The sequence below is a fragment of the Miscanthus floridulus genome, chromosome 18 (assembly GCF_019320115.1).
Source record: "Miscanthus floridulus cultivar M001 chromosome 18, ASM1932011v1, whole genome shotgun sequence".
Classification (NCBI taxonomy): domain Eukaryota; kingdom Viridiplantae; phylum Streptophyta; class Magnoliopsida; order Poales; family Poaceae; genus Miscanthus; species Miscanthus floridulus.
Window position 1 is genome coordinate 75,322,815 of NC_089597.1, and position 72,089 is coordinate 75,394,903.

The 72,089-nt window shown below is 46.5% G+C and overlaps 1 protein-coding gene and 1 pseudogene across 5 annotated transcripts; both read left to right on the forward strand.

Moving 5' to 3' along the window:
• Positions 1-8,924: 8,924 nt before the first annotated feature.
• On the forward strand, positions 8,925-51,928 carry LOC136523089 (protein SWEETIE-like). 5 transcript variants are annotated; one of them, XM_066516865.1, is made up of 31 exons: positions 8,925-9,226; positions 9,875-10,082; positions 11,862-11,968; positions 12,749-12,985; positions 13,082-13,171; positions 13,239-13,326; positions 14,911-14,975; positions 15,287-15,391; positions 15,842-15,931; positions 16,010-16,090; positions 20,576-20,644; positions 24,755-24,880; positions 26,568-26,671; positions 26,973-27,105; positions 27,201-27,307; positions 27,690-27,806; positions 27,886-28,053; positions 29,816-29,902; positions 30,035-30,128; positions 30,662-30,730; positions 30,831-30,953; positions 31,039-31,110; positions 31,193-31,297; positions 32,221-32,309; positions 46,399-46,555; positions 47,828-47,977; positions 49,612-49,661; positions 49,788-49,887; positions 50,027-50,083; positions 50,754-50,821; positions 51,427-51,928. In XM_066516865.1, the coding sequence occupies exons 1-31, from the start codon at positions 9,059-9,061 to the stop codon at positions 51,596-51,598; spliced, it is 3,456 nt and encodes a 1,151-aa protein (XP_066372962.1). In that variant the 5' UTR covers positions 8,925-9,058; the 3' UTR covers positions 51,599-51,928. The 5 variants fall into 5 exon arrangements, 4 of the variants coding, with proteins under 4 accessions (XP_066372962.1, XP_066372963.1, XP_066372966.1 ...); XM_066516866.1 differs by having other exon boundaries at positions 46,399-46,438; XM_066516867.1 differs by lacking the exon at positions 8,925-9,226 and adding an exon at positions 11,285-11,381 and having other exon boundaries at positions 9,943-10,082.
• Positions 51,929-63,819: 11,891 nt separating this feature from the next.
• On the forward strand, positions 63,820-69,179 carry LOC136523090 (protein SWEETIE-like; annotated as a pseudogene).
• Positions 69,180-72,089: the final 2,910 nt, after the last annotated feature.

Genomic DNA, 72,089 nt, shown 5'->3' on the forward strand with positions numbered 1-72,089 from the left:
CACAGATTTTGCTTCTGTTTGGTGGATCGAATATGGCAAGAAAAATCCTAATAACATACCTAAAACTTGGGATGCGCTGAAACGAGCCATGAGAGCTAGATTTGTTCCATCTTACTATGCCCGTGATATGATTAATAAGTTGCAGCAATTGAGACAAGGTTCTAAAAGTGTAGAAGAATACTATCAGGAATTACAAACCGGTATGTTGCGTTGTAAATTAGAGGAGGATGAGGAACCTGCTATGGCTAGATTTTTAGGTGGGTTAAATCGGGAAATTCAGGATATCCTCGCTTACAAAGAATACAATAACGTAACCAAACTGTTTCATCTTGCTTGTAAAGCTGAACGGGAAGTGCAGGGACGACGTGCTAGCGCAAGGACTAATGTTTCTGCAGGGAAAGCTAGTTCATGGCAGCCGCGCACGTCTACAACTCCATCTACACGTACTCCTATGCCATCATCTAGTGACAAGACTCGAGCTGCCCCCACCAATTCAGTAGCGAAGACAGCGCCAAAGCCGGCTGCGAGTACTTCATCCGTGGCATCGACAGGTAGAACAAGCAACATACAATGTCATCGGTGCAAGGGATATGGCCATATGATGCGTGACTGCCCAAACAAGCGTGTTATGATTGTCAAAGATGATGGTGAGTGTTCATCTGCTAGTGATTTTGATGAAGATACACTTGCATTGCTTGCGGCTGACTATGCAGGTAGTGAGGAACACATAGAAGAACACATTAATGCAGGTGACGCGGAGCACTATGAGAGCTTGATTGTACAGCGAGTGCTTAGTGCACAAATGGAGAAGGCGGAGCAAAATCAGCGACACACTTTATTCCAAACAAAGTGTGTCATCAAGGAGCGTTCGTGCCGCATGATCATTGATGGAGGTAGCTGCAACAACTTGGCAAGTAGCAACATGGTACAGAAGCTCGCCCTCACCACCAAACCACACCCCCATCCCTACTACATCCAATGGCTGAACAACAGTGGTAAGGCAAAGGTAACGAGACTTGTGCGAATCGATTTTGCCATCGGATCATACAAAGATATTGTTGAATGTGATGTTGTGCCTATGCAAGCTTGCAATATTCTGCTAGGTAGACCATGGCAATTTGATAGGGATTCGATGCATCATGGTAGATCAAATCAATATTCGTTTCTATACCATGATCGAAAAATTGTGTTGCATCCTATGTCTCCTGAAGCTATTATGCAATCTGATGTTACTAAGGCTGCAAAAGCAAAGAGCGAGAGTGACAAATCTGTTGTTGATGACAAAGATGAGATAAAATTGAAAGGACGTTGTATGCTTGCTACAAAATCTGATATTAATGAGTTCAATGCATCCACCTCTGTTGCTTATGCTTTGGTATGCAAGGATGCTTTGATTTCATTTGAGGATATGCAACGTTCTTTGCCCCCTGCTGTTGCTAACATTTTGCAGGAGTATTCTGATGTGTTCCCCATTGAGATACCAGCGGGGCTGCCACCAATACGAGGGATTGAGCACCAAATTGATCTTATCCCTGGAGCATCTTTGCCAAACCGTGCGCCATACAGGACCAATCCGGAGGAAACGAAGGAAATTCAGCGACAAGTGCAAGAACTACTAGACAAAGGTTATGTGCGTGAGTCTCTTAGTCCTTGTGCTGTTCCAGTGATTTTAGTGCCTAAGAAAGATGGAACATGGCGCATGTGTGTTGATTGTAGGGCTATTAATAATATCACCATTCGATATCGACACCCTATTCCACGATTAGATGATATGCTTGATGAATTGAGTGGTGCTGTTGTGTTTTCAAAGGTTGATTTGCGTAGTGGGTACCACCAGATTCGTATGAAATTGGGAGATGAATGGAAAACTGCTTTCAAAACCAAGTTCGGTCTATATGAGTGGTTAGTCATGCCTTTTGGGTTAACTAATGCACCTAGTACTTTCATGAGATTAATGAACGAGGTTTTGCGTGCTTTCATTGGGAAATTTGTTGTCGTCTACTTTGATGATATACTGATTTATAGCAAATCCATAGATGAACACCTTGATCACTTACGTGCTGTTTTTAATGCTCTACGTGATGCACGTTTGTTTGGTAACCTTGAGAAGTGCACTTTCTGCACCGATCGAGTATCGTTTCTTGGCTATGTTGTCACTCCACAGGGAATTGAGGTTGATAAAGCCAAGGTGGAAGCTATACAAGGATGGCCTGTACCCACGACGGTCACACAAGTGCGGAGTTTCCTAGGACTTGCTGGTTTCTATCGCCGTTTTGTGAAGGACTTCAGCACCATTGCTGCACCATTGAATGAGCTTACAAAGAAGGGAGTGCCCTTTTCTTGGGGCAAAGCACAAGAGCACGCCTTCCATGTGCTGAAAGATAAGTTAACACATGCACCTCTACTCCAACTCCCTGATTTTAATAAGACTTTTGAGCTTGAATGTGATGCGAGTGGAATTGGATTGGGTGGTGTTTTGTTACAAGAAGGCAAACCTGTTGCATACTTTAGTGAGAAATTGAGCGGGCCTATTCTTAATTATTCTACATATGATAAGGAATTATATGCTCTAGTGCGGACATTAGAAACATGGCAGCATTATTTGTGGCCCAAAGAATTTGTTATACATTCTGATCATGAATCTTTGAAGCATATTCGTAGTCAAGGAAAACTGAATCGTAGACATGCAAAATGGGTTGAATTTATTGAATCTTTTCCTTATGTTATCAAACACAAGAAAGGGAAGGATAATATCATTGCAGATGCATTGTCTAGGAGATATACTTTGCTGAATCAACTTGATTACAAGATCTTTGGATTAGAAACAATTAAAGACCGATATGCTCATGATGCTGATTTTAAAGAAGTGCTGCTGCATTGTAAAGATGGGAAAACGTGGAACAAATTCATCGTCAATGATGGGTTTGTGTTTAGAGCTAACAAGCTATGCATTCCATCTAGCTCCGTTCGCTTGTTGTTGCTGCAGGAAGCGCATGGAGGTGGCTTGATGGGGCATTTTGGAGCGAAGAAGACGGAGGACATTCTTGCTGGTCATTTCTTTTGGCCAAAGATGCGACGAGACGTGGAGAGATTTGTTGCTCGCTGCACAACATGTCAAAAGGCTAAGTCCCGGTTGAATCCACACGGTTTGTATATGCCTCTTCCTGTTCCTAGTGCTCCTTGGGAGGATATTTCTATGGATTTTGTGTTGGGATTGCCACGGACTAGGAAAGGGCGAGATAGTGTTTTTGTGGTTGTGGATCGATTCTCTAAAATGGCACATTTCATACCATGTCATAAAACTGATGATGCTACAAATATTGCTGATTTGTTCTTTCGAGAAGTTGTTCGCTTGCATGGTGTGCCAAATACAATTGTTTCTGATCATGATGCTAAATTTCTTAGCCATTTTTGGAGAACTTTATGGGCCAAATTGGGGACTAAGCTTTTATTTTCCACCACTTGTCACCCCCAAACTGATGGTCAAACTGAAGTTGTGAATAGAACTTTGTCTACTATGTTAAGGACTGTTTTAAAGAAGAATATTAAGATGTGGGAAGATTGTTTGCCTCATATTGAGTTTGCTTATAATCGTTCGCTGCATTCTACTACGAAGATGTGTCCCTTTGAGATTGTTTATGGCTTGTTACCACGTGCTCCTATTGATTTAATGCCATTGCCAAGTTCTGAAAAGTTGAATTTTGATGCTAAGCAACGTGCTGAATTGATGCTAAAACTACATGAAACCACTAAAGAAAACATAGAGCGCATGAATGCTAAGTACAAATTTGCTGGAGATAAAGGTAGAAGGGAATTGATTCTTGAACCTGGAGATTTGGTTTGGTTGCATTTGCGAAAGGATAGGTTTCCTGAATTAAGAAAATCTAAATTGATGCCTAGAGCGGATGGTCCTTTTAAAGTGATGCAACGAATAAATGAGAATGCATATAAGCTTGATCTTCCTGCAGATTTTGGGGTTAGTCCCACATTTAACATTGCAGATTTGAAGCCTTATTTGGGTGAGGAAGATGAGCTTGAGTCGAGGACGACTCAAATTCAAGAAAGGGAGGATGATGAGGACATCAACACCGATCATACATCCACGCCGTCCACGCCGACACCTGCTGGTCCTATTACCCGTGCTCGTGCTCGAACACTTAATCATCAAGTGAGTTCCTTCTTGAGCTCTTGTCCATCCTGTTTAGATCTTGGAGACACGTGCACTCTTGTTTTGATTAGGAATCAAGGAGAAGACCGAAAGGGAAAAGGACTCGCGTAGGCTGGATTCGGACTACAGCACACCTCCAACTTGCGACGGTCGCCACGGTTACATACGGAGTCGGATTGGGGTGATTCTGGACTTGTTGGAAAGCTAATAAAGTCTACTTTCATACGGATCTGACCTCATACTCATACCTGCTCAGAAACGGCGTCAACAGTCCTAAAATCACCGAGAGGTCTATTCTGTCCAGGGTGCTGCGCCACCTTAAGTTAGCCCAATGGGCTTGTATCGTTTAGAGTCCAGTAGGGACGCGTCCTAGGGTTGGAGCACGACCCAAACTCTCTTGTGGTCGTCCTCCACACGTTATATACCCCTTAGCCGCCACCAGGAACACTTGGGTTTTGTTTAGATCAAGTTTAGCCTTTGCTACTTGCTTGTAGGCGCGCGTGCTGATCCAGCCGCCCGTCTCCTTGTCTTCGGAACCCCACTCATAATAAGATTCAGTTTGAGGCTTTCAATTTCATCTTGCAAATTCAGTGCTTGTTTCCTTGTTCTTGCTAGTTCTTCGATTGCTTGCAGGACGGGAGCCCTAGTGGCTGGTTGTCGCGCTCCACAAGATCGTGACGGCCTTTGGAGGTGGTGTATCGGTTGCTAAGGCGCGGTCTTGGAAGGCTGTAGTCGGGCCGTGAACGTCATCTCCATCCACCAAATCGAGTGATCTCACGCCTCTCATCGAAAGATCGTCCATAAACCCTAGCGGGTTCATATCAGATAGGGAGGTACTATATGATGAAGTGGTCATCATCCACTCCACCGGCTCGGTAGGCGAGCCAAAAGTCTTCAAGCCATATACCAGGGTTCATCTCCCTGGTATACTTGGCGATATTGGTAGGCGGTCGGAAGCGCTGTGAGAACGGTGCTCTCTAGATGTGTCGGCCAAAGGCCCATGGTACCGGGCCATCTAGGCTGGGACTATGGTTGTTTGGACAGCGACCATGCCCTGGTGCGTTTCTCCACTCCCCGTGATTATCTAGCCAGGGTCTGTGTCGCCTGCCCTCACTGCCGCTCAATGGACGTCATCATCATGCCGGGCCCAACGCCGGTTGCTGATGATGCTGTGAGCGTCTTGGTTCGGCTCGAGCCGATCGTGCATAGGGGGCCGATGTGGAGCGGGTGCCAGGTCAGACCGTGTGCATGGCTATGGCCTCCTACGCTGCGCTTGGTGGCCATAGCAGTGAGTGGATGAAGCGATTTGTCTGGTGCGTCCCTACTCCCCTAGTGGGGAGAGAGGCCACGAGTCGGTGCCATGATGTGCAGCTCTCCGCCTGTTGAACAGCGGCGGTTTCCACCAGTGCTTGGAGGTTTCGGTGGATCGCCTGTTCCTGGGTGTCGTTCGCTCGAGAAGGCCGCACAGAAGCATTACCGTGACGACGATGTTTTGGCTAGCCTGAGCGAACTATGGGGGATCGTTTCCCCCATCCATGACGTTGCGCTAGACCTGGTGGGTGCGACCCCGGGCGCCATTCACCGGGTTACACGCACAGGGCGCAACGTGGTGCGCCGAGCGCGCCGGCGTAGGTTGTGGCTAGTTCTACCACCGTTGTCGTAGCTCCTCGACGTGCTTTTGTGCGAGCATGAGGGCCCCCGCATGAGGGTCTGGAGGGTGTGAGTCTGCAATGACTCCGCTACCACCAACGGTTGTCCTAGAGCATCCGCCATAGCACACTTCTAGGACAGACGGTGGCTAGGTGCCACGTCACCGATGCCGGTGCCATCACTCTCAACCTTATCATCTACGAGTTCGTAGAAACTGGTGGGAGCATAGCTCACCATCCTCACAAATTCGAATATGAGAGGAGGCGACGTCAGCATTTTTTAGAGCCCTCGGGCGTACGCATCCATGGGGGACATGAGGCCATAGGGGAACCGGTCGTATGGTGATCGCGGTGCGGACAACACGATCCCTCCGGATAATCGGTGAAAGATAGTAAATAGCGAGTAAATAACAGTATATACATTACTCAAAGCGGGGTTTTGAGCAGAGTGTTTGCTCGGAATGAAGCGTAGGCGCCTTATCGTTGAAGTCATTGGGTGTTCTAGAGCTGACGAAGGGTGCCCCTCCGACGGGCGCTGGGATGGGTGCCTTCTCGTAGAGGTGTAGTACGCTAAGTCGGTCGGCGATAAAGTCCAGGCTTCCAAAGAGGAAGGCTAGGATGGCTCAAAGACGGGTGGAACCCACGTCCCAACAGGTGGGAGTGTGGAAAATCCAGTGAGCCAAAGCAAGTCATATTGCTTGAGCCCGCCATGGCGAAGGTGGCAGAAAAGTGGACCATTCGATGACCAAAAGTGTGAACTTACAGCGTCTTCCCCACGGATGGCGCCAACTGTTGGTGCAGAAAGTGACCAACACGTAAATATTTATAGTTTTGCCGTACGTTGTGATCGGATATGGCATAGCACTCAATGACACAGGGTTTATACTGGTTTAGGCAACGTGCCCTACGTCTAGTTTGAGTCGGTCGGTGACTTTATTCCTGAGCCTAGGTGCTCGAAGTTTGCTGTGGGGTGACAAACGGAAGAGGGAAAGATAGGGGTACAAGAGGTCTGGTTGGACTCTGGTCTGAAGGGGCGAGAGTGATGGGAGCTCAGCTATGTGCTAAGTGTTCGAGCATTTGTTGTTGGTTGGGATCCTTGGTTGATCGGATCGTGTGTGTTGTTTGAGTTATTGTGGACTGATTCTCTCTCTTTGGGAGAGAGCGCATCCCCTTTTATAGATGAAGGGGATGACCTTACAAGTGAGAGCGAGAGAGTGTACGTATGCTAAGTCTTGTTGCCTACGCCGTCGGGTACAAGATGATTATAGGTGCCCATAACACTATTAATATGGGAGGTTGCGTCGTCTTCTTCTGATATGACAGACGTCGGTGCCTACCATACTGTTGATGCCCAGAGGTACGCAAGGGGTTTTACCGTGCTCGTCTGGTATGGGAGTTACAAGTGTCCACAATACTGTAGGGCAAATGTCGGCGTCCACAACACTGCTTGGGTTCTGACATGCCTGGAAGGTTGCAGGACACTCTTTCTGACATGTCCTGTCGGTACTGTCCTATAGGTGTACACGGTACAGTCCTTGGTATTGCGGTTGACTTGAGTGCCCTGCCTTACTTGCTTCATTTGTTTCCTGGTCCTCACCAAGCGGGCGTTCCCGGTCGGTTGGTCCTAGTTGGCTCCGACTGCGCCAGTCGAAGAAGAGCTGTAAGCAGGGGTTCAGTGCGTCCCCAGTCGGAGACGAGGGTCAGAGTTGGAATTGGTGTTTGGCCAGGCCTTCCGGTCGGAGAGGCCGTCCGGAGGCGGACCAGAGTCAAAAGCGAGCACTGTTCCTCCTTAGTGAGGCCTTCCGGTCGGAGAGGCGGGCCAGAGTTGGAAGCGGGCACCGTTTCTCCTCGGCCAGGTCTTCCGGTCGGAGATTGGATCGCCCCCTGGCCTGTCATTTAGGTATTTGGGCCGACCTAGGAGTTGCGCGTCATTCGCAACGTTGTTCGCTGGGCCGAGCCTTTGTTGGAAAGCCGGTCCATGAGGGACCCCAGGTTTATGAACCTAACAAGTTACAAATTTAAAGAGTGGAAATGTGGTTTATAAAAATATTCAAGTTAATGGAAGTGTGTTTGTTGCATTTAGGTTATATGTTTAGTTTATCTTGTGTGAATTTTTCTGTACTTGGAAATCGTCCGTTTGGATCCTCGAATTGAATTCATTCTAATAATTACAAATTATGCATAGATTAATTAAGCTAATATAGTTATATATGGAATATATTTGTATATTTATTGTTAGGCATACAAGAGACATATTTATATATTGCATTTCTATTAAAAGAAAGTGAGTTAAAGGGTGTGCTATAAGTTAGAGAATAGAATTATAGTATAGTGATATATAGAATCAATTTCTATCTCCCACCTTATGAATTTGAGATAGGCTTATTTGTGAGCTTGAGAATGTTGTGGAATGTCAAATTCTAAGTCAAATAGTCTAATCCATTATGTAGATTTCAATTCCTCTAAAATAAAGGGATCCAAACGGTCGTTAATGTTTCTTCGGAGGTTTCCAATTAAAGGGAAAGTTTTTATTGTGTTCTTTATTTCAAAAAAGAAAAGAAAAGAATCGTTTCCCTTTAGTTCTCCAATTCTCAATTCTGGTCCGCTCTCTGCTTTCCCAGGGGCCCAGTTGTCAAGCCAGCGGCAGCCCAGCCCCCTTTCCCTTGAGTCCCTGCCGAGTCGGGCCTAGCTGTTGGCGTCCTCTTCACTTCCTTTCCCAACTCGTAGGCACGACAAGACAGGGGAAGGGGAGGAGAGCCGATCTCGATCCCGCGCCGTCTTTGATCGGAGCCTCGTGCGTACAGTACTATGGAACTAGGGATCGTGTCAGCGCTGCCTCCAAATTCCATCCAGGCCATGTTTAGATTGTAACTTTTTCCAACCCAACGAATAGTACCACTTTCGTCTTATTTGGCAAATATTGTCCAATTGTGGACTAACTAGGCTCAAAAGATTCATCTCGTGATTTTCAACTAAACTGTGTAATTAGTTATTTTTTTTACCTACATTTAATACTCCATGCAAGCGGCTAAAAATTGATGTGATGGAGAGAGAGTGAAAAAACTTGGAATTTGGATGGTATCTAAACAAGGCCCCACTACCAGAGAGCTCTACAGTGCGTACGGTGAAGCCAGAGTCCAGCGTAACCTGCTCTACTACACCGCAAGTCCCAGATCTCGGTTGAACAAGACGACACACCTGAGCACCCGTGACGCGTTCCCGCTCCCACCCCTGCCCTCCCATGGCGAAGGGCGTCGGCGGCGGGGAGCCCATACCTCTGTCGCGGTTCGGCGCGCTGGTGGCCCAGCTGGAGTCCGTGGTGGCATCGGCCCGGCAGAAGACCCCCGACGCGCTGCTCTGCTTCGACCTCCTCTCCGAGCTCTCCTCCGCCATCGACGAGGCCCCCAAGGTCCGCCCCACTGCCTCCTGACATCATTCCCTGGAGCGCAGATCTCTCCCGTTAGGGCAATGCGCGCGCCTGCACCGCTGCACGTCTGCTGTTGTCGCTATCCCTGTCCCTGTGCGGGTTCCCTCCCCATGGTTATAGCTAGTTGCAAGTGGGCTTGCTCTGCCGTGATCTCATCGAAATGGCAGCTCCATGTTTTGTGCTATCTAGTCTAACAACTTGTTCTCTTCGGGTGTGTGTTTGCTCTCTTCGGGTGTGTGTTTGGTTTGTGGAATCATCCCATGCTTCATGAGATGGTGCATCACGAGTTCATTCCATGAATTTTGGTGGAATCAACCCATTCCTCATGCATATACTAATTATTATTGGCTTGTGATTGGCTTGTGAGGTGAGGAATGAGGCAGTGATGGATCAACCCATTCATTTCACAAACCAAACAAAAAAAAGTGAAGAGTGAGAAAAAGATGGACCACCTCATTCCTCTAACCAAACACACCCTTCATGTGGTTGCATTTAGCTGTAGTTGAAGGGGGACAACAGAGGAAAAAGACATGCTAAATGATCTGGGCCCATGCACCCATCTGAGTTATTATTGGATGACAGACTGAGTAATAATGATGTTGAGTTGTGTGTTTTCATGGTGCTATGCAGGATACCATACAACTTTGGCAAAGGAAATGTGAGGATGCTCTCCAATCCTTGCTCGTCCTTGGGGCTCGGCGCCCAGTTCGGCGCTTGGCGTCATCAGCGATGGGCCGGATTATTGAGAAAGGCGATGTGATATCTGTATACTCAAGGGCAAGTAACTTGCAGGGGTGCTTGGTTGATGTGAAAAGGGCGGAGGCCATTGCATGTGCAGGTTAGGAATTGAAATTTATCTTTCTAGATTTCTTGTTTGAATCGTACCATCTGTTTAGAATTCATCTATTCAGCATTATATTAACGACAAAATGAAATTGTATTGGATCAATCAACTGATCTTCCAAAATGTGCATTAACAATGCACTCCTACAATGTATCAGGTTGTGGTTGGTCAGTCATGGACAACCCAGGCTTAATCCATTGCGGAAGTAAATATGTACTTCCCAACATATTTGCTTGTACAGCTAATGAGTCCACAGCTTCCAGAATGCCTCGAAGCTGTGAGCACTTCAGCTCAACTTGCTTATTGAATGAGCAGAGAAGTAAATATGTTGGGAAGTACAAGGGAAAAATTGATTGGTATTGTTGCTTTTGAAAGTAACTCTTTCTCTTGCTAAACATGATTAGCACAGTAGGGACCAAGTAGCACAGCTGGGTGGTATTCTGGTAGTAGGACTACTGCTAAAGTTTGAGAAAGATTATGTATCATGTATGAAAACAAAGAATGAAGGAAAGAACTGAGCTTGTTACAAAAAAAAAAAAACTTGCTTTACTCATCAGACATAAGTTTTGTGTGTGCCTTTAGATGATGCAAATATTTTCACTTTATTTTCAGGAGTAGGCTATCCTTAATAGGCTCACAGTTTCAAACTTTAGTTCTAAATACACAAATTGTTGGAAACAAAATCACTTTGATTCTCAATTTCAATAACACAAGTAGCTAGTAACACAAGTTTGTACTACACTAATCTTATAGCTTCACTCAAAAAGGTTACAACTTACTTTGGTCTTCACAACCAAGCACTCACTTGATCTTCACAATCAAGAACTTACTAACTTGACAAGCTAAGTTGCTTACTACTATCACATCTAAGCTTCACAATAGCTTGATCTTCACAACCAAGGCCTACTACTAACTTGACCACACACTACATTTCTATCTAGCTCACATAGCTTCAACTTCTGTTACACAACCTTAAGGGTGCTGCCACTTTTATAGTCCTGTAGTCGGTTTGCTACAGTGACCGACGTGCTACAATGACTCAACTAACAACTAGTTAGTACTACAAACTTCAAAGCTACTGTCTTCATGTAGCTCTCTTATCCAGGGGCCATCTAGGCCTATACAAGCATGTTTAACACTAATATGCCCATATGACAAGATTAATCCTAACACAAATATGCATGAATTTGTTGTAGCCTTTGGCCCTTCATTGTACGGGCCTTATTGAGAACCTTCAACAATGGAGATCAGTGCATGTCCTGAGCTGTCCTTGTGGAAATAACTTCGGACTTAGTAAGTTCATAACTCTTTTTTGAATTAGGCATTGACAAACTCAGAGGCAGAGGTCACATTTGGTTCCTCTCAACTCGCTATTGTCAGAGTGAAAGATTAGGAAATGATAAAATGGGTCAGAGATGTGAAGACAGAAAGTGTGTTCAATTGATTGCTTTTAGCTGCCAAGGCTTAAGGTTATTCAGTATGGAATTGGTTTTTGACTGGTACATGAGAGTCCTTCCCTTTGTCTCGTGTTAAGGTTTTGGCAAGCCCTGGACTGAACCAAGTCTGGGGTATAAGCTTTTTATAGTTACCATTTACAATCCCTAGCCAAGTATAGCAAACCAATTTTGCTAACATGTAAAAGCTCCTCAAAAGATGTTCATGAAAATTGCAATAAACGTAATCTTATGTGCAGCATCAGAGTGATTAGCTTAGTTGTTTTTATAATTTCTTCTTTTTCTAATAATTTAACAGCACTTGATAATTTCCAAACAGGTGCGGCACAATGTCTGGGGGAAATTTACCGTTTATTTGGACGCAAGATTACTGCAGGGCTGATTGAGACATCAAGCATTGTAGCTAAACTCATGAAGTATCATGAGGTTGTATGCTTTCCCTGTGATTCTGTTAGTGTTCTTTATATACTCATTCTTGTGTCTTCTTTAGTAAATCTAACTATTCACAATTCTTTGTATGTATTTTTTTTTCAAAAATTATTTTGGAATACTTCATTTTGGTTTAGATATATGGAAAATCTTTATTTGAGTATCAAGAAACGATGATGACTATAAGCCGGGAAATTGCTGCAATAGTGTACCTTTCGATTTCTTGTTAGATGCTTTTTTTTCCTAATCTCTAAGAATCTCTGATGCTCTTGAACTATTGCTTGTTGACATCTGCCTTCTCCATTTTGGTGTTTCGTGGGTCCAATTCATTTTCTATCAATAAGGGTATGTTTGGTTGCATGCATTAGCCTATATCCCGACGTGTGCAGTGCAATTTACCCGTGTTTGGTTCAATGCAGTGGCTTTTATGCAGGCTTGCACATTGCTCAAAGCAGGTCCAGTGCAACATTAGCTAGTACGGAAGATTTGGTCGTATCAGGCAATGCAGAATTGGACATGCTGATGGACCACACAAAAATGAAATCTTCTCACTTCCCCACATCTACCAGAACATGAGATATCTACTAGAACATGGAGATGACTACATAGTCTACATGCAACACAATATGAGCTACTAAACACAACCTTACCAAGTGCAGCTTACCTGTGCAGTATAACAAAAAACCAAGACATTGTATACATTTATGCTGGCTTGAGTTGTGCTGTATATCACACCCTAAAAGGAATTCTGACAGTGTTCTCAAACAAATTTGTCAGGACTTTGTGAGACAAGATTCTCTTCTCTTGCTTGAGAATGCATTGGAAGGCTCTGGTGGTGGTGGTGCTGCTGCAGCTTATCAGGAGGCTTTCCGTATCATCATGCGAGGAGGTGTAAGTGATAAATCATTCATTGTCAGAGTAGCGGCAGCACGGTGCTTGAAGGCATTTGCTAATATTGGTGGGCCTGCGTTGGGGATGGCTGAATTCAATTCTTCCATGTCTTATTGTGTGAAGGTATTGTTTATTTACCTTCTTTCTCATGTTTAATGTGGCTTAGCTAGCTGAAAAGCATATGCTGAATCTGTTCCTTTTATTGATGTTTTATCACAGGGTTTGGAAGATAGTGTGTCTTCAGTTAGAGATTCATTTGCCGAAGCACTTGGTGCCATACTTGCTCTTTCAGTGAACCCAGATGCCCAGGTATATAATTCTCACATTTTTCTTAACCATTTTCCTTTTACGATTTAGATACCAGCTTATTTGATAGGTGAAGAAAGGCGGGAAAAAACGAACTGCTTCTGCAAAGAAAATTGAAGATGGTGTACAGAAGCATTTGATTGTGCCATTTGTCAAAGGTGAAACAAAATTCTGTCCTCCTTGTGTATAGTTCAATACATCTAATTACATGAATGGCTGCTCCTGTAACTCAACTCAAATGCTGCAATTTTCTATAGTTTAACCTTTATTCAGAAAGGAAACTAATGTCAGAGTATTTTGGAAGAGAGATAGGGAGATGTCTGAAGTTATATGTTTACTGATCTTTTGAGTATGTCTGAAATCAGATATTAACTTGATGTCTATCATCAAATGTCATATAGCTCTAAAAATGGGTATTGATCCTTTCGTTTGCTGTTTACCATATTCCAATCTTGTTATGAATGTTAGTATGAACCGCATTAGGTGCATACATTATTTGCTTTATAATAAATATAATTTGGGATAGAAGGGCGGGCCTGGTGCAAGCGGTAGAGTCTTACCGCCTGTGACCGGAAGGTCCCGGGTTCGAGTCGCGGTCTCCTCGCATTGCACAGGTGAGGGTAAGGCTTGCCACTAACACCCTTCCCCAAACCAGCAGGAGCTCTCTGCACTGGGTACGCCCTTTTTTAAATATAATTTGGGGTAATGCTTTTAGCTGGCTATCCAGAGTTCCAGACTGTTATTGTCAATGTAGTTCCATGAAAAAGGTAGGTTTACATATGGATATGGATTACCGATGAATGAAAATTTTGAATTAATTTCATGTGTTATTGGGAAACTGAGAAATGATGAATCTCTTGCTTTTAATTTGTTCTTTTCAACTTTTCCATTATATGCACCTTCCTATCTGCACTTTCCTTGCTGCTTCTAGTCAAAATAGCAACCAAACCATTTGTGCTACTAGCTCTTGTCCTCTAAAATCCCTTGTATTTGAGTACAATTTTTGAATGCTTGAATGCACTATATTACCGGGCGGAGGGAGTAAATTTAAATCCAACAAATAATATTTTAAGCATTATAGGTTTTGGCACATGATCTTGTGACCTCCTTGATGGGAACCTTCCCTGTCCTTTGGCTAATTCTGGTTGGACTGATTTCAGAATTTTGGAACTGCCTTTTATTGGACAAAAAGGTTGGCAATTTGTTGTATAATAAGATTTTTTTTCTTATGCCACCAGTTAGTTATTTGGTTTCTTATTTGTTTGTTAGTTAATAGGTTATTATTTAGATTGATTGTACCTGTGTTTCTTAGGAGTGTTCCTCTATATAAGATTGACTAATGTAATCACCATTCTCAAGCAAGACTAAACCAGAGGGAGAGACATGCTCCCGATTTTTTTTCCTAAAGAAGAGTAGCTTGGATTTGAACACCGCCAGTTACAGGGGTTTCATTGATCCCTGGAGTTCATTACTCTACTGTTGCGCCACAAGAAGCTTTGGTTCTCAAGAAAGAAAGTAGAAGGTTAACATCAGCCTTAGAGAAGATTGGAACCTGGGCCTTGTTTTCTCTTACTTCTATGTGTTCTCTAATGTTTAGAGTCTATGTGTTATGTTACCCCTTGAATGATGTTACAAACTTCTGTGTAGGGACTGTTCCTTCATTGCTCAAGTTAGCTTCGATGTCTATGAAATATCCGTTCTTATATGCATTGAACCGATTGTTTCTTGATTTCAAATTGCAGGAAATGGAGCTAATGCAAAGAAACTCCGGATTGGTTTAGCTTTATCATGGGTGTTCTTTCTGCATGTAAGTTTTATTAAGAAATTGTTTCAAATTTTTTTTTATTAAGAAATAGAGGAGCTAATATTGGAAGTATGAAAGAGAATAAGAGCAAAAGTCTGAAAAAACAAATTAATTAGTAACATGGGACATGTTAAGGGCACAAAGTGAGCTATTTGATGGTATAAATGCAAGCCAAGTGCTGGTTTTGTTCATTGCATAATAAACTCTTTTATGTTTCGAACTTTTGATATTTGTCTAGATTAGTTAGTTTGGCTTGCTTTTATGATGTATTCACATTTCATTTTGCTCCTTTATTTAGAATGGTTTTGTCACAGATGATTCATATGAAGTATGGCACCCCAGATAGCGAACTTCAAAACTATGCCATACAAGCAATGGAAATTCTCCAAGGGAATGATTCCCCTGATCCACATGCACTGGTATCCTCTTTTGTTGCTCTAAGATTTCTTAATCCATGTACTGTTATCCTATTATTGGTTTGAAACTTTGAATGAATTATGCACAAAGTCACCTGAGCAACAACATTTTTCATCAGTAGAAGAGTATGGTGGAAATAACACTGTAACGCCTCTGGCACTAGTATTGGATAGGCAAATTTAGTTTATTGAGGAGAAAATATATCAGAACGAGGAAGGAAATTTTATGGCATGACAATTCCATAAGGTTAAGAATCGTGCTATGCGTTCAAAGGGTTTTTATGACTCGTGTATGACTGCTCTGAACCCAACAATCACAGGTCTCATTAGCACCTCATGTTGCCCAAGGCAAAAGACAGATGTTTATTCGTACATGGGGTTGGACACAGTGGTCGTATGTCTTATTATTTTCTAGAATTTAAGGTTTCTGATTGCTCATTATGCAAATACTAGGCATGTGTTCTGTATGTTCTTCGAGTTGGTGTCGCGGATCAGATGACTGAGCCGACGCAACGTGAATTTTTGGTATTTCTGGGAAGAAAGGTATGGCAGATTCCTTTTAGTCATATACTGTTAAGAAATGTTTGAGGTTACTACTTTACATATGCAGTTCTGGTACAGCTGGAGTCTTCGAACTACACAGCTCCGATGAGAGTGGCAACACTACGCATTTTGTCTTACCTGTTGAGAAGCGTGGGTGAGGTATTTGCAGTTAAAGAACTCTAGTACTCTGTTTGGTGTTTTCACTGTTTATTGCAACCTCCATTAGAAAGAACCTGTCCAATTACTGTGTGTAAGGAGCACAATGGGTAACAATGTGACATGGGCAGCTGAAGTCGAGGACCTTGATTGGTGGGTCCCAACATTGTATGCACACAGTGGGTTTTGGGAGGGAGGGAGGATCGGATATAATTCTTACTTACCTCCAAATACACTGTACACTTCTTTAAGTAATAATTACTTGAGTAATCCAAACCAAATCTTAGATCTATATATGATCCATTTTGGGGCCTCATTGGAAATATATTGAAGAAGTAGGAATAGGATAACTGGATGAGAAGTTGCCAATTTGTCATGCATAGTGCATGCTCACAGGAACTGAAAAGTGCGGGGTGGGGGTGGGTTGGAATTTGGATCAATGGGTGTACTATAAGAATTTTGAATGAAATTTTCATGATTGAAGAGAGCAGAGCAGGAGAGAGAAAAAGTAAAGTTGCTTTGGAGTTAACAAAAGAACTTCAATACGTGCTTGAGCTCATATTTAGAATCTGATTGGCACCATAGGAAAATTTTTATATGATTCACTCTGTGTTCCAGAACCCCCTTTATTTCTAACTTATGTTTTTATTCACTTTAACCCTTATGAATGAACTTAGAAACAAATGAAATATTAATTGGCTTATGTCTAAGATGGGGGTGGCGTTGCTATGGGTGTGCACCAGGACCTATATAAGCCTGCTCGCATGAGTATTATTGTAGAATACTGAGTGCATTTCCAGTTAAATAAATTTGAGCAAGTCTATGTTTTATGTGCTAGAGGAAGCTCAAATGTAAGAGGAAATATCTGATATTATTCATTCTAGAGTCTTCGCATATACATATACCTGTGTACAGTAGCCACCTGGGCCATGGGCCTTTTTTTTTAAAAGGAGTTTCCTCTGCTTTTAAGTAAGCAATAAGATTCGGTACACAAAGCTGGGATTACCAGCGTCAACACAGAGAACAAAAGCACGGGACAGCCTAGCCTATTACAGTCTTATATTTCCTAAATGTCTGAGTAGGAGCCATCAGCTGGCCAGTCAACACTAAGCCACTTCCAGACCATCTCCATGATTCCTTCCATCCTTGATCCTTTGGCTTGAGCAGTACCACCCATTTTGCAAGGATAAAGCATTGTATATCACTTCAGAGTGGTTACTTATCAAGTGTTTATCAATCGCCATTTTATTGCGGTTCCTCAAAATTGCCGTTTGAAGAGGTTTTTGTCTTCCAGCCAACTTCCTATGAAGTTTGATCTGGAAGCGGGAAGAGAGTCAAAACCAAATGCATCCCTAATGCAGCACCATGCAAATTTAGCTATGTGGCATCTAAAGAAGATGTGATCGATGTTCTCTAATTCTCCGCATAACACTTCTCGCTGCCCTTCCAGTCTCTCCTCTTTAGGACTGTAGCCGTCTGCAGTTTATTATTAAAGAGTTGCTAGAGGAACACTCTGATCTTCATTGGCACGTTGCACTTCCAAATATTTAGGGTAGTTCTAGAGCACACCCCGCCATCAGTTAAAACATGTATAGTGATTTGGTAGAGAAGGCTTTGGACTTGTCCAGACCCCATTCCACCTCATCCTTTGCATTCGGGTGTCAGTGAATTCTTTGTAATCGATTCATCAACTCCTGCCACTGGGGAAGGTTATGTTGAGACAAATATCTATGCAGGCCAATCTCCCATCCGTGTTCATAGTTGCATTCAGCCACCGTAGCAAAAGGGTCCTCACAGATATTATAGAGATCAGGATATTTCTGCTTAGGAGGGATATTATCTAGCCACACATCCTGCGAAAAGAAGGTTTTCTTGCCACTCTTCATCCTGAAGATGGCTTCCCATTTGAAGAGATGCTTGACTTTATGAAGATCTTGCCAAAACTGGGAGGAACCTAGCTGTCTTGACTTGAAAAAGTTACCATCATGCATGTATTTAGCTTCCAGGATTCTATACCACATTTCCTTGCATGATTTTCCAAATCCATTTAACTAGAGTCATTCATGAGCTTAGTGTTAATAATCCCCAGACCCCCTTGGTGGGTCTAGTGACCATTTCCACTTGGCCATAAGGTACTTAAAGTTATTTTCGGTTCCGAAAAGAAATTGGATCTAATGGTGCCCATCTTCTGGTGAGCCCCTCCAGCAAGCTGATAAAAGCCCAGAGTGTATATCGGTACGATACTGAGGCATGTGTTGGTTAAAATGAGCTTGCCACCCAACGTTAGGAGCTTACCCTTCCATGGGTCAAGTCTCTTCATCATTTTATCAAAAATACCGGTGAAAGCAGCAATGCTCAAATGATGGTCAGTGATAGGGATTCCAAGGTATTTCATTGGGAGATTGCCTAGAAGACAGTTCAGCATGTTTGCAATTCTCTTTATCCTCCTGTGTATATAAAAAAACATAGACTTTGCTCTTGTGGAAGTTTATTTTGAGACCAGGCTCCACTCAAAACCAATGTTTTTAAATCGGCTTATCGTCCCTAATCGTTATGGTACCGATAAGGACGATCAGGACGATTAATCGACGATAATGACGATTAATCGACCTCTTATCGGTCTAATCGTCCATATAATCGTCCAGCATGTAGCAGGACTATATATCATATATGTATGGTATATATACCATATACTATATACTTATATAGTAGACATCAAGCATCAAGACTATATCTTCGTGCTCCCTTGGACCTGCAGCAGTGGGGAAGAGAATTGGCGACCCTGCAGCAGGAGGGAGGAGGAAGCAGCACGCAGCAGGGAAGATGCACGGACGGGCAGCTTGGATTGGAACCTGAAGGGAGGAGGGAGTGAGGATGGAGAGGAAGAGATGCAGCCCAGCAGCGGACGGCTGGAGAGTGGGAGTGAGGACTGAGGAGGTGAGAAAAAGAGTGGGGGAGAGGTATAAAAGAGAAACCCTAATGGGCCTAGCCCAAACAAATATAGCCCAGTAAGCTGAACTGCTGAAGCAGCCCATCTGCGTGCTGATCGGTTAAGACACCGATAAGGACGATTTATCGACGATTAATCGGACGATAAGGTTTCTGATCGCTCTGATCGAATCGGAGGGCCTAATCGAGTGCTAGGTACCGATAAGGACGATTAATCGCGATAAGGCCTGGAAGAATGCCTACTATGCGTCCATGATGTACAGCTTTCTCCAACATCACACTGAGGGCATCAGCATCTAAGTTGAAAAGCAGAGGGGAGAGAGGTGGAATGCGTCCATGAGGTTCAGCATGTCTTTGGCCTTTGAAGATTTTGAAAAAAGGGCTTCTGCTACCATTTAACATTGATGCAGACTTTACCCCCCATAACAGTGTCCATTATGATGTTTATCCAAGTTTCAGGGAAACCTTTACCCCTCATGACCTCTTCTAGGAAGTCCATCTTACCTTGTCGTATGCTTTCTCTAATCAATCTTCAGGATCACACCTTGTTTCCTGTTTGATTTTAGTTCGTGAATGACCTCATGTAACACTACCACTCCTTCAAGGATGTTTATGCCTTTAATGAACCCGGTTTGGTGTTGTCCAATCACCCCCCTAGCACACTTAGATAACCTATTAGTCAGAACTTTGGTAAAGATCTTGAAATGCACATTCAACAAACAGATGGGCGATACTGCTTAATAAAATTGGCCTCCTTGACCTTAGGGACCAAAGTAATTACTCGATAGTTTGAACGGTGATGTCTAGAGAGCCTCCATGAAAATCCCTGAACATATTCATCAAATCCTCTTTAACAAGCTCGCTGAAATGTTGGAAGAAAGATACGCCAAACTCATTTGGTCCTGGGGCTGTGTCCCTCTTCATATCCATGACCGCCTCTTTCACCTCTTCATAATTGAAAGGTTCTGTCAGAAAGTTTTTCTCTAGTAGGGAAAGGTAGGAGTGGTCTCGTCAAAAGGTTGGCGCCAAGTGTAGGTTGAAGTGTTTATTAGGGCCAAAAATATCTTTATAGAAGGAAACCACATGGTCCACTATCTCCTGCTGGTCCCTTATCAACCCTTGTTCATTGGCATAAAGATGGAAGAATTTTGAGTTAGAATCTCCTTTGATGATCCAGTTCTTTCCAACCCTTTGTTGCCAATAGATCTCTTCCATTTGATAGACTGTCTCTAGCCCAGTTTCCTATTCCTGTCTTCGTTACCACTCAAGGCCTGAAACCTCCTTGGTTTCAGCAAGTTGTTAAAATTATCAAACTGCTCGAGTAGGATATGTTTTCTCTTTTTCTGTTCTCCCCTGGGCCCTGGGCCATATGGGCCATTGTGGACTAGAAGTCTAGAACTATGTACAAGTATATATACTATATGGAATATGTATATGTATTACTAAACTTGACATTATGTTCACTCTGGAAATGTTCAAATTCTTTCTGGTCAACATTATTACTAATGCTATAAATACATGGTATGTACTATCCTGCAGGTTCCAGCTGAATTCAAGGATGTACTTGATAACACAGTTGTTGCAGCATTATCTCATTCTTCTGCTCATGTATGTTGTGCACACAATTTCTGTTATAGCACATGCTGTTGAATCATTATACTTGTTCAGCAAATACATGCTATATCAGTTTAAATAAGCATCATAGGTATATACTATTGAATTGTGCCTTTTCTACTTGCAGGGGGTAGGTTAAATTAACCATTTACTCCCTTATTTTTTGTTTGATTTGATTTTTTTGACAACATGTTTGATTTGATTGAATAAGTGACACTTGTACACATACCTAGGCAATTAATTTTTTTAACATTATGATTAAATTGCTCCCTTTTGTACAGCACATAAAACACATTCTATAATAGGCAGTGCATCATGAGAAGTTCAATTTCCTGGCTGAGAACATGCCACCACAGTACTAGGAAGTGGTCATGTAATAATATTGGCGATCTAGTTGTTTGAGTGAGGTGGGGGTATTGGTGTGTGTTTTGTAATGGCTTCTCTACTTTTTTCTTCTTAATTTAAGGATATGCAGCTCTCCGGCATGTTCAAGAAAAAAACATGCCACTGCCAATACTAGGAAGTCAATTTTCCAATGATGTTGGTTGGTGAGGTGTGTTGGCAAAGACACAGGGTATTTGGGAATTGTCTGTATTACTTAGCCACCATAACCATGGCTGTTTTTTTTTAAGTTAAAGCTTCATTGCATCATAAACATGTTACAGATATGGGGATCTTGTTACCCCAATCATTGTTTTCTAGCACATGCTTGATATTACAAGTTGGATGATGAGCAAGTGCCTGGCAAGAAAAAAGACATGAATTTGGGAGGCTTGCTCGTCTTGCCTTTTTAGCAAGGCTATCAACTATCTTATTTGTCTTTCTATTGATCTTGATTACTGTGTAGTTTCTTGCTTGTTCATATAGAGAACCAGAGGTCTGCTTTTACAGCTAGAAAGTAAAACAAACTTGCAACAACTAAGTAGAGATAAGATGCTAAAGTAAAGATAATATGCCATGACATGGGCGCTAACTACTACTACTTATCCTAAACATGGAGCCCCAAAATATCAAATCTTTCAATTCTCCCCCTAAGCCTTGTGTGGTGCCTTTGGAGTGATTTGAACCATCCCAATTCTGGCGCGAAGCTCCTGGAACTTGACCCGTCCAAGTGACTTGGTTAGGAAGTCCGCAAGTTGATCCTGGGTGTTGATGTAGTTGGCCCTGGCACTCCCTTCATCCAAGCAGCCCCTGATGAAATGGTACTTGACCCTAATGTGCTTGCTGCGCTCATGGAAGACGGGGCAGACTTGCTGTCCACTCTGAGCTTGACTGCCTCGGCGTCTTTGCCAAGTAGATCACCCAGCAGCCGAGCCAGCCAGAGCGTTTGAGTGGCGGTGGAGGTGGCGGCGATGTACTCTGCTTCACAGTTGGACATTGCCACCACCTGCCGCTGGACCGATTGCCAGCTGATCAAGCATTTGCCAAGGAAGAACACAGAGCCGCTTGTGCTCTTGCTCGTGTTGATGTCGCCATCGTGGTCGTTGTCGCTGTAGCCGACGAAATGCGCCGCTCCGGGACACCTTGGGTAGTGCAAACCGTAGTCGAGCGTACCCGCGATGTAGCATAGGTTCCTTTTGATGGCCTGCTGATGCTCCACTGTCGGCCGCTGCATGAACCGGCTGACGTAGCCGACGGCGAACGCCAAGTCTGGTTGGGTGTGGACGAGATAGCGCAGGCTGCCGACACTTTGGATCTCTACGGTGGAGGCGTCTCCAAACTTGACAGCCGCGCACGCCGCAGTCTAGGTCGGAGAAGATCTCCCGCCGCCTTGTCATGTGGTGTGTAGCGCCACTGTCGAGGTTGGTACCAATTGTTGGCAAAGACACAAGTATTTGGCAATTTTCTTTATTACTTAGCCACCATAACCATGGCTGCTTCTTGGTTCATATATAGAACCAGAGGTCTGCTTTTACAGCTAGGAAGTAAAACAAACTTGCAACAACTAAAGTAGAGATAAGATGCTAAAGTAAAGATAAGATGCCATGACATAGGCACTAACTACTACTCCAAGATTCTTGGAATGACTTATAATTTGGGATGGAGGGAGTACTACTTATCCTAAACATGGAGCTCCAAAATATCAAGAACACTAGGCTTAATCTTTCAAGGTGCTGGGTTGGGCTAGGCCTGCAGGGGCAAATATGGAAATGTGTATTGAAAACTGTGCTTTGAAAAGTATTTGCAAACAGCATTTTGGTGAAGCTTGTGAAATGTACAAAAATGGAGGGAGTAATTTCATAGGCAATATGAAAAACTTGATTAATTGCCATACTGTAATCTACATTCAATACATTTTATTCTTTGAATGGCGATGAAATACTTAATACTCCCTTCAGCCACAAGTGTCGTGTACTTGTGTTGAAGATGCATGGGCTAAAAAATATTACGCTGATGACCTATTTCTATTATAATATATTTGTACCTGATAAAAATATAATATAATTTAAGTGTCTTAGACAAATCTGGGCATGCCATTTTCTATTGGCCATCTAACTACCCATAAAGAAGTTACTGGTCAAATTAAGATATATGTCTCCATGTACTAGGAGGGCACCTGTTTCAACTGGTGGGAGCAATAAATTGCCGATGATGACAAGCTTATACAAATAAACCCTTGCATTTGGTATTCTGATTGCATTACATAGTGTACAACTGTACAATCCTGTTCCCTGTAGAGAAAACCCATAGTTTAGCACCCACTAGATCACAGTTTATATGTCTTAAAGCTCGTTTCATGATACCTTTTGTTTCCCAGTTCCTACATAGAAACACTTGCTGTGCACCTGATCTTAGTGGGTGCTGAGGCAAACTGAATGCTTGATATGGCTGGATTGGCGAGTAGCAATAGATGGGAATGGCAATGATAAACTGAACTTGTCCTCCCTCTGGAGGCTCTGAGTTTCTTTGGTTTATTGTTGTTTAATGTCAATTGTTCTGTCTTATACATATAGAGCTGACCCTAACAAGTAACAAACTTGCTAACAAAATGCTAACCAAATCAATCCAAAACAAAATCTTGAAACAAACTCTGAACAAACTCTCCTAGCTACTAGTGGAGGCTCGATCCTTCTTGCGCTGGTACTTCTTCCCCGAGAAGGCGTCCACAACATACTACTTCGCCTTTCATTATTTCCTGTATCGTTTGTTTGGCGAGTAGCAATAGATAGGAATGGCAACGATAAACTGAACTTGTCCTTCCTCTGGAGGCTCTGAGTTTCTTTGGTTTATCCTTATTTATTTAATCTCAATTGTTCTGTCTGTCTTATACATATAGAGCTGACCCTGTTGGTCCCTTGACTCCCTGCACAGGTGAGCAATCAGCTCACCCAGCTCACTCACACACACTACGGCTAGAGGTAGAAGAAAGGGCTTGAGCACAGCACACACAGCCGAGCAGCAGCTTTGCAGCTCTGAAACTGGCTTCAGCTGAACTGAATTTTGCATTGCACTAGGGTGTAGTATATATACAACTACATGTACCTCTATCAGGTACAATAAGGTATGGTGAGGACACCAACTACCTACTCTAAGGTACAAGACTTAGCTCAGCCATACTCTACACTACATGGCTGATGCAAACCACTACAACTAAGGCCTATTGCCTTACTGCTACAGCAGCAGCAGCGAGTGGACAGCCAGGGCTGACCAGCTCCATCTAATCTGCAGCAAAGAGAGATTTGGGGAGCAATTATGTCTTACAGACCCTAACAAGTAACAAACTTGCTAACAAAATGCTAACCAAATCAATCCAAAACAAAATCTTGAAACAAACTATGAACAAACTCTCCTAGCCACTAGTGGACGCCCGATCCTTCTTGCGCTGGTACTTCTTCCCCGAGAAGGCGTCCACAACATGCTACTTCGCCTTTCATTATTATCTGTAGCGTTTGTTTCATGCTAATGACTTGACAGTTGGATGCATTGGTAATCATTTTATTGCAGCCTGATGTTGATGTCCCTAGGCTGCTCACATCATGCATTTCATTTCTTGAAATGGAAACATGAAACTTGCTCCATGTCACATTCTATGTTTAATTATGTTATCATTTTGTTGTATGAAGCTGGTGAATGACCCTGATATCTACTTTTGACCATGTATAGGTCCGTGTGGAGGCAGCTTTAACATTGCGTGCTTTAGCAGAGGTTGACCCTACTTGTGTAGGTGGTTTAGTTTCATATGGTCTTACAACATTGCAAGCTCTTAGAGAGACTGTATCATTTGATAAGGTATATTACTTCCTATCAGTGACATGACTATCCCTATCATGGCTAATGTCTACTTTGGTAAATCTTTTCTGTGTTGAAGCTTGTATTGGGGATATATCGAGGTGCAACATGATTGGATATATTTTGCAGAATTTATTAAGTTACTCATGGATCTTAAAATGGCCGAAGTTAATCACTGCTAGTCAGTGGCTGAGCTTGGCTAGAATTACAGAGGGGATCAAACTAAATTAAACATTCTTTGTTTACATATTTTTTGTCAAGTAGTTTTATTTGCTTTCTTAAGAAATTGGGAGGGTACATAGCTCCTTTTGGCCTAACTTATGCTTCGCCTCTGATGCTAGAACAACCTTTTGCAGTTGAAGCTAGAAGAGTTAAAATTCTTAGTAACTGCATCTCTTATGGTGCTTTACAATCATGTGTGTTGTCTCCAGAATAGGAAAATCAGTGCACGATATGTACTGTCCATACAGAAGTACCACCCAAGCTGTGTACAGTAGTGGTGGTGGGTGTATGTAATTACCATTGTATTTTTATTTTTCTTCCTAATGTAATGATGTGCAGGTCTTCTGCATATTCAAGGAAAAAAACTGTGTGCAGTACATGCAGAAATGATAGACAGGATCTTGTACTGTGAAAAAATTGGAATTTGGCTCTCATGGCAAGTGGGTTTCGCCCGAATGCCATCAAAGTTGTGGGCTTTGCTCCAATGCCCTTATGAAAGGAGTCCCTCTAAAATGCCATAATCGAGATTCCAGCACTGAAGGGCGGGCCTAGTGCAAGCGGTAGAGTCTTACCGCCTGTGACCGGAAGGTCCCGGGTTCGAGTCGCGGTCTCCTCGCATTGCACAGGCGAGGGTAAGGCTTGCCACTGACACCCTTCCCCAGACCCCGTACAGAGCGGGAGCTCTCTGCACTGGGTACGCCGAGATTCCAGCACTCCTTTATTTTTTTCATCCAAATAACAGGACCTGGAATGATGTTTTTGCCCCTGTGATATTTTACATTCACCTCATCTCTCATCTGTTCATGCCGTTTGTGTGGTTCGTGCCCGTTCCGTCCGTGTATGGGGCTCTCGACGACCTGATGCCGGTGCCACTGCTCCAATCATCGACGGCCCAAACCCGCTCTGGACACCCGGACCAAGTTCCGTCTGCCCCAAGGCCCTAACCGGCCCCAAGTTCCATACCGAACGAGACGAATGACACGGACATGTGAGAGACGGGGATGAAGGTAAAATCACAAGGGCAAAAATGACATTCTACTTTATTTGGATGAAAATAATTAATTAAGATTAAGAGTGCTGAAATATCAAAATGGCATTTCAGAGACTCATTTCATAAGGGTATTTGGGCGAAGCCTACAACTTTGATGGCATTCGGGCAAAGCCTACCTGCCATGAGGGCAAACTTCCAATTTTCTCCTTGGACTGTTGTCTTGCTCTCAGGTTACTCTGTTGGAGGTCATTGCAAAAGTTCATTAGCCTAGTTCTGTACTTACAATTCCTATGTGGATGAACTGGCACTAGCTGTGTAGCATGTTGTTCAGTGCTTAATTGGTGGCATTGTCAATGGCTTTAGGTTAATCTTTCATATCAATTGTTTGCCCTCTTCTTGCTGTATTTACTATAACATTTTTCATACAGTTTGCTTTAACCTTTACTTGCTTGACAAATTTGGTTGTAATAACAGGGCAAAAGTTTGAACCTTGAGCTCGACTCACTACATGGACAGGCCACTGTGTTAGCTGCTCTTGTTGCAATATCGCCAAAGTTGCTTCTTGGTTATCCTGCGAGGTTCACCTCACTATACTTCAACATGCTTTCCTTGTTGTTTATCCCTATTAATAAATTTTAAACATTTCCATCCCATAAACTTGAAACATTTGCATTCCAGACATGGCTACAATCTAATCTGACATCTTGGATACTTCCAGAGTTTGCGAAATTCTAAGAAAAATTATTAAAATGATGCTGGCAGCCTAGCAGAACCAGTCAAAGATAGAATTTGCACATACTCGAAAATATATGTCTGGCCAAATATTATATCCCAGAATCATGTACTCCTGGCTCATTTTGCATGTTGAATATTATGCAGGCTGCCCAATTCTGTACTTGAATTATCCAAAAAAATGCTGAATTGTTTCAGTCGAAATCCAGTGGCTGCTATTGCAGAGCGTGAAGCCGGTTGGTTGCTATTAGCTTCTCTTCTAGCATCCATGCCAAAAGAGGTATTAGGGATACTTTGTAATTTGTAAAATAGGTATAGATATTTGATAGCGATGGGAGTGATGGGTCTTTCTATTATACATGACCATGTATGCAGGAGCTGGAAGACCAGGTGTTTGATGTTCTTTTGCTATGGGCTGGTCTTTTTACTGGAAATCCTGAATCTTACCTTCGTCATATACAGGATTGGGCATCAGAATTGCGGTGAGTTTTATTGAGTGCATGCGGACTGCACGAGCACCATTGTATGTTTTTGCTCTACTAATTCATAGGGTATTAGCCCTCATTTTTTTTCTTGAGAAATACCATTTTTTATCTTCTTGGATGCCCATACTAATGATCTAGTTCCTTGATGCTACTTTGTTTTACCCCTATAGTACATAATCAGCTTAAACATTAGGCAGTTGCACAAGGCAAATAGAATGATCACACAAGACAAAATTGCATTGGACAGCATCATATATGGCTCATTCCAACAATTTTACTTTTCGTCCAATTGATGGTATTCACTAATGTTTAGTGTGTGTGTATATATATATATATATATATATATATATATATATATATATATATATATATGCTGCAGGGTTCTGTCAGTTGCAATTGAGGCGCTTACTGCCTTCATAAGAAGTTTTGTTTATCCAGTTATCACAACTGCTGATGGTGGAATCTTGCTTAATCCTGTACTGGCCTACCTCGCCGGGTGCGTAAACATTTACTGATGCATTTCTATTCTGATGTGTATCATTTATGGTGCTTAATTCTGAAACTATATCGTTCAGAGCTCTATCCCTCATATCTTCGTTGAGATCTAAACAAGTGCCCAATGTAAGGTCTGCGCTGGACCTACTCACAACTAGAACATTGATGGCATATCGGTCCCTTTCGAATCCAGTGGTATATAAAACCGAGCACCAGCAGATGCTTCAGCTATGCTCAAGTCCATTCAGGTTTGTGCACCTCTTTGATTGCACTGCTATTGTCTTTAGACTTGACACAATATTATGCTTTGACTTGTTGAAATTATTAAATATATTGAATACTACACCTTTTTACTGTCAATAAATTTCGAAACCCTCTTGTGATTACTTTGAAAAACAATTCTATAGTCTAGGCCACTGAACTTATTTTTGTGCAATCCAGATGCCTAGTCTTGTTACTTTTGAGTCTGCCTACTACTCAGAAACTGTAGTTAGGTCCATTGATGACATGATTACAAATTTGTGAAATCTGGACTTTTAGTTAAAACTTGACATCATTAAGAATGATTGCCAATATTATATGAGGAAACTCTTGCTGAAATAGCAAGATCCTAGTTTTCTTCCTGAAGGAAGCATGAAATTTTGAAATTTCATTCAACCACTGGCATTGGTACACACAAGAAAGTGCACTTGCAACTAAAAAAGAACCACCAAAGGGCGACCAAACTCCTGCCTGTGTGACATGCTATCTACTTACTCGAGGATGTGGTAAACTTCTAGTGGTGCTAGCAGGCTATGCATAAATCACTCATGTGTTGCTGTTGTAACTTCCATTGATGATTTTGATGAACAAGACATAATATTTGAGACTTGCTTGCCCTCTAAAATGCCAAGATGATTGAATGTTAAAACCTATTTGAAAATGTTTTAGAATGCATCACACAGTTTTAGAACACACTGCACATGATCACTAGCATGGTTCATCCAGACATTCAAGGGTGATGCTGTGGCCAACGAGAGTAAAAGGGCCACAAAGCTGCTTTCGCAAACTCGCAATCCCCATCCCTGTTGCTGCTGAAGGCCAGGCCTTTGCTGAAGCACGGGGTTTTGCCGGCATATCTGCTGGACCACTACATGATGTGTTGACCTGCACTGGGCAATGCTGGAAGGAAGCCAGGTGGCACTGGGAGGGAAGTAAGGAGGTGCGGGATGCGGAACTGCAGGAGAATGGGTGGGATTTTCGAAAAAGTAGTGGTGACGTATCACTCAATTTGTTGAACTGCAAGCATCGGTGGTGGAGCTGACTTGTCATTCTGTGTGGCTCTAGGAAGCTCCAGGCTTTAGGCTTACCATTTACTCGAATGCCTTGGGCCAGGTGGGCTGATGGCAAGGCTCATAATTCAAGGAGGCTCACCTTGGCACTACAGCCAGCATGCAGTCATGCACAGCAGCAGCCAATTATGTGTCTGATATCCCTTGTACAGATGCAGCTGCAGCAGTATGGATTTCCCTCTATGGCGTCGCTCTGGCGTCTGTCACATAGGTTGGGCATCTAGGTTGTGCCCAGGTGCTGCATCTCACATTACTGCCTTAACAACTGTTAGCAGTAGCTCACTTGTATTCCAGCGCAATGTACAAGAAGTGTCAATATATGCAAAGAAACCCTGTACAGTGGATAAATTACTACCCAGTACACATATATCTAATGACAAGCATGATTACTATCATATTTGATGGAATTGCATGTAAGTTGTATCTATTCACAAACTTAATATGCATGTAAAATTGTGATTAGTTGTATTGCACTTGCACGCTTACTAATTGCATCTTTGTGTTTGAATTACCAATCTGCATGATTGCTTCTTTTGATAGATTTTTTTCATGAGTGCAACTTTTTCATGAGTTTAATCTTTAGAAATTTCCAGCTACTATAACTTCCTCATCCCACTCTGGAATGTTGTATTATCTGCCTTTTCTTCTGTGTACTTAAAATGATGGTCGATGTAATTAGTGATCCTTCTGGATGGGAAGAAAGCTCATGCTTGAAGTTTTTGTTGGATAAGAGAGATGCTTCGCTGGGTCCATGGATACCTGGAAGGTATTTGTCAAATATGATTTATTTTGTTTTTCTCTAACTGGCAGGAGAGCTGCCTGTCATTAGATTAGAAGGAAAACAATACAAAAATTCTCTGGACTTCTTTTGTATTTTTTGATGGAGTTTTGGCTACAGGGATTCATTTGAGGATGAATTACGTGCTTTTGATGGTGGTGCTGACGGGTTTCTACCGTGTGTGTGGGATGATGAAATCAGCAACTTCCCTCAGGTAGCTGTCTTCTTATATTTAGCCTGAGAAGCAGTACCCTCACCCCTGGCCAATTCTGAACTAGCGTGAACGGGTTCTAGAACAAGCTATTTAGCCTTAGTGACTAAGACTGTTGTTGTGCATGTTAGGTTTTTTCCTCATAAGTTTTCCCTTCTCTAAATTGCACTTCAAACCCCCTTCAGAATCACGAAATGGGAGTACAGTGCCATTCTGAAAAAGAACAGTATTATTTTCTTAACTGCATTTTTCTTGCAAGAGCATAGTAAGCCAAAATTGACTTGCTAATACTGCAAAGAAGTATGGTGGTTAGAAAACAACATCCTCTCTTAGGATGACAAGCGAGCCCTAGGAATATTTTTCATTTTCATAGATATTGTATTATTCCAACTTGCACAATCTTTGTGTTGTTAATTGGAATTTTGATTAACTGTTAGTGCCATTTAGTATAGTTAAACTATCGTTATGCTTCCATGTGACTTTTGCTAGTCAGGTGCAGATTCTGAATAATATATGGTTCTTTTTCTTATATGAAGCCAGAGTCAATTCGCAAAATGCTTGTCAACCAGATGCTTCTCTGTTATGGTTCCATATTTGCATGTCAGGTGCAATCTTAACTTCTGGGATCCACTCATGTTTTTATTAGAAGATTATCCCTCTGCTGGATAGTTTTCTACAATTATATTTTAACAAATCCATTAACAGGAAAACACTGTCAAGATAAGCCTCTTGAACAATCTTGACCAGTGCCTGAAGTCTGGGAAGAAGTACCTGTGGTTTAAGTTTCTCGTTACAAATGCATGTGTTGCTCTATTGTCAGGGTTAAAGGTATTTATCACATTTTTATGTATTCTGACCTCTAACAATATCATCTATTCCCTTAGTTACTAATATTGTACATGCTATGTTCCAGGAATTCCTCACTTTACGTGGTGCTAAATCATTGCCAATTGATATATTAAGTATGATCCAGTCCATATTCAAGGTAATGCGATACACAATATTTGACAGCTTATAATTTCGATTCCTACCACCCATCTTCAAATTTAACATGGTTGTTGCTTTAGGCCATTTTAGTAGAGCCTGAAATTTCTACAGCACAGCGGCGAGCAGCATGCGAGGGTCTCGGTTTATTAGCACGAGTTGGGAATGATATCTTTACAGCAAGGATGGTTTGCTCCTTTATTTTGTTTTCATATTTTTTGAGATTATTTTCAGTGTTAACATTTAATTCCCTTACATATCCATCTCTCTGGTACGATACACAACATTGATCTTTTACTTTTGAATTTTGTTGTCAAGATTGAAGATTCCATAAAAAAAACCATGTTCTGTTTGCCTGTTTTCTAGTTTGATTGCTGATTACTACTATCTCAATTCTCAACAAGTGATTTTGTCAAGTACTTTTCATCCATAGTGTTTGAGTTCATGTTTTGAGTGCTGTTTCGATGTCTAATTTATATATTTTGTTGACAGTGCATGTAATGAATTCATTTTCTTTTCTCGACTTGACCCCCCCCCCCTCGCACCCCCCACCCCACCAACACACACACCAAATGTTCAAATCCTGGCATCTATCCCTGATACCGGCTTTACATGAAACTGGGCAGTTCAGTCTGGTCGAAATGGTTCAAATGTAGGGGTGGTCCACACAGAAACCAGACTCTAAGTGCTGGCTGTGTGTTTTCTGTTTCCTGATTAAACCTCCGCTTTTCTCTGCTTCTTAAAACTATGGCCTATAACATGCAGTAAACTAAAGGAAGTTTAAAATTTACATTGTTATGCGCAATTTTATACCAGTGCATGTTCTGTAGAGTGAAAAATTCTCAAAACTATAATTCTGTTTTCTAGCATGTTCTATAGAGTAGAAATTCTCGAGATTGTAATCTAGTTTTCTAGCACTAAATTCTTTCTTGTCTCAATTTATTAATTTGAGCAAACCTTGTATGTTTTTGCTTGTGTAATTTACACGCTTTATATGTCAATACAATTATTCCTCATACTTTATCTGGATCAGATTTTACATTTGTTTTCTCCCCTGATAGAGTTCCCAGTTTCTTCTTGCTAGTGATGGAAGTAATTTTTCGTTTGCTAGGCTCACTCTCTTCTTGGAGAGCTGGTAACAGCAACAGATCTGGGCTATACAGCTTCGGTTGCATTTTCACTGGGTTGCATCCATCGAAGGTAAGTTTCGTATCTAAAGATATTTCTTTGTATTAATTCTGAATCTCAAAATACCAGTTAATAATCTCCATCGGGTTGGGTGTATTCGTGCCCATTTGTTTCAGTTTTATAATTCATTGTTGACTTTGAGAATTGTGTCCTACTGTTCATATAGGAGGAATAGATGATTGTATTCCTGGGCCTCGTGAGCAAATTATATACGAGTACATTGCTTGGGGGGCAAGAAGCCTTCCTTCGAGATAAGACAAGGCGGGAGGGAATACATGATCTCTGGAGGTATCCCAATATACTCTACCTGCCCCCCCAACCCAAACCCGCGCGCGCGTGCGGCAGTCACAACTGGAGGTGCATACTGTGAGACTGGAGAAGAGGCGAGGCCGAGTAGCCGTGGTCGACGTAGCCAATGTCAAGGTTGTCACACATGAAGCATGTTAGTCGCTGAATTCTTACTCTTGGTAGTAGCAGAATTCTTACTCTCATCGAGAGAGGATGACACTAGGAGTTGGGGTAATTTTCTGGTTTATTTCTCACACAAATGCAATGCCAACCTGAGGGGTTGGGGACACATATTTATAGTGCCAACCTGAGGGGTTGGGGACACATATTTATAGGCTGCTAGCCAGCCAAGCATATGCCAAGATGCTAGTCCTAGATGCTAAGATGCTGTCCTAGATGCTAGTCCTAGATGCTAAGATGTTGTCCTAGATACTGTCCTAGATGCTAGTCCTAGATGCTAAGATGCTGTCCTAGCCAGTCAAGGATGCTGTCCTTGCTGCAGTCCCACAAAGACCAGCCAACACAGAGACTTATCCATCATTTTTCCCCTAAGTCTTATGCGTCGTCTTGTGGGAAAGTTGAACCATCCCGGTCCTGGAGCAGAGCTCAAGGAACTTGATCCTCCCAAGAGGCTTGGTAAGCAGGTCCGTAAGCTGGTCCTTGGTGTTGATGTAGCTCGCCTTGATGCTCCCTTCCTCCAAACAGCCTCGGATGAAGTGGTACCTCACCCGGATGTGCTTACTCTGTTCATGGAAAACGGGGTTCTTTGCTAGGGCCAGAGCGGACTTGCCATCCATCCTGAGCTCCACCGCTTTAGTGTCTCTGCCGAGGAGATCACCAAGCAGTCGAGCGAGCCAGAGCGCCTGAGTCGAAGCGGTGGAGGCCGCTATGTACTCGGCCTCGCAGCTAGACAGGGCCACCACCTGCTGCCAGCTAACGAGGCACTTGCCGAGGAGGAAGAAGAGGATCCCGCTCGTGCTCTTGCTAGTGTCGATGTCGCCGGCGTGGTCGCTGTCGCTGTACCCGACGAAGTGTGCCGCCCCAGGGTCTCCTCCATGGTCTCGAGTCCCCGCAACGTAGTGGATGATCCTCTTCACAGCCTGCTGGTGCTCCGTCGTCGGTCGCTGCATGAACCGACTAACGTAGCCGACGGAGAATGTCAAGTCTGGCCGTGTGTGGGCGAGGTAGCGAAGGCTCCCCATAAGACGCCGGTACTGCGTAGCGTCCACCTCCTCCGTCGTGCTGTCACGGCTCAGCTTCAGCCTCCTCCATCAGAGTGAGAGCTGAGTTGTTGTCGGTGAGCCCAGCTAGCTCAACGACGCGCTTGGCGTATGCGGTCTGTCGAAGCGTGATCCCGGAGTCATCCTGGTGCACCTCGATTCCCAGGTAGAAGGAGAGAGGCCCCAGGTTACTCATCTGGAAAGTGGCCTTCATCTCTTCCTTGAATGCCGCCACCTCCGCATCCTTGGTGCCGATGATCACCAAGTCGTCGACGTCGACACCCACCAGCACATCATTTCCTCCACTGCTCCGTCGGTAGATGGCCGCCTCGTGTGGGCTTTGCTCGAAGCCCACCCCCTTTAGCATGGAATCCAACTTGGCATTCCATGCCCTCGGTGCCTGCCGCAAGCCATAGAGGGCCTTGCGCAGGCGGAGCACCTTGCCCTCCTTGCCGGGGATCACAAATCCCGGCGACTGGTGCACGTAGACCTCCTCCTTCAAGTCGCCGTTAAGGAACGCCGACTTGACGTCCATGTGATGAACACGCCAGCCCTCCTGGGCAGCTAGCGCTCGTGCCACTGCCACGCCTCGTCACCCCGACGAGCAGCGAGACAGAGGGGTTGTGCCACCTGCACGTTAAGGACATAGACTCGATTTGCGCTTCTGGATACCTTGGCAAGAAGGCGGCGACGGCGATCCCAAATCCTCATGACTCCATCCTCAACCACCACGCGCGAACCGTTCTCATCCAGCTGTCCCAAGCTGATGATGGAGTTCCTCAACGCGGGGATGTAGTAGACTCCGGTGAGCAGCCTGTGCTCACCAGACACGGCGGTGAAGATGACGGAGCCGACGCCCTTGATCTCCACGCCGGAGGCATCCCCAAACTTGACGGAGCCTCGGACGCTAGAGTCAAGCTCGGTGAAGAACTCCCGTCGACCGGTCATGTGATGGGTGGCGCCGGTGTCGAGGCACCACCCGTCAGTCTTGTCGTTGCCGGAGCTGTCGCCGAGGAGGGCGTGTGCTTTTGGCTCGTCGAGGTGGAGGAGAGCCGCTGCGGCCGGTGCCGCTGGAGGTAGCTCGATGCTGGCATGTGCCATGAACAGAGCCGGCTCCTCCTCTGCCTCGACGAGCAAACGGCGGGGGGTCGAGGGGGGGGACGCCCCCTCGCGGGTTTCAGGGCAGCGCCCTGAAACCTCTCGGCATTTCATCAATCGCATCAATGAAATCGCTATGAAATCGCTATGAAAAAGTAACAACAGAACAAGACTAAACTAGTACTCACCTGCAGGGATCCGGGGCAGAGGGCCGACCTGGCGCCGGTCCGGGGCAGATGGCGGGGCGACGCAGAGGGCGGCGCGACCCTAGCGGAGATGCGGAGCCGGTCCGGGGCAGAGGGCGGCGCCGGTCCGGGGCAGAGGGCCGGTCCGGGGCAGAGGGCGGCGCCGGTCCAGGGCAGAGGCCGGCGGGCGGGCGGCTCCTCGGGCGGACCTGGAGGCGGGCGGGGCGGCTCCTCGGGCGCAGCGGGGCGGCTCCTCGGGCGCGGCGGACCAGGTAGGGTCGGCGCGGCGGACCAGGCAGGGCCGGCGCGGCGGACCAGGCGGGGCCGGCGCTGGGCGAGGCCGGCGCTGCGCAACCCTGGCGGAGATGCGGGGCTCGGCGCTGGGCGGCGGTGGTCTGATGGAGTGGTCGAGTGGAGGGGAGGTGAAGGGATAAGGTTTGGGGTTCTCAACCCGAGCGGAGCGGCTCCGTCCGCCAGATTTCGACGGAGCAATCGAACCCACATATTGGAGGAATATTCTCCTGGGGTCGAACCCAACCCATCCCAAACCTCCATCCAAACAACCAGAAAATGGGTCGAACCCATTCGGGTTGGCTCCAGCACTCCAACCAAACAGACGGTAAGATGCTGTCCTCTAGTCTAAGATGCTGTCCTAAAAACAGAAAAACAGCCACAAGGACCATGTGAGCAACAACAGCCCCACAAAGACCAGCCACACATGACTTATCCATCATTCTCCCCCTAAGTCTTGTGCGTCGTCTTGTGGGAGAGTTGAACCATCCCGGTCCTGGAGCAGAGCTCAAGGAACTTGATCCTCCCAAGGGGCTTAGTGAGCAGGTCCGCAAGCTGGTCCTTGGTGTTGATGTAGTTCGCCTTGATGCTCCCTTCCTCCAAACAGCCTCGGATGAAGTGGTACCTCACCCGGATGTGCTTGCTGCGTTCGTGGAACACGGGGTTCTTTGCCAGGGCCAGAGCGGACTTGCTGTCCACCCTGAGCTCCACCGCTCTAGTGTCTCTGCCGAGGAGATCACCAAGCAGTCGAGCGAGCCAGAGCGCCTGAGTCGAAGCGGTGGAGGCCGCTATGTACTCGGCCTCGCAGCTGGACAGGGCCACCACCTGCTGCTTGACCGACTGCCAGCTAACGAGGCACTTGCCGAGGAAGAAGAGGATCCCGCTCGTGCTCTTGCTGGTGTCGATGTCGCCGGCGTGGTCGCTGTCGCTGTACCCGACGAAGTGTGCCGCCCCAGGACACCTCGGGTAGTAGAGGCCGTGGTCGAGAGTCCCGCAACGTAGCGGATGATCCTCTTCACAGCCTGCTGGTGCTCCGTCGTCGGTCGCTGCATGAACCGACTAACGTAGCCGACGGAGAATGCCAAGTCCGGCCGTGTGTGGGCGAGGTAGCGAAGGCTCCCCACAAGGCGCCGGTACTGGGTAGCGTCCACCTCCTCCATCGTGCTGTCGTGGCTCAGCTTCAGCCTCTCCTCCATCGGAGTGAGAGCTGGGTTGCAGTCGGTGAGCCCAGCTAGCTCAACGACGCGCTTGGCGTAGGCGGTCTGTCGAAGCGTGATCCCGGAGTCATCCTGGTGCACCTCGATTCCCAGGTAGAAGGAGAGAGGCCCCAGGTCACTCATCTGGAAGGTGGCCTTCATCTCTTCCTTGAATGCCGCCACCTCCGCATCCTTGGTGCCGGTGATCACCAAGTCGTCGACGTAGACACCCACCAGCAGGGCATTTCCTCCATTGCCCCGTCGGTAGATGGCCGCTTCGTGCGGGCTTTGCTCGAAGCCCATCCCCTTTAGCGTGGAATCTAACTTGGCATTCCACGCCCTCGGTGCCTGCCGCAAGCCATAGAGGGCCTTGCGCAGGCGGAGCACCTTGCCCTCCTTGCCGGGGATCGCAAATCCCGGCGGCTGGTGCACGTAGACCTCCTCCTTCAAGTCGCCGTTAAGGAACGCCGACTTGACGTCCATGTGGTGAACACGCCAGCCCTCCTGGGCAGCTAGCGCAAGGAGGAGTCGCACGGACTCCATCCGTGCCACGGGAGCAAAAGCGTCTTCGAAGTCGACCCCCTCCTGCTGCACGAAACCTCGTGCCACCAAGCGAGCCTTGTGCTTGACGATGGCGCCGGCTTCATCCCTCTTCAACTTGTACACCCACTTAAGGGTGATCGCGCGGTGACCACGAGGAAGGTCAGCAAGCTCCCAGGTGCGGTTCTTCTCAACCGCATCCATCTCCAACTGCATCGCGGCGCGCCATGCCGCGTGTCTCTCGGCCTCTGCAAACGACCGAGGCTCGCCGTCGTCACACGCAAGGTGCAACTGCGCCTCCAGGTCGTGAGGCACCGGTCCCGGCACCGGCTGGTCGCCGAGAAGGTTCTCCACCGTACGGTACCGCAACGGCTCACCGTCGTGGTACGCGTCGACGCGCTCCTTGTCGTGAGAGAGCGGAGTAGCGAGCTCAACCGGGTCGTGCTCGACACGAGCTGGTGGTGTAGACGTGCCCGGAGTGGTGCCTGTCGGTGCTGGAGTGCGTGGCGCTGCCGGCTGTGGTGGAGCCGGCGAAGAGCTCATCGCAGCCGAGGTCCTGGCTGGAGAGCGTGGTGCTGTCGGAGTAGCAGGTGTCGGGGTCGGTGGAGGCTCGGAGACTGGGGTAGACGCGCTCGCCGAAGAAGAACTGCCTACTCCCCCAGCTCCCTCGAAGTGGACGTACTCGATAGTGAAGTCGTCGTACGTCGGAGCTGAGCCGTCGTCCACTGCCTTGTCCCACGCCCATCCTCGCCCTTCGTCGAACACAACGTCGCGCGCCGTGCGCACACGCTGTGTCTTCGGGTCGAGGATGCGGTAGGCCTTCGAGCCCTCCGCGTAGCCGATGAACACTCCCGGAGTGCTCCTGTCGTCGAGCTTGCTGATGTGGCCAAGCTCCTTGGCGAATGCGAGGCAGCCGAAGACCCGCAAGTGGGAGACCGCCGGCTTGCGCCCATGCCAAGCCTCGTACGGCGTCCTGCCGTCGAGCGCCTTGGTAGGCGAGCGGTTGAGGATGTAGACGGCCGTCACCACCGCCTCTCCCCAGAAGATAGCCGGCATCCCCCTCTGCTTGAGGAGGGCCCGAGCCATCCCCACAGTCGTCTGGTTGCGCCGCTCGACGACGCCGTTCTGCTGCGGGCTGTACGGCGCGGAGTAGTGGCGCTGAATGCCCTCGTCAGCGCAGTACGACGCGAATTCAGCCGTCGTGAATTCGCCGCCGTTGTCGGTGCGCAGCACGCGCAGCTTGCGGCCGCACTCCGCCTCCGCAGCAGCCTGCGCGCGCCTGATGGCGTCCGCAGCCTCTCTCTTGCTGCCGAGGACCATCACCCACATGTAGCGGGAGAGGTCGTCGACGAGCAGCAGGAAGTAGCGTCGTCCTCCCGGTGTGGCCGGTATCACCGGGCCACACAAGTCCCCGTGCACAAGCTCGAGCCTCTCCTTGGCTCGAAAGCTCGCCCGCTGGGGAAAGGGGAGTCGTCTCTGCTTCGTCAACACGCAGACGTCGGAGAGCTGCTCCACATGGTCGAGGCACGGCAGGCCTCGCACCATCTCCGTGGCACTGAGCCGCTTCAGGGCCTCAAAGTGAAGGTGCCCGAAACGCTCGTGCCACTGCCACGCCTCGTCGTCCCGACGAGCAGCGAGACAGAGGGGTTGTGCCACCTGCACGTTAAGAACGTAGAGTCGATTTGCGCTTCTGGATACCTTGGCAAGAAGGCGACGACGACGATCCCAAATCCTCATGACTCCGTCCTCAACCACCACGCGCGAACCGTTCTCATCCAGCTGTCCCAAGCTGATGATGGAGTTCCTCAACGCGGGGATGTAGTAGACTCCGGTGAGCAGCCTGTGCTCACCAGACACGGTGGTGAAGATGACGGAGCCGACGCCCTTGATCTCCACGCCGGAGGCATCCCCAAACTTGACGGAGCCTCGAACGCTAGAGTCAAGCTCGGTGAAGAACTCCCGTCGACCGGTCATGTGATGGGTGGCGCCGGTGTCGAGGCACCACCCGTCAGTCTTGTCGTTGCCGGAGCTGTCGCCGAGGAGGGCGTGTGCTTTTGGCTCGTCGAGGTGGAGGAGAGCCGCTGCGGCCGGTGCCGCTGGAGGTAGCTCGATGCTGGCATGTGCCATGAACAGAGCCGGCTCTTCCTCCGCCTGTGCGACGTGGGCCTGGCCGCGTCGTGGCTGTCGACAGTCCTTGGCCCAATGGCCAAGCTGGCCGTAGTTGCGGCAGGTGTCGTCTCGTGCCGGCTTGTGCCTGCCGGCGGCGCCGCCCTGGGCGCCTCCGCGGGCATCACCCTCGGCACGTCCTCGCGCCCCGGCCTGGGCGTCTCTGCGCGCCTTACGCGGCTTGCCACGCTTGCGGCCGCCTGTCGCGGAAGAAGGCTCCCCCTTCCTCCGGTCACCCTGGCTGGCAAGCCACTGCTCCCGAGTGAGAAGGAGCTTCCCGCCAGTGGTGATGGGCCCCGAGAGGGACTGTGGCTCATCACTGTCGACGACCTTGATGCGACCTATCGCCTCCTCGATCGACATCGTGGAGAGATCCAGCAGCGACTCGATCGAGTGAGCCATCTCTTGTACTTCTCGGGGACGCAGCGGAAGAGCTTTTCGACAGCTCTCTCCTCGCCGTAGGTGTCGTCGCCGAACTGCACCATCTTCTGCAACAGAGTGTTGAGACGGAGAGCAAAGTCATCAACGTCCTCACCTGGCTTGAAGGCCAGGTTCTCCCACTCCTTGCGAAGTGCCTGCAGCGTGGACTTGCGGGCGCGGTCGCTGCCGATGCGTGCCGCAGCGATGGCGTCCCAAGCCTCCTTGGCAGTCCGCTTGCTGGTAAGCGAGAACTGCATCTCGGGCGGGACTGCAGCGATGAGAGCATCCAGCGCCCGTCGATCTAGGTCGTAGTCGACGTCGCCATACCGGACTGCCTCCCACATGTGCCGCACCTGGAGCTTTACCCTCATCACCGCAGCCCACTCGACGTAGTTGGTCTTGGTGAGGGTAGGCCACCCACCGCCGGGACCGACGTCCCTGACAACAGCCTGGAGCCCGTGGTAACCACGGTACCGATTCGGGGAGAGAGAGCCACGCTGCCTGTGAAGGCCGCGCTCTCCATCGACCCGTCGGTACCGATCCGGGGAGAGAGAACCACGCTGCCTATGAAGGCCGCGCTCTCCATCGACCCGTCCGCCACCGTTGCCGTGCGCGCCTCCTCCAGGAGCGCCACCGGCGCGTCCGCGCCTGTCTGGGCTGCCGCCGCGCTCGTGGGCGTGTGCGGCTGCCCCAGGAGCGCCACCGCCGTGCGCGCCTCCTCCAGGAGCGCCGCCAGCGCGTCCGCGCCTGTCTGGGCTGCCGCCACGCTCGTGGACGTGCGCGGCTGCCCACTGCGCCGCCCGCGCTCGCGCTGCCTCCCTCTCTAGCAGCTCGAGGTCTGCGTCGGCGGTGTCGTCAGCGGAAATGGAGCTGCCGATGCTGCCGCGCAGAGCCTCGACCTCCGCCGCCGCCGCACGCGCTGCATTCGCCGCCGCCGCCGCGTCCGCCTCCGCTCTGGCTGCTGCCAGCTCCGCCGCTGCCAACCTCGACGCCCTTGCCGCCGCCGCAGCGGTCTCTGCCGCCGCTCGCTCGCGTTCCTCTGCTGCGGCAAGTTCGGCCTCCTGCCGACGCCGCGTGCTCGAGGCGACCGAGCGCTGAGACTGCCCTGCGGACATGACGCGCTACCGGGGGGTTGCTGCGTGGGGAGAGGGCTGCTTCAGACGAGCTGGGAGAGGAGTGAACAGGAGCGGCCGGAGCTGCTGCTACTCTCAGCTGGGGCTGTTGCGAGGCTGGGCAAGGGGATGAGCAGGAGATGCTCAGGCTACAGGATACTACGGCTCTGATACCACTTGTTAGTCGCTGAATTCTTACTCTTGGTAGTAGGAGAATTTTTACTCTCATCGAGAGAGGATGACACTAGGAGTTGGTGCAATTTTCTTGTCTATTTCTCGCACAAGCTCACACAAATGCCATACCAACCTGAGGGGTTGGGGTTACATATTTATAGGCTGCTAGCCAGCCAAGCATATGCCAAGATGCTAGTCTAAGATGCTAGTCTAAGATGCTAATATGCTGTCCTAGCTAAGATGCTGTCCTCTAGTCTAAGATGCTGTCCTCTAAGATGCTGTCCTCTAGTCTAAGATGCTGTCCTAAAAAACAGAAAACAGCCACAAGGACCATGTGAGCAACAACAGCCCCACAAAGACCAGCCACACATGACTTATCCATCAGTGGGCGTGCGCGGCTGCCCACTGCGCCTCCCGCGCTCGCACTGCCTCCCTCCTCAGCCGCTCGAGGTCCGCGTCGGTGCTGTCGTCAGCAGAAACAGAGCTGCTGATGCTGCCGCGCAGAGCCTCGACCTCTGCTGCCGCCGCACGCGCTGCATCCGCTGCCGCCGCTGCTGGGGAGGGAGGCAATGCACGGCTGTTGGGCGGCTGGGAAAAGAGATGAGCAGGAGATGCTCAGGCTCCAGGATAGTACGGCTCTTATACCAGTTGTTAGTCGCTAAATTCTTACTCTTGGTAGTAGCAGAATTCTTACTCTCATCGAGAGAGGATGACACTAGGAGTTGGGGCAATTTTCTGGTTTATTTCTCACACAAATGCCATACCAAACTAAGGGGTTGGGGATACATATTTATAGGCTGTTAGCCAGCCAAGCATATGCCAAGATGCTAGTCCTAGATGCTGTCCTAGATGTTCTTGATGCTAGTCCTAGATGCTAAGATGCTGTCCTAGATGCTAGTCTTAGATGCTAAGATGCTGTCCTAGCCAGTCAAGGATGCTGTCCTTGCTGCAGCCCCACAAAGACCAACCAACACAGAAACCTATCCATCAAAGCAATGGGCGCAAAAGAGCCGCCATGAAGGGGGTGATACCAAAGTCGATGCAGGACAGACGAAAACAACAATGCAATCGAGGCAGGAAGGGTTGTTATAGTCAAGCCGCCATGGATGAAGCATACTGCATACGCTGGGGTTGCTAGGCTTGGGAACACCTCGTGACCGATGACACGCACCAGTGTCATACTAGGTAGAGGGCCCCAACCATACGCCAACATCTAAGGTAACAGTAGAGAGGGCCTTGGCGATGGTTGCAGTGCACAGAACGGCGGGGGTAAAAGGTGGTGAGGGCAAGCCTGCTGTTGTCGGAGTAGACGAAGTAGGTTTAAAATAGACGATGACACTGGTGATATGGTTGTGCTAGACGAAGGTGATGCAGTGTGGGGGGAGTAGACGCTGCTGTTATGGTTGTGCTGGATGACGGTGATGCAGTGTGGGGGGAGTAGACGCTCCTACTTGGAGGCGAGCCATGCCCAAAGTCATCGTTCGGAGGCAAGGTATGCCAGTCATCGATGCACAGGGGATGATGATGTAGATGCAGTGGCGAGTGCCATCATGGACAGAGGCATGCCTGTGAGGGCGTGTCTCCTTCGGTGGCTATCATGTGCAGTGGTGCTGTGACCTGAGGAGGCGACATAGCAATATCGGCCCTATTGTTTAGAGAGGATGCACATAGTACTCGACTAACATCACGGGAGCCAGGAGGATCGCGCACAATGGGCTGATCGGATCGAGCACGCGCGAGGTGGGACAATGATGGAAGAAGTCGGTGGAGGCGTCCTCATTTGTGGTGGCAATGATGAACAAACGATGAACATGGTAGTTAGTATCATGACACATATCATAGGATCATATGCTTCTACGATACTACTAGAGTTGAGCGACACGAATTGGTGTGTGGATCGTTTTTGGATAGAGTCGTTGTGGGATTGAGATATAGAGGGCAGTATTGATAGAATCACGACACAATTACGATATCATGCGTCTCCAGTGCTAGTTGGCGACGAGTCCTCCACATCCGCACAAGCACGACATGCTAGCCGAGCATAGTTGTCGACGAGTCCTCCACACCTGCACAAGTGCGACATGCTAGCCGAGCCAACATCCTGGTGACCTACAACTGTAGGCCATGGATGAAATCAGGAGAGATGTGAGAGGAAAAGAAACACAAGGAAAAGATGGCGAGAAGGAAGGAACAGATAAGAATGACGTCGGTGGACTAAAAAAGTCTTCTCTGATGCCTGCTTTGTAGTACTTGAACTAAGTAGTGGGGCACAAGTCGCTATCAGAACTGACCGGTCAGTCAGTCAGTGACTTCAATATTATTTTTTGCGGTATATGGAATTAGTATTATTTTTTTTATGGAATGTCTATGTATAGTTACTAAATGTATTTTTTCTGATATATAAGTATTAAAACAATTAAAAAACAAAATTTCATAGTTATCCCAATACTACGATAAGATCCTACGATCCGTATCTAGGATCCTGATCCTAACAACCTTGGTGATGAAGCCGAGAAGCAACACTAGGAAGCGTTCCCTCAGCATTGCGTCATTGCATGCTCGTCCAAGCCGCGTGGGCGAGGAGCAGAGGCTGGTGTTGTTGATGTTGATGTCGGAATAGATACATGCGAGGTCGACGGGCAGTCGGCGATTCAACCCCGATCAGTGATGGGGTAAATCGAATAGGGATACAAGCAACAACAAAGGCGACACACAGCCCACCGTGTGGGCAAAACAAACTGGGATACAAGCAACAACAAAGGCGACACGCACCCACCAGGACGCCGAGCGGTGCGGGTTGACGGTGGATCCTGCGTGGCCATGGCGCGGGGAAAGTCCCAGTCTGTGACAATGTAGGAGGGTGTTAGAGCGCATGGTCGGGACACACCTTGGCCTGTCAAGAGGGTGCCTGAGCGCATGGTTGGGACGCGCCCTAGCCTATCTGCCACCACAGCGGTGTGGGGACGAGGCGTTGTCTTGCAGCATGGAGGAGGCCGGTGGTGCGAGGAGGTAGGCGATCTGCTACTGGGACCCACACTAGAACGACGATGAGGGCGGCAGATCAATAGGATATGCCCCTAAACAAGAGCGCTGCCCTCAGTGGAGATCGATCTCCTCGGGGTCACGTGGTGCGGAAGCGTTGTCTTGTTCCCTAGATCGGAACTTGAACTCGTGATACGAGGAATAGAATTGGTGGAATAGATGATTGTATTGCTGAGCCTCATGAGCAGATTATATAGAAGTACATTGTTTAGGGGGCAAAAGGCCCCCCTTAGAGATAAGGCAAGCCGGGGTTGCATGATGCTAATCTACCATATCTGGAGATCCCAATATACTCTAAGGGTGCTTTTGGTTTGGCTTTTGGAAACTGCTTTTGCTTCCAAAAAGCCGAAAGGCAATCAAAGGGGTGGACACCAGAAGTTGCTTTTTTTTTTCTCGAATGCGCAGGAGAGCTGCGCATCTTTGTATTATAGGGAGGAAAAAAGGATCGGTCCTTTACATGAACACCACCACCTCACTCCGGGCCGAGCCATGAGGGGTTGAATGAAACAAAAGGTTTGCACTGATAACAAAAATCAGAAGGATGAGGCCTGACCAAAAATCCTTGCAAACTAGAATTAACTAGCCCAAGCCGTGACCTAGATCGAGAGTCTGTAGGCCTCGTGCACCTGCGAGACACCACAACTCCTCATCTTTGAAAGCCTGCATGAGGCTAGAAATCCTCGGTGGAGCTCCATCGAAGACACAAGCATTGCGATGCTTCCAAAGGATCCATGCCCCCAGAATAATGACCGTGTTTAGCCCCGTCTTCTTTTCCTTCGGCAGGTTCTTAGTAGCTTTGCGCCACCAATCAGCGAAGGAGATTTCATGAGAGTTGGATACTTGATCTTGTAGTCCCAACGCGGATAGAATCCAGTACCAGAAATCCCGTGCCAACACACAGGTGGTCAGGAGATACTGGATGTTCTCCTCCAGGTCGCAAAATGGACATGCATTGGGATGTGGAAGTCCTCTCCTCGCGAGTCTGTCCGCCGTCCAACACCTATTCCTTATTGCCAACCAAAGGAAAAGTTTGCATTTCGCTGGAGCCCATGATCTCCAAACTCGATGCCAAGGCTCGAAAGTAATAGAACCGTTAAAAAAGGCCCGATAAGAAGACTGATGAAAAACGACCCGATGCTTCTAGCCTCCAAAGGTGGACATCTGCATCCTGGGTTAGTATTGGTAGTACAGTTTGGAAAGCACCTTGGATCCTTCTTTTGGCTTTTGGCTTTCTGTTTTTTGAATTGGTGAAAATAGAGAGTTGTTTCACAATTGTTTCAAGGAAAATAGAGATAAGAGATAAATTTTATATTTGTTTGAACCAAACAGCTTACAGCTTTTCCACAACCCACAACCTACAACAGCTTTTCAACATCCCACAGCTCACAACAGCTTTTCCAGAAGCCACAGCTCAACCAAACACACCTTAAGAGTTGACATGGCTTGACATTCTAATCTACTTTCTTGGGAATGGAGTTGAGTATATCTAACACATGACAAATTTGTACCAAGTTTGTTGTTTCATTTCTAAGCTTGACAAAGTAAGTATTGAGTTGTATGCATCTACCAATTCAACCCAAAAGCTTAGGCCCTGTTTGGTTGGGCTTTTGGCTTTGGCTTTTGGCCCCAAAAGCCAAAAGCCCAACCAAAGGGGCTGCTTTTGGAGGGTGCTTTTTTAGAAGCAGCTGCTTTTCCGTAGTTCATTTTTGAAAGCTGGTTTGACCCTGCTTTTGGCTTTTGGCTTTCTGCTTTTCGAAATTGGTGGAATAAAAAGCTCTTCCATAGTTGTTTCAAGAGAGATAAAGATAAAAGGTATATTTTATACTTGTTTAACCAAACAGCTTTCAGCTTTTCTACAGCTCACAGTCCACAGCAGCTTTTCCACAGCTCACAGCCAATAGCAGTTTTTTCCCACAGCCACAGCTCAACCAAACAGGGCCTTAAGCTGATGGGGAGAGATGGACAATTCACTTATACTTCAACCCCCCCCCCCCCCCCCCCCCCCCCCCCCCCCCCCCCCCCCACCTCTCACATGGAGGCTCCCTGACGTGGAATAGGAGTGAGCAACATTTATTTTATTTAATTGCGCTAGCCACGATTTGAACTGGAGACCTTTGTTTTCGGCACCATACTGAGAATTAGGGGAACACCTCACACCCATAATGTGGGGTAGCTTTCATATATATTGTCAAGGTACAACTTGGAGTACAAGTCACATGATATATAATGTGGTTTTTCTTTTGTTTGATACCTTGATGTAACAAACAATGTTTTATCCCACCATTTACTGCTAGGCTTATATATTGTAGTGGTGGGAGTATGTTTGGCACATTGAGGTTGTTGCAGTAATGTACCTTTTGTGGATGCAGTGCTGGAGGAATGGCATTATCTACTCTGGTTACCCCAACTGTGAGCTCACTATCTCATTTGAGTAAAAGCTCTAATTTCAATCTGCAGTTGTGGTCACTGCATGCTCTTCTTTTAACCATTGAAGCTGCTGGCTTGTCTTATGTGTCCCAAGTTCAGGTACCCCTGAAATAAGTTTTACAACATTTTTTTTGAGAGTAATAAGTTTTATAGCCACTAGTTTTCTAGATACATTGGCATTTATAAACGTGCGGAAACAATAGCGGTATACTGTTCATTCTTTTGTTCTCTTTTGGATCTGGTACTGTTCAAATTCTTGCCCATGTGACTACCCTGTAAATAAGGATGGATACGGATGTCCAGATATCCGAAAGATCCAACATCCGTATCCGTTTTAGCGTAAATATGGATATCCGTGTCTGTATTCGATTGAAATATGGATGTTAAATGGATGTATCCGTATTTGTTTTTGAAGAATATTCTCTATCTGATTCCACATCTGTATCCGACAAAAAATTGAAATATCCGATATTATCCGAATCTGCGAAGTACAAATTATTTTGAAACCATCTAAATCTTATAATTATGACTAATTAATCATGTCAATGATAATAATTTTAATATAACAGATGATATGTACCATTATTTAAAGGTTATCTATGGCTAATGTAATTTAAATATTATTAACGACATATAAATCTAAAGTTCGATTAATTTTAATATGGCTAATAATATTAATTAGTATTTTATTTTATTTATATACTTCTAGATTTATTTTTTTTATCCGAATTTAGGAATTAGTATATATTATCTATTATTTTCTTATATCTTATATGTATTTAATTATATAGCTACAAATTAAATTCCTTCATCCATAATGATTTTATTATACACAAAACTATCGATATAAACAAAATACATGTTATCTTCAAAAGCAATAGGTATCCGAATTCGAATCTGAATTCGAGATATCCGTTTTGCATTAGTATCCAACAATATCTGTATTCGAATTAAAATGTGGTAAATAGTGGTATCTGAATCCATATCTGTCCGAATCCGATCCGAATCCATCCCTACCTGTAAAGAGCTAGATAGTCATCCTATTTTATCTTTCCATAATTTCGTATCAATTGTTGCTCTATTTTTTTTCCCTTTTTATCTGTGGAAGTTGCTCTATATTCTTTTACTAAGGGGGACACCTACTTAATCAAAGGCATCCTTCCATGAAACTAAAAGTGGCACATATCTTTTGTGCTTTGCCAGCATACAGATTTGAAAGCTCATTATCTTATTATTACGTTCTTGATGTCACTTTTCGTTTCTTATTTGTGCGGTAAGCATGCAATATCATGTGCGGTAAGCATGCAATATCATGTGCTTGTATTGTTGATTGCAAATTTGTAATGGATGCTTTAATATCTTGTTGCACAGGGGACACTTTTCCTTGCTATGGAGATTCTCCTCTTGGAAGAAAATGGATATGTGGATCTTCGACAGGGAATTGGTCGTCTTATAAATGCAATAGTTGCTGTTCTTGGTCCAGATCTTGCTCCTGGTAGTACATTCTTTTCACGTTGCAAGGTTAGACTATTCTTACCTATGTATCACTGATACTCAAGTAAGGTTGATGTACCCGTATCTATATGACAGGATACGGCGATACAGCATCATACTATCTAATACGGGTATTCGGAGAAGTATAAAAAAATACAGCTTAAAAGTAAAAGATTTAATTCGTGATATGCTGCTGATACTGTGTGACACTTCATCCTGGGCCTGCAACACCTTATTTTAATGCCCAGCCCAGCAACACTGGCCCGTATAAAGCTTCCACTGTAAAACACCATCAGGCTCAGCAGCTTAAATGTGTGACCAAAGGATGGTTTCTAATGGTACTGATAATGGGTAGGGTTTGGTTCTTCTATAAGATCCCCTTATACACTCCAGACCAGGTCTTAAATACCATGTCCACAGTCATCAACAGAACACTAAGCACTGTTTAAAATCTGAAATTAACAGTGAAGTCGATCGACCGAAGCCCTGAACTATGACTTTCTCTGCTTGCCCAGAATACTAAAGCCTGACAAAACTGAAGCTGAAACTGATAGAGTGAATGATTCAGAGTTCCTGACAACATGACCCTCTCCTCTAATCTCCTGCTCCGCACTTCCCCTTGTTGGATCACATTATCGCCTGGAGAGCTCACCCCTGGGAGTGGGCATCGCCCTAGGATCCAAAGCCAAAGGGAGCCACTAGGCAATGTTGAACTTGTGAACTCCCTCTGGATTTTTATCTTATCCTTGTCCTGTGTTTTGCTGTAGAGCGTAGAGATGACAAGTGGAAACTCAAAATCTGGTGTGCAAGCTGACGACGTGCTATCTAGTGCTACTGATTTTCAATCGGAATGTTTTTCCCTCTATGTTCTAGCCTTCCGAACTTGAACCAAAATGTGTTATGTTGTTCTGACATGATATATTAAATATATTTATATTATTTTTTTCACTGTTTTTTTTTGGGGGTGGGGGGTGTAAAATATATATTTGTAGCCGTGTCGCTCCATCTCCGTACCTCTATCCATATCAGTGTTTCATGTATCGATGAACAAAGTTTTTTACTCTAACCCCTATTCCAGAAAGAAAAGACCCAACAAACTTTTCAAAAGGATCCTTCTACCTTTAAGCTGTGTTTAGTTGTAGGAATTTGGATTTTGGGGCTACTGTAGCACGTTCGTTTTTATTTGGCAAATAGTGTTCAAACATGGACTAATTAGGCTTAAAACGTTCGTCTCGCAATTTCCCACCAAACTGTGCAATTAGTTTTTCTTTTCGTCTACATTTAATGCTCCATGCACGGGCCGCAAATATTCGATGTGACAGGTACTGTAGCAACTTTTTGGAAGTTAGGGTGGAACTAAACAAGGGCTTACTTGATTACTGACGCTTAGCATTCTAGCCCTCATATTGTAACTGGATAATACATGTCATTATGCCATTGAGTGGCTGTAGTTTTGGGGATTATATATCGTATGTATTAGGTAGTAAAGGTTGTTATTTTCATATTCTTAAGCCCTCGTATTCAAGAATAAAATGACCAGCACTTAACAATTGAGGGAGTATTCTCTGTTTTTGATAGACATGAAATGCAGTCTTTCAACTATTTTTGTCTCTAAAGAAGCTGGTTTGTGTAATTTATTTATTTATTTTTTCCAATTTCAGTCTGTCATTGCAGAGATAAGTTCCTCAAATGAAATGGCTACGCTTTTAGAGTAAGTATTGACATAAAGAACTTGTATTGTTATTAACAAGCATCTGGTTAGTATAGGCCCAAATTAATAAGTAATCTTGAATGCATTTTCTGTAATATTTTACATGAAATTTGACAAAATCTGCAGATCGGTTAGATTTGCCCAGCAGCTTGTTCTTTTTGCTCCTCAAGCTGTTCCTGTGCACTTGCATGTTCAAGGTCTTATCCCAACGCTTTACTCAAGACAGGTAGATACTGCTGCTATTTACTAATTCTAGTTTTTCCCCTCGAATACGCAGGAGAGCTGCATATCATCTCTTTAAAGTAGGAGAAAATACTTATTAACATCTCCCCTCTCACAGTGTTATATAATGTTTTTTTCTACAGCCAAGTCTTAGGTATTTAGCAGTGTCGACACTGCGTCATCTGATTGAAAGGGATCCGGTAAGGCCTGCAAACCGAGATACTTCATTTCAGTATTGTTTTTTAGTTCAAATGCCTTGCAGTTGTTTCTATCAGCAATATGTTGCTCACATCTACAAAGTCAAGCTCAGAGCAATATCTGTTCCATCTCCTTAATTTCTATTTTTATGATCTTTCGTAATGACTATGAGTTCGATGGGGTGTTATTAAGTGTAAAAATTATAGACAATTTTCTTCTGCAGTTAAGTAAACATGCTTTTTTTTTCATAACAATTTATACCATTTTGGATGCCAGTAAATTTATGTACAATTCTAGTGTGTATTGAAAAAGAATTGAGTTTTTAAGTTAATTTCAAATCTGATTGCATCATCATATTCTTAAAGTTGGGGTCATCTGGTTTACATGGTCTAAGTGTTCGAAACCTGGAAATTTTGTTGAAAACTGTGTTTTCTTATGATGCGACGACTGGACGCTGCTATGATTGCTGCGACATTCTTTCATCGTTTCATGCAACATATGCGAACACCATTTGCAAGAAATCAAGGCAATGTTTGCAACAAAATTTTCAACTTTACAACATTTAGCCCATTTGCACCAGATATCCTTTATCTGACTGCATTTTTTCCTTTTTAGATGTTTTTTATGCAATTGTAATTTGCTTATCTTATATTGCTGAATCTTCTCTACCAGGCTGCAATGATTGACGAGAATATTGAAGAGAATCTGTTCAGTATGCTTGATGAGGAGACAGATTCTGAGTATGTTGTTCTATTTGTGTATATGATGTATCCTACAGTCACAAATACAAGTTCATTAAGATATATACACGGCCTCCATATGATACTTTTACTCGCAATATCTATATATAATGAAAGTATATTTTGTAATGAATTTAGTAATTCCAATCATTTGTGAGCTATCTCTGTAAAACTTTAGTTGTCTTGTTGATAGTCAAAGATAAAAAAAAAGGTTCTTAGAATTAACCAAGATGGACTTATGTTTGTGACCAGTGGAAGTATGTGTATTTGCCTTGTGGTGAACTGTATTCATGAGGTCTTATATTTGCCTTATGCCCACTCAGTATTATGTGCCATTTGAAATGTTCTGTTTACATATATGGATGTCTTATGTCAAACCTGCAACTTATCTTTCTGTTTTTCAGATATATCACCATGATTCGTTGGACATAAGTTTACCGCCATTACTTTATCTGTTTTAAAATTTAACTTAACTCAATTGACCAATTCAATGTACTTTGTAAAAACTTATGATGCTAATTTTCTTCTTAATACAAAGATACGCAGCTCTCCTGCGTGTTCGAGAAAAACTTATGATGCTAATCACTAAATATTCAACTGTGCAGAATAGCGATGTTGGTTCGTGCAACTATTATTCTGTCATGTACGGGCGCACATACACCAGACGGCGCCGTGCCAGGGACATCCGGCGCGCGGCGGAACGCGCCCAGAGCGCGCCAACCGGCCAGGAGGTTTCACCGAGTGGCTAATTTAGGAATAGGTTGTTGGCATGCCTAGAAATAAGGAAGGATTAGGGAGAGATTAGTTGCTATATTTACTCTTCATCAAGGATTATATATCCTGTGTAATCAGCACTTGAGAAGTTAAGCAAGATCAATTACCCAAACCTCTCTCTCTCCCTCACGAGTTCTCAAGCCCGGCAGCCGTGAGGGGCATAACCTCCGCTACTGGAAGACACGGCAGGAGACTACGAGTTGCGTAGTCGAGGGCCGCCTACCCTAGATCATAGTGCCCTTGACAACCTGGTATCACAGACCAGACGATCCTCGTCCTCCTCCTCCCCTTCTGTCTCCGACGCCGCCGCCACCCACCACCAGCCGCCGTTCCCCCCAGTACACCTTGCCACCACCTCCAACCATGACCGAGCCAACTCTGGCCGACGTGATGAAGATGTTGCAGGCCATGACCACGGACATGTCCTCAATGAAGGCCGAGATGGCGGCCATGAAGGAAAAGTCGGCGTCGTCGTCGGACGGCAGCGTCGGCGGCCGTACGGAGGACACACGCGATCTGGATCGCCCGCCCAAGCCCAAGAAGTGGGACTTTCCCCGCTTTGACGGCACGACCGATCCGCTGCTCTTCCTCAACAAGTGCGACTCGTACTTTCGACAGCACCGTACCATGGCGGAGGAGCGCGTCCGGATGGCCGCGTACCATTTGGACGACATCGCGCAACTCTGGTACGACCAACTTCTGGAAGACGAGGGCGCGCCGACATGGGCCAATTTCAAGGATCGCCTGAATCTGAGGTTCGGGCCGCCCCTGCGTTCCGCCCCATTGTTCGAGCTCGCTGAGTGCCGCCGCACCGGAACCGTGGAGGAGTACGCCAATCGTTTCTAGACTCTCCTGCCTCGAGCGGGTCGTCTGGACGAAGCTCAACGCGTCCAACTCTTCACGGGCGGACTCCTGCCGCCTCTCAGTCACGCGGTGCGCATCCACAACCCGGACTCCCTCGCTGCCATGTGCTCCCACAGCGGCAAGGACACGGAGCATGGCGGCGGAGTGGTGGTCCGATTGCAGTCGGTTGACGGCTACGTTGAGACGGCTCTGGTCGCCCTTGATCGTCGTCACCTCATTTTTGATGGAGGAGAGATCGGCGAGGATGGCATCCAGAGTGGTCTTGAGGTCGTCTCCCATGACAGGCGAGAGGATCGAGAGGTCTCTGATACCAGATGATAGAGCTAGTAATCTGGAAGAGCTTTATTGATGAACTGGAGGTAATTGCGATGGCTAAACCTAGAGATCAGCAGTGGTAGAGCAGGTTCGCCCTCCCTGGGAGGCTCCGAACGTGATGCTCTATTTCTGCTTATCCTCCCTAATCAGCCGGCCCTTGGTTATATCTCCCCATGGCCGGCTGGACCTAACAAACTCTCTAACAAACTGGCTCCCAGATCCTAACTTATAGGAAAGGATAATTATGGCCTAAACTAGCCACTAGAGGCTGGCGCCTTCTTCCTGCTGTATTGCTTCCCAATGAAAGCGTCTATATCTTCTTTTACAGTACAAGCCATTCCTTGATGGGATTCAGTCATTATTAGTCTCGTCCAAGGTGCAGAGGTATCTTGATGAAGTTTGGTTATTAATTCTTCAAGCAACAGCTCTTGATGCTGCGCCTATGGAATTTGACGAGAATAAGCCCAAAAATTTACTTGAACAAACATTTATATCTTGGCATTGTATGGTCAAATTGGACAGAAGTGAATTCCAATTTCTTTGGGGGTTATCTATCCTTGTGCTGTTTCATTCATGCCAATCAGTGAAGAATAATTCTTTGAAGATCAACCTTGACTCTAGACAAGACAAAATGTTTGGGGAATTTATTGTTCACAGACTAGATAATAAAAAACCATGTGATCAGGTCTTACCCATGCTGTTGTCCCTCACAACAGAAGTCTTTTTCAGCAATAATTTCCTTTCAGTGGATATTTGCCAGGAACTCCTCCAGGTCAGTTTGCTTTTGCTACATTCATGTTTCCCAAATTGTAAAACTTGCTGATTCCTACTCTCTCCGTTCCAAATTATAAGCCGCTTTAACTTTTTTGGTAGATACATAGCAAATTCGATGTACCAAAAAAGTCAAAGCAACTTATAATTTGGAATGGAGGGACTATGTAATAATCCTCCATATTAATGTTGCATAGTCCATCTGTCCACAAAAAGATGTTGGTTTTGATATTGTCATGGTCTCCAATATGCAAATTTGACCATTAGTTTACATTTTAAAATTTCACATTTTATTTTCATATTTCTAATGTAAATATCTTAAGAGGTAGTAGTTTCTATTTATGCAAAGTTTTATAAGTTTTAAAAGTTGGACTGGATGTATGTCCAAAACAGCATATATTTGTGACCAGTGGTAGTAATGGACCATATGGCCGCCAACGTAGGGAGACTGCGATTTGCGCCAGTACATCCTTCGTCATGCAGTTGACGAGGTAGCCTACCATTTGCTGATCCTGGACAACCCAATGCTCATACATTGAATTGACGATGGTGGTCTTGTACTTGTCTTCAGCCACCACAATGGCCATCGGCTCTGGCGCCTTGATGGATCCATCTAGTAATCCCACCAGCTGTCTAGCCCTAATGACTGGGAGAACCTGAGCCTTCCAGCGGATGAAGTTCTTGTGAGTAATCTTCTTGGAGACAGGCGGTCCAAGGAAGGAAGGCACATGGCACATTGCAGGTTGATGCCATGGGAGTAGGTGTGTTTTGGGAAGAAGATAGCTCTGATGACCATTGAAGGATTTGTGTAACGAGGATACCCAAACTAGAGTCCAAGGCGTGCGTGTGTGGTGTTGTAGGGGGTTTCTTTCCCCCTTTTTATTGTTCATAATATAATGATACGCAGTTCTCCTACGTGTTCAACAAAAAAAAAAAGGATACACAAACTCAGGTTCACCATGGTGCATGTTATATAGTGTTGTTGGGCAACAACCTACAAGATTACATGGGCTCTAGTTACAATCTATCCCTTCCTTTTACATTTATGTTTCTAGAAGGTACTGGGATACGAAACCAACTAACCTATACACCTTGATCAATATCATAGATATACATCAATGACTTTTAACAGTGCTGAGCCTTGCCCGGTTGAGGGTGTGGATTTACGTCTGGACCACCCAAGTTTAAGTCCTTGTCAAGGCAAATATGGATGCCTATTTCTTCTTAATGTTGAGCCACCTTGTGTGTTGAACAAGAGTACAGCAGGGGAAGCCCCCACTGTAAGATTTTTTTAGTAAAAGGAAAAGAAACTGTACAAGAAACACAAAGCTATACAAGTAAACAGCGAAAAGCTAAAACAACAAGCCTAGGGAGATGTGGGCAATTCATTTATATTCCAACACTCCCCCTCTTGTGGAGGCTCCCTCAGGCCTTAGACGTGGAATAGGAGTGGCAACAATTATATTTTATTTAATTGCACTAACCTGGATTCGAACTCGAGACCTTTGGCTTTGATACCATATTGAGTTGCATGCACCGACCAGTTCAATCCAAAAGCTTAAGCTGATACGGAGAGGTGGGCAATTCACTTATATTCCAACACTAGGAAACTAGGCTAAGGAATTTATACAAAAGAAGAAAGCAGTACGCTTAGCATCGCGGATCCTATGAGCCACCTTGTTCCTCATAGGTTTGTCAAATTTGTCTTTTTCATTTCATGGGAGATTGCTCGTTATGTTGATTTCAGGAGTGATGTTTCAAAGTTGTTTGGGTTCATGGTTTCAAAATAATTGTTCATTGAGGGTAATAAATACTTGCACATTTTCAAAATAGTTCATGTTTATTATTTCAAACTGTTTGTCAAAAGGTATTGCACATTTCCCATCATTTTGCAGTTTCACTAGAAAAATGTAAAGGATGTAGGGTGATTAGAATAAATAATCATTTAGGTGACTTGGTGAGCATGGCCTTGTCCTGCTGTTCTTACTCAAATTCTGAGCCTTCTTAATCACTAGTCATTATCACAGGATAGTTGGACTCAGACAACTATCTTGAAAGATAGAGGGTCTGCGCATGGATATCTTTGATTCTCCAACTGTGACCTTTCATCGTGCTTCATGTTGATTGTTTACCATCTAGTTTTTTATAATAATATACCAAGCGAAGCTAGATGTCACGATCTGATTAAACGAAACTTTTACTTGCTCTTGCAACCCTTAAAGATTATGCTGATTTGTCCTTCACTCCAAAAATCATTTCTAGTGACAAGATTTGTGTCAGTGCAGGCACTTACATATGCTGATTGTTCAAGTGCTCCTATCATCCTCCTATTCACCCAGGTAAGGTTATTCTGGTGATAATTACTAGCAGCTCATGTTCAATCAATCAATAATATTTCAGTTCTAACTTTTTAATAAAAGGATAACACATTGCATGAATTTTTTTTTTCTGAAAATGCTTATGCATTAATATAGTCCACAAGGCCCAATTCTGAGCTCTGATGAGATAAATATGGTTCCAATAAAAAAAGTTCCAAAAACTTGTGGCATGTAGCTGATTAAACAGGCGGTCACAACCACGCTGCCCAGCCAAAGGGGATCTGAGGGAGCTAGTGATGTCTTCTATGCCAGGCGCAGGCCCGATAGTGGCTAGGGGGCCGGTCTGTTAAGGGGCTTAGAGATCCAATTTATCGCTTATTTGGTATTTCCTTAGAGATAGATATAGTTCCTTAATTATAGCATCTATAGGGAAGGATAAATACTTGTAATCGAGGATGATTGAAATTAAGCAGAAAGCAACAATTAAGTTGCTGGCTTCCCTTGGGAGCCAGCCGCCCCTGCCCTCTCCCCCGTGTGAACAGTACCCGTGTTACTGTAGCGCCACGGAACTTTAGGGCTGCAGCAGCAGCCGTCGCTCTCGCCGCCATGGCCCCTCGCCGACGTCGAGAGTACAGACCACGTCCTCCCCTCTTTCATCCCTATAACCTGCGCAGCAACACCGGTACGGCATCAAGTCCTATCGATCTGGCATCAGAGATCTCTGGTTCAATCATGTCCAGCCCTCTATCGAGTTCTTCCCACCCGCCGCCGCCGCACACCCACCCGTCGCCACCAGCGTCTTCGTCGGCGCTGCTGCCCCACACATCAGGTGCGCCGGCTTTAGGCGCGCTGGCGTCCTCAGGGGCGCTCGCGCCCTTTGCCCCGGCGCCGTCGTCTTCCGCCGCCCTCGTCCTCACCTCGGAGCAGATGACGGCCGCAATCCTGAAATTAGGGCAGGCCGTGGCGGATATCAGGGCCTTCCTCATCGGGCCCTATGCGCCCCAGTCGCAGCCCCAGCTGCCACCTCCTCCGCCGCCACACCAACAGCAGCTACCCCCGCCGCCGCCGTCGCCCTCGGCCGCGACCACGACGCCGGTCATCTCGTACCAGTATGGGATGCCCTACGACGGGACTGCAACGACCTCGTTCCCAGCTGCGCCGCCGCCATCCAAGGGCGTCCCCATCCAGCAGATCAGGTTCCCGTCATCGCCGTCACTGCTTCCAGCTTGGATCGCCGGTTCGTCGAAACCCATCTACACGGCGCCCAGTACCCAGCCGCACCTACCGCCGCTCCCGACCACCGGGGTTGTCATGGCGCCTTGCGGCGCCCCGGCTCCGGGCGTCCTCTATGGCACGGTGGACGGCCCCCTGTTCCACGGCGACAGCCTGATGCCAATGCTCTCCGCCGCGTCATCCTTGCTGGACAGCCTGATCGCCTGCGTTGCGAGGGCATCGCCCGTCACATCCCCATCAGCATCGGGGGCGAGGACTTCTCTATCACTTGCGTCGGCCTCAACTTGGGCTGCTTCGACTTCATCCTCGGCGTCCACTTCCTGTGGACCTTGGGCTCCATTCTCTGGGACTTCGAGGCCATGACGTTGGCCTTCTGGCGCGAGGGTCGCCGTGCCCTCTAGAAGGGCGTGGGCAGCTCTGACTCGGCCGCGCCCCAGCAACATGTGGCGACGACCTCCGTCGACTCTCAGCTGCCCTTGCTGGACCGCCTACTGCAGCAGCACATCGCCATCTTTGAGGAGCCACAGGGCCTTCCACCGGCCCGTCCGTACGACCACCGCATCCACCTCCTACCGGACAAAGCTCCCGTCGCCGTGCGCTCGTACCGCTACCCCCAGCTGCAGAAGAACGAGCTGGAACGGCAGTGCTAGGACATGCTCACCCAGGGCATCAACCGGCCTAGCACTTCGCCGTTCTTGGCGCCCGTGCTCCTTGTTCGCAAAGCGGACAAGTCTTGGCGCTTCTGCATCGACTACCGCGCCCTCAACGCCAAGACGTCCAAGGACAAGTTCCCCATACCGGTCGTGGATGAGCTTCTCGACGAGCTCCATGGGGCTCGCTTCTTCACCAAGCTCGACCTGCGTTCGGGCTACCACCAGGTGCGGATGAAAGCTCTAGTTTGGTTTTGGTGAATTGATGAAACCCTAAGTGCTAACCTAGTTCATCAAGTGATCATGAGATAGGTAGCACACTTCAAGTAGAGAAGCAAATGAAGATCATAACATGACAATGGTGATAGCATGGAGATGATCAAGGGCTTACACTTGAAGAGAAGAAAGAGAAAAACAAAAAGCTCAAGGCAAAGATATAACTTGTAGGAGCTATTTTGTTTTGGTGATCAAGACACTTAGAGAGTGTGATCACATTTAGGTTTGATAGCCGTACTATTAAGAGGGGTGAAACTCGTATCAGAATGCGGTTATCAATGTGCCACTAGATGCTCTAACTCATTGCATATGCATTTAGGATCTAGTGGAGTGCTAACACCCTTGATAATATTTGTGTAAATATGCTACCACATGTGCACAAGGTGTTTGTAGGGTTGAGATGGGTTTGGGTCCCTCTCTCGGGAAAATGAAATGTCTATTTTCTATTGCGCCGGATGCAAAATTCTTGGTGGTTGGCACACTTGAGCAAGGGTGGAGAAGATAGAAGTGAGAACAGAGCTGATGCCAGCGTCGGACCAGTAACCGGACGCTGGATCCAGAAGCACCGGACGCTGACTGCCTGCGTCCGGTCGCGTTGACTGTCGGTACAGTGGCTAGGGTTTACCACCGGACGCTGGCTGTGTCCGGTCGAGGTGGACCGGACGCGTCCGGTCGAGGAAAACCAGGTTTCGACCCTTAGTGTACTCGACCGGACGCTGAGGTTCCAGCGTCCGGTCAGTTTTAACCGGACGCGTCCGGTCGTGGTCGGTACCTTACTGGAAACGACCGGACGCTGGGGGTTCAGCGTCCGGTCAGTTGAAGCTGCTGCGTCCGGTCAGCGTCATAACCGTTGGAATCTGACGAACAGCGTTTGAAGGGGATGACACGTGGCGTCCATCGGGCGACCGGACGCTGAGGGCCAGCGTCCGGTCAGTATGACCGGAGCGTCCGGTCATAGCGCGTTTTGCCCAGTGAAGGGGTATAACGGCTCTATTTGATGGAGGCTCTATTTATAGCCCCATGGCCGGCTCAAGGGCCAACTCTTGCACATTTTCATTGACATAGCAACCTTGTGAGCCTAGCTAAAGGACTCCCACTCATCTACATCATTGACTCATCATCTTAGTGAGATTGGGAGTGATCCAAGTGCATTGCTTGAGTGATTGCATCTAGAGGCACTTAGTGATCGTGTTTCGCTGCGGATTTCGCTTGTTACTCTTGGTGGTTGCCGCCACCTAGACGGCTTGAAGCAGCAAGGATCGTTGAGTGGAGGAGGTGATTGTCTCCGACTCCGATTGTGGTGATTGTGAGGGGTTCTTGACCTTTCCCCGACGGAGCGCCAAAAAGTACTCTAGTAAATTGCTTGTGGCTTGTGTGATCCTCATCTTGTGTTGGTTGTGCGGCACCCTATTGAGGGTTTGGCGAGTGATGCCAATCAGCGCGTGAACCTCCAAGTGAGTGAATCGCCACAACGAGGACTAGCTTGCCGGCAAGCAAGTGAACCTCGGTAAAAATCATTGTGTTCATCATTTGATTCCGAGGTGATTGGTCATCATTGTTATTCATCTTCGTGATTGATTGGTTCATTCATCTACACGGCGGTATAACCCTCTTGATCACTCTCTTTACTTTACCGCAAACTAGTTGACAAGCTCTTTAGTGTAGCTAGTTGTGAGAGCTTGAATGCTTGGTTGGTGTGGCTCTTTAGTTAGCCTTTGAGAGCACACTAACATAGGGTAGTGTCATTGCTCTTGTGTGAATTGACACTATCTAAACTAGAATTGTGGTAGGTGGCTTGCATTTTTGAGTAGGCTAGCGCAACACTCGCTTCGCCTCATAATTGTCTAACCATTTGGTTAAGTGTTATTGTAGAAATTTTTATTAGGCTATTCACCCCCCCTCTAGCCATTAGGACCTTTCAGCGGATGCACCCCGACGACATCGCCAAGACCGCTTTCCGCACCCACCACGGCCCTACTTGCGGAGGTTTGTGCTGGTCTTTTTCGACGATATTCTCATCTACAACTCTTCGTGGGTGGAGCATCTGCAGCACATTGCCATCGTCCTCAACGAGCTTCGGGCGCACCGTCTTCACCTAAAGCGCTTGAAGTGCTCGTTCGGGGCGACGTCTGTGGCCTACCTAGGCCACGTTATCTCTGCGGACGGCGTCTCCATGGACGCCGACAAGGTGGCGGCGGTCGCTGCGTGGCCCCCGCCGCGCTCCGCTCGGGGCCTCCGGGGCTTCATGGGCCTGGCGGGCTACTACCGGAAATTCATCCGGGAGTTCGGCCTCATCGCGGTGCCCCTGACGCGTCTCTTGCGACGCGACGCATTCGCCTAGGACACGGGGCAGAGGCGGCCTTCCAGGCGCTTAAGCTCGCCCTCACCACCAGGCCCATCCTCCAGATGCCCGACTTCGACAAGCTATTCATGGTGGACTGCGACGCGTCCGGCGTGGGGTTTGGCGCCGTTCTCCACCAGGGTGCTGGCCCTCTCGCATTCTTCAGCCGGCCGTTCGCCGCGCGCCATCTCAAGCTCGCGGCTTACGAGCTGGAGCTTATTGGTTTGGTGCAAGCTGTGCGCCACTGGCGCCCGTATCTGTGGGGCCGCCACTTATTCGCACTGACCATTACAGCTTCAAGTTCCTCCTGGACCAGTGCTTGTCTACCGTTCCGCAACACCAGTGGATCAGCAAGTTGTTCGGCTTCGACTTCACCGTCGAATACCGCCCCGGGCGCCTCAACACCATGGCGGACGCCCTGTCCCGCCGCGACGCCGAGCACGGGGCCGAGGAGGACAATAGCGTAGGCGCTGCCATGTGCGCCCGCTCAGGCCCCTCCTTCGCTTTCATCGACAACATCCGCCGCGCCACGGCGATAGCAACGGACGCGCAGCTACTCCTTCGGCGCCTTGAGGCGGGTGACCTGCAGGGGCCGTGGCGCCTTGACGACGGGCTGCTCCTGCATGGTAGTCGCCTCTTTGTCCTCGACCACGGCGACCTACGCCATCAGGCGCTCCTTTTGGCACACTCGGCCGGGCACGAGGGCGTTCAGAAGACCCTCCACCGCCTAGACTCCGATTTCTACATCCCCGGCGATCGCGCGCTGGTGCAGGACTGGGTGTGGACCTGCAGTACCTGTCAGCACAACAAGACGGAGACACTGCAGCCGGCGGGCCGTCCCAGGTATGGGCGGATATCTCCATGGACTTCGTCGAGGGCCTCCCGAAGGTGGGTGGCAAGTCTGTCGTACTCACGGTGGTCGACTGCTTCTCCAAGTACGCGCACTTCATCGCGCTCGGCCACCCCTACACCGCCACCTCCGTCACTCGCGCCTTCTTCGACGGCATCGTCCGGCTCCACGGGTTTCCCTCCATCGTCAGCGACCGGGATCCGGTGTTCACCGGCCACGTCTGGCGCGACCTCTTCCGGATGGTCGGCGTCAAGCTGCGTATGAGCACGGCTTTCCACCCGCAGACTGACGGTCAGTCCGAGGTGGTGAACAAAGTGATTGCCATGTACTTGCGGTGTGTTACCGGTGACCGCCCGTGTGCGTGGGTGGACTGGCTCGCCTGGGCGGAGTACTGCTACAACACCTCCTACCACACCGCCCTGCGCGCCACTCCGTTCGAGGTGGTCTATGGCCGTCCCCCGTCGCCCATCCTGCCGTACAAGCCGGGGACAGCCCGGTCGGAAGCTGCTGACGCCCTCCTCCGCAGCCGTGATGAGATCCTCGCCGAGGTGCACCAGCGCCTCCTGCAGGCGCAACAGTTGTCCAAGAAGTACTACGACGCCAACCACCGCGACTTGGAGTTCGCCGTCGGCGACTGGGTCTGGCTGCGGTTGTTACACAGAACAGCGCAGTCCCTGGACCCCCCGTGCCAGACGCAAGCTTGGGCCTCGCTACGCCGGACCGTTCCAGGTGTTGGAGCGCATTGGGCGCGTCGCCTACCGCCTGCAGCTGCCGGAGGGCACCCGCGTCCACGACGTCTTCCACATGGGGCTGCTGAAGCGGCACCGCGGAGATCCGTCGGCTGTTCCGGCTTCCCTTCCGCCGGTCCTCGATGGTCGCGTTCTGCCGGGACCAGAGCGGGCGCTGTAGGCGCAGCAACGCCGCGATGTCTAGCGCGTGTTGATCAAGTGGCGCGGCCTTCCGGACGAGGATGCTACTTGGGAGCCTCTCGATGAGTTCCGCGAGCACTTCCCCGACTTCCAACTCGAGGATGAGTTGTTTGCGCAGGCGGGGAGAGATGTTATGACCTCCTATGCCAGGCGCAGGCCCAATAGTGGCTAAGGGGCCGGTCTGTTAAGGGGCTTAGAGGCCCAATTTATCGCTTATTTGGTATTTCCTTAGAGATAGATATAATTCCTTAATTATAGCATCTATAGGGAAGGATAAATACTTGTAATCGGGGATGATTGAAATTAAGCAGAAAGTAACAATTAAGTTGTTGGCTTCCTTGGGAGTCAGCCGTCCCTGCCCTCTCCCTGCTGTGAACAGTACCCGCGTTACTGTAGCGCTACGGAACTCTAAGGCTGCAGCAGCAGCCGCTGCTCTCGCCGGCACGGCCCCTCGCCGACGTCGAGAGTACAGACCACGTCCTCTCCTCTTCCACCCCTATAACCTGCGCAGCAACACCGGTAGGGCATCAAGTCCTATCAGAGATTAACTAATGTGTACTTGTATAGTTGCGAGTACTGCTTCTCTCTTCTTTTTCTAGAAGGGCTAATAGTGTCTCTGGTTTCATTCCTTTTGCATCCATGTTAGCAATATTCAAGGATAATACTGGAACAAAGTTTTATCCATTGCATATTGCTTATTTTTAATGAGACTACTGCCTAACTTTTGTTTCACCATGAAGATTATCAGATTCTGCCCTGACAATTTTTTTGAGGTTGAAGCCTTTGTCTCCTCTGCATTAGAGTTATTGTCTCGGTATCTTGGTGTGATATTTCAATGGTAATCTTGCTGCACTGTACTTTGTTTCAAACTTTCTTTCTGCATGTGCTTCATTTCAGATTTCCTTGAGGCAATGTAGTTAGTTTCAGAACCAATTGCTGATCTTCTAGTTAGAACCTTTTGTTCCTTAAATGCAATATTGTCATTAAATTCTGTATTTGTGATCACTGCAGTAGGGGTGGGAGTTCTCAGAATCATTCAAGTAACACTTTGATTTCTGAGTTGTCTATTGCAAGTGAGACAATGGCTTGTCGGATCAAAGGAGAGGTAGTGATAGGTTATACTTCCCTTGATTATGTCTAGTGCAAATTGGCTTGAACTATATATTTTCATTCCTGGAATCTAATAGCTGGTCTCATGTAGCAGTATTTGTGGAAGCTGATGATATTAGTGGTATCCACTTCACACCAATCATTTCAACAAGTGTCAACTAATTTATGCTTGTCAAATATTATATCCTTCCTCCAAAATATCTTGCCTTTCATGAAGAAATGTTTTAGAGGTACCTTCTGTTTCTTCTCAATTTCCTTGTTATTCTTGGAACATATTCACCTGTTTGGCCCACTAATATTTATGAAAAACTTTTGCCATTGTCCTTCTAAAATCTGCTGTTTTCTACCCTTGTAAAAGAATGAACCTATCTAGTTTTGTTAGCAACTAGTTGTAGTCCATTCAGACCCTCCCTTGGTATGAAACATGCATCTTTTTTTTTCTTAAATAGTGTGAAAATGGGCGTATCTGTGTTGCCACCCCCAGCCCCCCAGAAGCCAAACAATCTGGCAAAAGGTCACTTAGAAAGGGTATGGGCGGATATCTCCATGGACTTCGTCGAGGGCCTCCCGAAGGTGGGTGGCAAGTCTGTCGTACTCACGGTGGTCGACTGCTTCTCCAAGTACGCGCACTTCATCGCGCTCGGCCACCCCTACACCGCCACCTCCGTCACTCGCGCCTTCTTCGACGGCATCGTCCGGCTCCACGGGTTTCCCTCCATCGTCAGCGACCGGGATCCGGTGTTCACCGGCCACGTCTGGCGCGACCTCTTCCGGATGGTCGGCGTCAAGCTGCGTATGAGCACGGCTTTCCACCCGCAGACTGACGGTCAGTCCGAGGTGGTGAACAAAGTGATTGCCATGTACTTGCGGTGTGTTACCGGTGACCGCCCGTGTGCGTGGGTGGACTGGCTCGCCTGGGCGGAGTACTGCTACAACACCTCCTACCACACCGCCCTGCGCGCCACTCCGTTCGAGGTGGTCTATGGCCGTCCCCCGTCGCCCATCCTGCCGTACAAGCCGGGGACAGCCCGGTCGGAAGCTGCTGACGCCCTCCTCCGCAGCCGTGATGAGATCCTCGCCGAGGTGCACCAGCGCCTCCTGCAGGCGCAACAGTTGTCCAAGAAGTACTACGACGCCAACCACCGCGACTTGGAGTTCGCCGTCGGCGACTGGGTCTGGCTGCGGTTGTTACACAGAACAGCGCAGTCCCTGGACCCCCCGTGCCAGACGCAAGCTTGGGCCTCGCTACGCCGGACCGTTCCAGGTGTTGGAGCGCATTGGGCGCGTCGCCTACCGCCTGCAGCTGCCGGAGGGCACCCGCGTCCACGACGTCTTCCACATGGGGCTGCTGAAGCGGCACCGCGGAGATCCGTCGGCTGTTCCGGCTTCCCTTCCGCCGGTCCTCGATGGTCGCGTTCTGCCGGGACCAGAGCGGGCGCTGTAGGCGCAGCAACGCCGCGATGTCTAGCGCGTGTTGATCAAGTGGCGCGGCCTTCCGGACGAGGATGCTACTTGGGAGCCTCTCGATGAGTTCCGCGAGCACTTCCCCGACTTCCAACTCGAGGATGAGTTGTTTGCGCAGGCGGGGAGAGATGTTATGACCTCCTATGCCAGGCGCAGGCCCAATAGTGGCTAAGGGGCCGGTCTGTTAAGGGGCTTAGAGGCCCAATTTATCGCTTATTTGGTATTTCCTTAGAGATAGATATAATTCCTTAATTATAGCATCTATAGGGAAGGATAAATACTTGTAATCGGGGATGATTGAAATTAAGCAGAAAGTAACAATTAAGTTGTTGGCTTCCTTGGGAGTCAGCCGTCCCTGCCCTCTCCCTGCTGTGAACAGTACCCGCGTTACTGTAGCGCTACGGAACTCTAAGGCTGCAGCAGCAGCCGCTGCTCTCGCCGGCACGGCCCCTCGCCGACGTCGAGAGTACAGACCACGTCCTCTCCTCTTCCACCCCTATAACCTGCGCAGCAACACCGGTAGGGCATCAAGTCCTATCAGAGATTAACTAATGTGTACTTGTATAGTTGCGAGTACTGCTTCTCTCTTCTTTTTCTAGAAGGGCTAATAGTGTCTCTGGTTTCATTCCTTTTGCATCCATGTTAGCAATATTCAAGGATAATACTGGAACAAAGTTTTATCCATTGCATATTGCTTATTTTTAATGAGACTACTGCCTAACTTTTGTTTCACCATGAAGATTATCAGATTCTGCCCTGACAATTTTTTTGAGGTTGAAGCCTTTGTCTCCTCTGCATTAGAGTTATTGTCTCGGTATCTTGGTGTGATATTTCAATGGTAATCTTGCTGCACTGTACTTTGTTTCAAACTTTCTTTCTGCATGTGCTTCATTTCAGATTTCCTTGAGGCAATGTAGTTAGTTTCAGAACCAATTGCTGATCTTCTAGTTAGAACCTTTTGTTCCTTAAATGCAATATTGTCATTAAATTCTGTATTTGTGATCACTGCAGTAGGGGTGGGAGTTCTCAGAATCATTCAAGTAACACTTTGATTTCTGAGTTGTCTATTGCAAGTGAGACAATGGCTTGTCGGATCAAAGGAGAGGTAGTGATAGGTTATACTTCCCTTGATTATGTCTAGTGCAAATTGGCTTGAACTATATATTTTCATTCCTGGAATCTAATAGCTGGTCTCATGTAGCAGTATTTGTGGAAGCTGATGATATTAGTGGTATCCACTTCACACCAATCATTTCAACAAGTGTCAACTAATTTATGCTTGTCAAATATTATATCCTTCCTCCAAAATATCTTGCCTTTCATGAAGAAATGTTTTAGAGGTACCTTCTGTTTCTTCTCAATTTCCTTGTTATTCTTGGAACATATTCACCTGTTTGGCCCACTAATATTTATGAAAAACTTTTGCCATTGTCCTTCTAAAATCTGCTGTTTTCTACCCTTGTAAAAGAATGAACCTATCTAGTTTTGTTAGCAACTAGTTGTAGTCCATTCAGACCCTCCCTTGGTATGAAACATGCATCTTTTTTTTTCTTAAATAGTGTGAAAATGGGCGTATCTGTGTTGCCACCCCCAGCCCCCCAGAAGCCAAACAATCTGGCAAAAGGTCACTTAGAAAGCTGCAACTACTCTCTAAGCATTTGGAATATGATCCAGTTAGAACAAGTTATCTGTGCTTTACTTATAAAAAATTAATAAAAATAGCAGTATAGTAAAGGGCTATAAAATTGAATTAATCACAATTTACCTATAAGTTAACCCACAGTTGATTTCGGCATGGTGTCCATTCTCCACTTCTAACAGATATAGACGAGCAATGAGATGACCTGCATTAATTTATAAGGCTCCACCATTTTTAGTGTTCCTTTTAAGTTGTGTACTCAAGGTTTGATTGGAACAAAACATTCAGTAAAAGGGAATGCTATTTTTGGATGGCCTCTTGACTGCATACAATTGGGTCCATCCATAAGTTGCTTCCCCATCATTACCTAGAACTCCTAATGTCTAGCAAACGTTTAAAGTTGAAGGCTCAAAAGGGACCCATAAAAAAGTACTACCTAGAAAATTGGTGGATAAAAAAATTAGCTTTTATGAACATGAAGCAATAACCGTTCATAAAGAATGATGATGCTTAAAGAATTGGTGCCCCCTTTTTTTGTAGAAAGAGCTGAATCAGATGGTGAGTGCACGAGTCCTAAAGTTGTCTTCGGTGCTATGGTTGGCCTAGTGGGATACTTCTATATAGAGTGTGATAAGAAGATCTCATTGCTCGAAAACAAGATTTCTGATTCCTACAAGCTGTTGACAAAGATGCTACTTTTTTGCTTGGGAGAAGCCACTGCTCTTGCAAAACTTGTTCCTGAGATCGTTTATCAAAGTGAAAATGTAAGTAACAATGATGTGCTCCTTTGGGGCAGCTTCAGGCTGTGCGTACAGGTTATTCAGGGTTCACTTCGTAGTACCAACATACAGGTAGATAACTGCTTCACCTATTATTGGTACCCAGATGTCACTCTTTGCTAGTGGTTAGTTATGAAATTGTTTTCACTAAGCAGATGCACATGCTGGGTCTGCATGTACTGAGAAGCTATCCACAGGAGGAGCTAACTGAAGGTTCAGAAACAAAGATGGATTCTTTTATGATGTTGCTTACGGAATTGCTGGGAGACTTGTTTTTGGTGATGCAGACTACGCTGAAGGTATTATATAGAATATATTATGAGATTGTCAAAATTTCTGCAAAATCGGGTGGTATTATCTGACAAAGTTCTTACTCCAGGAATGTTCAAACAAAGAATCTGTCAGTGTCATTGATGAATGTTTGAAACTTCTTTTCCTCTTCCACACACTAGCACAATCAAAGAGACACCAACAAGATGCTACAACTCTTCTGCTGGAGGCCTTGCTGATGATTTTCAATCTGTCCAGTGATACTGTTTCACAGGTAAATTTGATTTGTTTTTTTATCTAATAATGCGACAGAAAATCTACTGTTCAGCTTTATTTTGTTGATCATTTTGTACAATATTCTGTTTCAGGAGCTTGTTGAAGTGAACACCATTTCCAGAAAGTTGTTCTCTCATTTTATTCAGATTCCGTCTGTGGCTATACAGATCAAAGATATAATGCTTTCTGCACCACCTGAAAGGAGACTACAGCTTCAGGTATTGTTCCTTACTGTGTGTGGATTTTCTTTTTGAATCGAATCTGTATGTGTTGATTGTATGTGCATGTATCAATGGATACTGTTTTGTATTAAGCTTGACTTTCATGATGATCTTAAGAGTTAGTGCCATCCATACTCTGTACATTTGTTGCTGAGCTCCTATATTCATGATTCTACTTCCTTGATGCCCTGAGAGAGTCAATAATCTTGCATATATGTAGGACATGGTCCGAGCTTCAGTCAGTCAAGGCCAGATAACGGTGCCAGCGGCTATGAGTGCACACTCAGAACAGAATATCCAGGATAGTAGCAGTAAAAACCCTGGGTCCAGTGCTGAAGGTTCTGATTGTGTTGCAACTCACGGGAAGAATGAAAATGAAGTTGATGACTGGGATGACGACTGGGACGCTTTCCAATCTCTTCCTGCAAGTGCAAATGATGGTGTTGATTCTGGAGAAATCTCTCTTACAACTAGATATAATGAACAGACCCCACAGGAAAATAGCAGTCACGGTTCTAGTAGTGTGGATATTACAGCTGGTGCTATGGAAGACATAACTTGTGTAGACAAGGAACTTGAGGAGCCCTCTGATTTGCAATTCTCAAGTACTGAACAACAGGCCAAACATGAATTACCAGGGTCATCCCACGAAGATTGTGATGAACTCGAAAGACATCCATCTGTTGATTGCAAAGAGAAATTAGCTCATAATGAGACAGCAGATGAACTGCCGCAGGTTCATGAAGACATTGAACAAGTAATTGAAGATACCAAAGTTGTCTGCAGAAATTCATGGGATTGAAGTGGATGTCCATGATGACATTGTTGAAGATGATTCCCCAATAAATTCAAACAATCTGTCAGATACCACAGAGGATGAGTCCAAGGGTTGGGACAATGCATCGAGGGTTGACGGCAAGTTTGTCACGGATGACAGTAGAGAAGAGCTGTCAGGTTCCTCTGATGCTGACACACCAGATTTTAGTATGTCAGGAAATGTGATGAGCGAGAGCATAGGAAATGACCAACTTAGGGGCTGATTGGTTCACGTACCAGTGGAGCCTAGCTCTTATCTGGGAGCCTGTATGTGGGACAGGCTAAGTGTATATAGCACTGCCATGTTTGATTGCCGGTATCTACTTAGTCTGGCTTAGTGGCTAAGAAGAGATGTTATTTGGTTGCATCTATCGAGATATGTTGCATTAGATAAAAAGATATAAGGTTACTACCATGATTTTTATTTTGTACAAGTACAGTTCTTATTTTATCCTATTATTGTTCTGAAGTTTGGGAATGAAGGGAAAGTGAGGGAGAGGGAGAGAGGCTGGTGGGTGGGTGTGGGACGTGCTGACAAGTGGGGTTGGGTGGGTGTATGTGACACCTCATTGCTTGCATGTCACAGGTGTCGTGATGTTCGGTTGGACTGTTCGGGCGAACATCGCAGAACCCAGGAAGTGCAAAGAGTGATAAGCAAATTTTTTTTTGAAAAATATAATTTTTTGGATTCAGATTATGCTTTTAGATGCTTAGGATAAATGGGTTGGCACGACCGGGTCGTGACACCACCTTATCGCGGCGCCGACCAGCTCACGGTAGTCTCATTTAACACCACCGCACTCCTTCCTCTCCCCCGTCATGCAGGAGCTCATGCTTCCTCTCCCCAGTCACGCAGGAGCTCATGTTCATTCTTGTCATCTTGCCGCACTTAGTTCCCCACTCCCACAACAGTCCTCGCCTCCTTCGGCAACGATAGGACCGTTGTTGTAGCGTAGTAGGGTGAGTGTAGTGCGCGATATATATCCTAGCGTGGCAACGTGGGTGCGACATTGCAACGACGATGCAACATAGGCAGGCATGAGGTAGTAGAGCGGTGCAGCGCTATACGTGGCTACGCTAGTAAGGCGGGTGTTGGGGTTTTTGACCCTAGCAATGGAGATTAGCGTATCACACACAGGGAATTAGATAGTAATACACGAGACACAAATTTATACTGGTTTAAGTACTTGGTGCCCTACGTCTAGTTTGGAGTATATCTTATTCTCGTATGCTCGAGTTACAAGGAACTGCTGATGACTAATTGTCTATGCAGTATAACCTAGAATGGTGCACCGTCTCGACGGGGGCTCTCTACCTCTCTTATATAATGTGTGGGGGTAAGGGTTACATGATTCTGATCGGTTTACAAACTTGCGATCCTCCTTCCTTTGGAGCAGCGAGGGCGGTGCACCTCCCCTATGCTTCCTCTGCATGTCTTTCGACTGCGAGAGATGCAAGTGAACGTTTTGCGAGGTGCTACCTTGTCCTAGCTTTCCATGTTTCCATGGTGCTGGTTGAAATTTGCTTGTATATGCAAATTCTCCTCAAATTTCTCTTGCACAGGCGCAATCGTCCAAGGTGTAGGGCTAGGTCATTGATCGAGTATGGTCTGTGTTTCAACTTGACAGGTCTTTGTTATTGTAGATTAGTAGTTTTTGGTAGGTCTTTGTTTTTGTACAACTATCAAATATAACAAAAGTTTTTGAGCCTGGACACCTAGTATACAAGTTGTAATATCTGTATTCTACACAACACACTCACACCACCACACACACGCACACCTCTGGAAACTACAACCTATACACCTCAAACGTTCTTCTGGAGATCATCGAAGCCACACGAGCCTCGTAGATGACGGGCACGTCGTAGTCCTATTATAGCACCACGCGAGTGTCCAGGATCTGCACGAAACAAATATGGGGAAATACCCCATGTGACACCCGTTCGTCCCAACTGGGAATCGAACCTGAGTGGGCACGCTCCACAACCGGAGACGTTGCCACCGCGCTACGAGCACGTTCGCAAAATGTAACAAAAGTTATCAATAAAGATATCATTTTACGAAACTTTACCTCATGTTTAACGTGTGCTCGATGTGTTATAAGTCTTTTTTTATCTACTTAGTCGAACGTTCATGTATTTTTCAAGTACCTTGACCCGGTGGGTCTATTCGATAGGTGTGGTCGTAAGACAGTTCGACTGCCCTGCGTCCCATAACCTTCGAGTAGTATATGTCGATTGCTTACACTTCGGTTGAAGAGTTGGACCATCGAGCCCTTTTTTTTTGTTCGAGTGGCTTTGGCTCCACCGGGCGAATCAGTATCGCTTTGCAGCTGGGCAACAGCGACTATCATCCTTCGAGTTACTAATGGGTAAACGAGTGACCTCCGTACCTTAGTACAAGTGCACGACTTGACAGACCCTGCATGGGGCACACTGTAAGGACCAAGACGTCTAAGAAAGGGTTAAATTAAGCAACTTAAAATTCTATTTCTAACCATGATATCTAATTCTACCTAGTCAAAACCTATGCAAGAAGATAATTATAATAGAACCGTCTAATTTATAAGAGCACAAGTACAATAGAAATCACAAAAGCGATTAAACTATCATACTTGAGCCCATACAAACCCGGTAGTTCGATGAAATCGCGAAGGATCTCAAATAAACCAACATACAAACCAAGAACGTACATGATTCAACACAACCAGTCACATGTTACATCATAGTTCATATATAGTTCACAAGTATCTCACATACATCGGAGTTCACATAATTATTACAAACCAAGTTCAAATAGCGGAAGTAAAGTAGTTTGACATCAACATCACACTTAATTCAAATACATGCCAGTATCACGGTTATTTCCAGCAAAAGCAGAACAGAGGGGATAACTTAGGAGTACCATGCCCCATGGTTTAGTCCTCATCCATGGAAAGATGAAGGTAATTCTTACAGTATCCATGATACATCATGTCATCTGCAACAAGAGGAAATAAATCCTGAGTACGAGAATGTACTCAGCTAGACTTACCGGTCATAAACCAGAAATAATATGACACCAAGGAGTATGCAAGGCTTTATCAGTGGAGCTAGCTTGACAACATTTTGCATAAAATGCTTAAGTAACATAACTTGGAGATTTAATACCGCTAGCATCAATTTGAATACCTATTCAATTAAGCATCTCTAGATTAGCACCTATACTAGAGCAATCACTTGATGAAGCTAACAAACATTAGTAACCATATCCGGTGTAATAATTTGAGCATCATCGTAACCATCAAGTTCCATCAATTAATGCTACATTACCGCTGCTCAGTCAAGTTCTCACTATCCGGGAGAGACGGCGACTCGAATCGATTCCAACCA

Excerpts from the sequence above, each read along its gene's own strand:
- LOC136523089 (XM_066516865.1), top strand. The coding sequence starts at position 9,059 with ATGGCGAAGGGCGTCGGCGGCGGGGAGCCCATACCTCTGTCGCGGTTC. Across the intron at positions 11,969-12,748 it reads AACTCATGAAGTATCATGAG|GACTTTGTGAGACAAGATTC; the intron begins GTTGTATGCTTT and ends CAAATTTGTCAG. Across the intron at positions 12,986-13,081 it reads CCATGTCTTATTGTGTGAAG|GGTTTGGAAGATAGTGTGTC; the intron begins GTATTGTTTATT and ends GTTTTATCACAG.